Source organism: Pholcus phalangioides, unplaced genomic scaffold (genome assembly GCF_987345545.1).
Source record: "Pholcus phalangioides strain wild (caught in Gottingen) unplaced genomic scaffold, Ppha-v1.0 ptg000001l_1, whole genome shotgun sequence".
Lineage (NCBI taxonomy): Eukaryota > Metazoa > Arthropoda > Arachnida > Araneae > Pholcidae > Pholcus > Pholcus phalangioides.
In genome coordinates this window covers 23,448,057-23,520,145 of record NW_028301594.1, presented here as the reverse complement: position 1 = coordinate 23,520,145, position 72,089 = coordinate 23,448,057, and the positions used below count along the sequence as shown (strand labels likewise).

The following is a 72,089-nucleotide window of genomic DNA, read 5'->3' as shown; positions in this document are numbered from 1 at the left end:
AGAGCATCATTGGTCCCCGGGCAAATGAATTTTTCTGAGGGCCCTTTATCAGGGCCGTCTTAAAAGAATCGTGAGCCCCCCCCCCCCACGCCAACTGATTTTGCTCAGGCCGTGAATGGCAAAATTCTGGAGAATTTCAACCAGTTCTAGTTTTCGTGAGGGCCCCCTCTTCTCTTGAGGCTCCCATCCCAATCCGTGCCCTGGTAGACCCTAGGCCCATGCGTGAAGACGGCACTGCCTTTTATCTGACTATAAATTTTTGCTAAGCAATTTAAATGCTCAGTATCGAGGATCTCAACCAGATCTCATGACCCCCCACCCCCGCACTTGAGACCCCTCAGGGCCCATGCGTTGACACAGCACGCCTCTCTGCCCCCCCTCCACACACACACACACACGTTGGGCCAGTCCATCCTAGAAGCATGCACATATATATACGCCACGTATATCACGCGTCCTCGAGAAACTCCTCAACACACCCTCACCCCCCCCCCTGTTTTACATAATTCCGAGGCTCTCGCATTACGTGTCCGGGGGAGGTTGGGTACTCGATCGAGACCCACCACCGCAAATGAGGCTCTCCATCTCATTTGCATCACTCGTGACGTCACCGGTGACATTATAAATACATCTCTCTCTCTCTCTCTCCTCTCAATACGTTAAGGAGCTCTTTTTTTTTTTTTTTTTTTCTCCATTGCACAGGGCAACGAACCACTTATTACCTTCTCTCATGCCCACATAGAAAAAGCCTTGTTCTCTTCACGATAAGAGAGAGTTGGTTGTGTTGTGTTGTGCGTGTGGCTATTGACCGGCAGGGTTCATTGCATTCGAGAATGTGGTTGTGTGGTTATGGTGCTTTTTCGCAGTCGCTCGCGCGCGCGCGGGGGAGTGTTGGCATCATCGACAGGTCGCGAAAGGGACCCATCAAGGCCTGCGCACGAGCTTTGAAGGTCGGCTGCGAACCCGCGCAAGGTCGCAACGGGGTCAACGAACGACGCGCGATCCCATTCAAGGTCAACCTCCGTGGATCAATCCACTTCCCAAGGTTGCTTTTGCATTCGATGGTTGTGTGTGTGAGCGTCTGGTAACATAATAGCGAGAGAGAGAGAGTGAGCACCTCTTCTTCATCCTCCCGATTGATATTCCCGGAACACCCCTTTTTGCTAGGAATATTCGGATCGGCCATCTGTGTTTGCGCGCTCTCTCTCTCTCTTTCGCTATCTCTCCCTAGCTTCTGTTGTGTGGTGCGCATGTGTGTGCGTGGAGTGAGATCGTTTTGTATGGGGGGGGGGGAGAGCAGGAGAACAGCTGAATGATGTCATGTTACAGGTGGGGAATATATCTCTAAACAGCGCATTTTTTTTTTTTTGGAAATATTCAATTCACTGCGGAAACAAAGCTGATCCATTTTACGGCTCGGTGTGAAAATAGTTTTGCGGCAGGGGCGTCGAAAGTGCCTCTAATAACCCGTGGGCGCTCGTCTTGCGTTTCATTTGGAAAATTTTGATTTCTCTGTGGGTGCTCGGACAGATTAAAAATTTTCGTGGATCCCATCCTGCTCCGAGTATAATAAGGCTTGATTTTTTTCCCCTCAAGGCCAGGGCCGTCTTAAGAGCATCATGGGCCACCGGGCCAAGTGGCTTTTCCGAGGCCTACCAGGCAAATTTTTAGAAAATTTTAATTACATCTCATTTTTTGTGAGGCTCCCATGGCCCCCACAAGGGGTGGGCTGACAAGGCTCCAGCCCTGGGGCCCGGGATGATTATGATGATTTTTTTGTTTCTTCACACTATAAATTCATCATAAAGGGGCCCGTGAAAGTCTGGTCGGGGGCCCGTAAAAGATCCCAGCCTAGGGGCCCTGCTTCAGGATGTGGGGGCCATGGAGGCTCCTCTTCTGAGGCCCCCGGGCCATGCCCGGGTGGGCCCATGCGTTAAGGCGGCATTTCTCAATGACCAAATATTTTTATGTATAGGGTGGGTGGCGACAAGTCCCGAATGGAGACATTTTAAAAATTAATAAAATAAATCAACCAAATGATATAAAAAAGTGCGGTTTGCACCAAGGCATCGAGATAATTTTTTTAATGAGTGATAAAAACCTAGAGCAGTGCTTCACACAAATTTATTGTTCGAAACCCCAGTATCGTGACCGGTTGCTGAAGTCACCATGGTCCGACCCAACTGGGTGAAGAGCTATTAATCCCTAGAGTAGTGTTTCTCAAGGTGTGCGTCACAGCTCATGGGGGCGTTGCGGTGAGCTGGAAATATTGATATAAATGCCTGTTCGTGCTTCGAAATTGGTTTTTTTATACATGCATATTATTTGTTAAGCCTTTTGGAGCACTGCAGGTGAAAAAAGTTTGAAAACCACTGCCCTAGAGGGGCAGAGCCCGGCCCTTGTCAAATTTGACAGTTTGCTACGTTTTTCCCGTGTAATGTGTTTCAGAACGAAGACTTAAGATTTATATTTCGTAATCATTTTTTTCATCCATGGCGCCCTTCGGACCACAAGGCAGAAGGGGACAGTCCATAATGCCCCGGGTTGAAAATCACTGATTTTTAACGCACGAAAAACATTATATATTTCCAACATGGCTGGTTTTACAAGTTTCTTGTACCGGGAACCGTGGTCAGAAATCAGGGCTAGTAGTAGGCCTATATACATGAACATGTATATATTACTAGGGCCGTAGCGTGCCTCCTCGGACCCTTTCTCCCTGGAGCTCCTTGAAAGGTTGTTAATTGTGCCAACCAAGTGAACATTTTTTGTGAGGTCCCCATTCGGTACGGGGCTATTCGGTTGCCCAAGACTACATATTACGGGTCTGTCAGAAATTCGATTCGAGAGTTCCTCGGAATTCAATAACTTTTGCAGCATTTTTCTGCCCCATTAAACATTAAACATTTATACTGGATAATCAAATCATAGGGACCGCCCCACCTCCAAAAAGCCCCCACACAAGGTTTTTTCAGAGGAGGGTGGCACATTATTCTGTAAGAATACGCAAATATTGAAAAACTAAGACAATTTAAAAACTTGCGTATAATGTGACTTTTCCCTTAACGCACATCTTTCTAAAATTAAAAAGCATTTAAGAAGACGAGATATCTCGTCAATGCCTGTGACAGGATTAATAAGTTTCAGTGGTATCTCAGGTTTGTTTACAGTACCAAATTTACCAGGAATGATTGAATAATGCGAGTCCTTGTATATGGTCCAATGGATTACTGGTTCTGCGGTCACTAGTTCCCCAATTGTACCTCTTTCGTTCAGTAACCGATGTCGTCACCGACTTCCAGCCCCGAAACGACTTTGGGACGAGTGACCCCGGACTCTAGTTTATCGGCGTTCAAGTCGAAAATAGACCTCCTTGCCCCTGTCTTCTCTATCTCGTCCAGCAGCCGCCGTTCGGCGCCGTCCTCGGACCATTCCCCGATCACGCAAGAAGCATCCATTTCTCTCCGGTACTTCCACAGGAGCTCGTGCTTCCAGAACCTCAGTATCGGGAACAGCCTGACCTGGACGTCGTGCCACATGCGCATCCTCATCTTGGCTCGCCAGGTCCGGAAGAACTTGGACTCGTAATACTGCGAGAACAGGGACAGCTCCTTGAGCTTCGTGTACCTCCAGAAATCGGTCCGCAGCTGATCCAAAGAGATCAGTCTCGGATCGTCGCCGGAGACGAATTCGGCGAACGCCCTCGGGCTGATCGTGAAGTATTCCTCGGGGTCCACGTCGAAGAAGTTGCACACGGTGAAGCAGTAGGCGTTATATCCGACTTCGGACGACGACTGGCTCCTCTTGAGGTAGAGGCAGCCTAGCTCCGGGTACGTCGTTATTATGTCCACTATGGTGCGGCAGTCCGGGAAACTGACCAGCTTGACACCGTGCTTGACGTATTCGTCCAGGTTCTTGCAGACTCCGAGCGGGACTTTATCGTCCTTCTGGGACCATTCGATGGTCGTTTCGTCCTCCTCGGGCTGGTAGGGCGTCGACTTGTAGATGGCGGTCTTGTACTGGAGGAAAGTCTGCTCGTCCTTGAGATCTGGGAGCGGCTCTAAGGGAACCCCGCCGCGTCCAGGGACTATGTGTGGTAGTACGACGCGTTTAACAGGTGGCGAAATCGGACGGGTATATTGTGGCATGTTGGCAGTGGTCACGATCTCTTGCTTCAGGTCATCGGTTTGCCTGGACGCTAGGATCTTGTCGAATTCGGTTTCCGTGACGCTGGATTTCTCCATCGCCGACATCTAACCTCGTACAGAGGAAATTCGGTTGCGTCTAACGAACACAAACCTGTATGTATCCGATTTTAATTTTTTTTTTTTTTAATTGTTCGTTTCCCTTCAGATTTACGTTGAATCCAAAAGATCCTCACAAACGTCGATTCTTTTTATCCGAATTAAAGCAAAATCATGTGTCGCGCCTTTGCAATGACTACGCTGTAGACTTCTGTAACTATCATCCTTTGCTGTAGCAGGGACTAATACAAGGATGTTCGTGTGTACAAACTTTTAGAGAGTACCTACCACTTCACTGATTTGAAAACGTGTCGTGGGCCACTCAATTAAGTGACCTTTAACTGTGCCGCTGGTTGTGGCAGGCCTCAACAGGTCATTCAAATGATCGGAGAATGATGCGCGGGTCACTCGAAGGATCTGAAAATGTGCGATAGGCCATTGGATGGATCTGGAACTGTGTCGCGTTCATCCGTAAATATGCTGCGAGGCCACTTGAGTGCTCTGGCACTGTGCCGCAGGTCACTCAAGTGATTTGTAAATATACCACGGGTCACTTGAGTACAAATAAATACAAATACAACGCCACAACAGGCAAACTGCCCAACGAGGTGGCTGACTTAATAACATCATGGATCCCCGAGCCATTTTTTGGAGGCCCTACCTACTACTGCTACACCACACATGCTCCCGCCCACACCACCCCCCCCCTCGCGGAACCCCCCAACGAATCGGTACATGCGGGAATGTGCGTGTACGTGTAGTGAAACCTGACGTGAAGTTTTTTGTTTCTCTGTAGTGCTTGTTATGTGTAGTGCTGCCATCTGCCACCAGTTTTTTTTTAACTATGAGTGAAGTGTTATGATTGAATGATTTATCGTTGTAGGACTGTTGCTCTCTGTGGTGAGACTTTTTAACGGGGAGATCGGCTCGCATTTGCGCCTTGAAGTTGGGAACCACAGAAAACCAACTTCAGCCGACCACCACTGTGGGGTTCGAACCCGGCTCCTCGCATCGCGAGTCCGTCACTATAACCACTCGACCACCACAGCGGCAAAAAATTAATTTGCGTCCGTGACAGGATTCGAACCTGCAATCTTCTGATCCGATCCGAAGTCAGACGCCTTATCCATTAGGCCACGCAGACAACTGGTAACACGCGGACACGCGGTAATCTGGAAATGTGCTGCCGGTCGTTAAAGTGATATGTAAATATGCCGCGAGCCACTTAAATGATCTGGGAACATGCCACGGACCATTCAAGTGATGCAGGAATGCACCGTAGGGCACTTAAATGTTCTGGAAATTATGATCTGGATATTCTGAAGGGAGAGAATCGGCTCCCATTCGCATTTTGATGTTGAGGAGTTGGTGCTGCGCAGTAGATCCGCTGCAATCCGCAGTTTCATTTCATGAAATTGGTGATTGTTCAGTGATTTTAGCAATAGTTGAAAATTTTGTTTACATTTGGCATCATTTTATTGACGATGTCCTGTGTATTTTGCTTGAGGAAATATGGTCAGCTTATGCTTAATGAAAATATTTTCAAATAATGAATAATAGTGGTGTCTCGACGGGTGCAGGAAACGGGGAACCGACCCAGGATCTAAGTCTATTACGAAGTCAAACAAGCCCCCAGGGCTGGACGTGAGCAGGTGTGAAGTGTGCGACCATAACGGGCCGCTAAATTTTAGGGGCTGCGAAACGAGATACTAACCCCCGGTCCGGCAAACATAGTTCGCCATACGGGTTTCCCCGAAGGGAGCATTTTTCTCCACAAAAAAAACAACTTTACATCTTACCCCAGAGAGCAACCATTAACAACTCGCGAGCAGCAATTTAGTGTCCCTGAGGTTTATAATAATTACTTAAGTATTACATTTTACATTGTAATTATCACACTGTAGATATACATTCGCATATCATATGAGTCCGACAATCATTTGATCTATCAACAAAAGGAAAAAACCCTATGCATATCGGATCAGCTGAAATATACAAAAGCAAATCAGTCCGTCAATCAAGATAAGGATGCCGAACACATCGATCACGACCAGCAGGCTGTCGCTTACGCGATTTTAGCCGTCCCTCCCTTATATTTTATTCTGAAGTTTTTATTAACACTTGTTTTTTTTCTTCAACATTTCATTTAACTTTGAAATTGGCAACATTTTCAGGGCTTTGAAATCATAAAATTTTGGCTTTCCGTATTTCGTTGTTAAAAACCTTGTATTATGTATTTGTCAGTTATCTGTTCAACCATACACTTTGGATGTTTTTTTTCCCTACAGTCATTTGTCAGCAATATCGTCAGTAACATTTCGTGAGGGCTGCCGTGTTCAATGACATGAAAATCGAGCTTATATTACATCGATACTTACAATGTAAGCTCGATGCATATGAACGAAAGCAGTATTAATCTCGAGCCATGCTCCCCCCCCCCCCACCAGGGCCGTCTTAAGAGCATCATGGGCCCCCGGGCCAAGTGGTTTTTCTGCGGCCCTACCAGGGAAATTCTAGAAAATTTCAACCAAATCTAATTTTTGTGAGGCCCCCCCCCTCTTCTCTTGAGGCCCCTGGGCCGTGCCCGGGTGGGCCAATGCGTTAAGACGGCACTGCATCCCACAAGGGGTGGGCTGGCAAGGCTCCAGCCATGGGACCCCGGGATGATTTTCATTATTATTATTTTTTTTTTTTTACACTATAAATCCACCATAAAGGGGCCCGTGAAAGTCTGGTCGGAAGGGGGGGCCCGCAGGAGATCCCAGCCCAGGGGCCCCACTCTAGGATGTAGGGCCATGCATCTAGCCACTTTATGAACGGAGGGTTATATTCGGAGGGCTATGAAAAAAATATCCCACATTATTAATGTGCTGCCATCAATGGTTTAAAAATAATAAATACTATTTAATAGTTTTTCGTTTGCTCTCCAACAAGTAGGTCGCAGCACGAGTCCTATTTTTTCTGTTTGCGTAACAATGAAGCTCTCAAATTTTTAGATAGATGGCAGCAAAAGCTGCAGTATTTAGACATGGACTTTGCATAACATTAGTACCCGCTGACTATATTCTTGGGAAAAAGTACAGGAAAAAAACATCGGTGATTCCCTTAGAGGAGAAATATAGGGTATATTTCTTCTCGATGGTGATTCCTCATTAAAGAAATCTCGATATCCTGCATTTCCTTAGAAAAAAATATGTCCAGCCTACGTATAGAAGGATGCCCTATCAAATCCAATGTGGGTCATGTCAATACCTTCTAGAGTAGCTCTAGAAGGTATTGGTCATGTTCATTAAAATCTGGCATCAACATTAAGAGAGTAACAATTTCCTTATCAGAAATGTTCCAATCACCGTTTCAATATAAACAAACAAATCAGGGGCACGCTACTCGTTTGCAATAGCCGCGATCGATAGCAAAGTATGAAAAATATGGACACGCTGAGCGATCAGCAGCACGAATTGTTATTAGCGAGACTGAACGTCCAACTGAAGAAGAAGTTCAAGGAAGTCGAGAACCATGGCGAAGGACAAGATCAGTTCTGCGTTTGCAAAAAGAAACTCAAGGATGATGATGATGATCAGCAGCAGCGCTTCGTGTTTCCCGTCAGTAGTAAACACACGTTAACGTTATGCAGCCTCAAGAAGAAGATCGACGCAGCGAACGGCAAAGCCGCCGTCGTCGCCGTGCAAAGCAGCGATTCATCGGTTGTGTATTACGAAGTCCAGGACGGCCTGCGGACCGCCATCGTTGAACGTGGGAAGGACGAGAAAGATCGCGAAAGCGAGGAAGCCATCGATGTTGAACATTCATCTTAATTTTATGCTACGTTGAACCATGTTCTATAATACACTGAAATATTTGTTGTTTTAGCCGTTTTTTTTTTTGTTGGAGGTTCACACAATTCATGTTGTTTCGGAATCATGTTCGTGCTTATCTCTCCCTCCCCTTCACCACTCCATTTGTGTAGACTCATGTTATTTCAACCTGCGACATTTCATCTCTCTGTACGTTAATGAAACCAGTGTTTTTCAATATGCGTGCTGTAATCTTTTTTTCCTTTCGAGTGGTTTCTTTGGTATCATTTAAGGTGCTATATAGATTAATTAAACGATCACAGATAAACTTATGGTGTTTTGCCATCTTTTTTATAAGGCTCAAGTAATGCGGTAATAAGATGCTTGTCTTTCCACCACAAAAGTTACTGTGAAGGTCCACAGGTTCGAATCCGGAGGAAGGACATTGAAAATAGTTCAACTACCAAATCTGGGATGCCACCAATATAGATGGCTTCTTTATCTCCCACCCAACTCCACTGGTTGGAAATTACAGTATGGTGATATGACTGGAGTTGGTGAGCAGTGAAATAGTAGCCACCACTGCGGCGGTTGAATGGTCATAGTGACACTCATGTAACAAGGTCCTGGATTTGAGTCGCACCATTTCCACAGTGGTTCTCAACTTCAGGGCGCGAATGCGAGCTGATCTTCCCCTTTAAAAAGTCTTGTCACAGAGAGCAACAGACCTACAAACAGTACAAATGTAAATTGCCCATAGCTGGTGATAGACCCGAGTTTGTGCTTGGTTGAAAGAAAAGTAAAGTAGTAGTCGTCCCCCTCCCCATTCTAGTCTAATTTTCTTACCCCCCCCCCCCTCATTCCTCAGAAATTTGCTGCTCTGGGCCCCACCCTTGTACATATGCACCTATTTCTCAAGTCATTCAATGCAAAACATTCTGCTATGGAGACACTCTATAGCCCAGGTTTACATGTCCAATATTGTGATTGCATTGGGAGTGCTGGCACTCGCTTGATGGCTAATTTTTCTTCTTAGGGAAAGAAATGGGGAGAAGGAATGCCCCCTTTGTTGGAGATACTTAGGGAGTGGAACCTCCTTTCTTATAATCCTTTGCGCAGTGAATTCGGGCTAAAACCAGTTTTAAGCCTGAATTTTCCATTTCCCATGTAAATGGGGCTTCTACGTCACTCACATGCTCTACATAACTTTTTATTGCTTACCAACCTTCAAGAGGTGCAGACATGAAAACATTAAGAGGAATGAAAGTTGTCCTGTGCATACGGGACTTGAGCCCTTATGGAGGAAGGGAAGTGAGCATTGTATGTTCATTAATTATTGGAAGGATCAAACAGCCTGTCCCCAGGTTTCAACGCTTATGCCAACCTTGTCGTTTGATCTCTAGGTCATTCACTGATCTGGTCTTTTGCTAACCTTGTGCCTCACTCTCTAGGTTGGGATTCTCAAACTTTTTTTTACCATTTTGTATGAACGACGATGAAATCATCCAATACATTTATATCCATTGAAATGTGTTTCTAATATTGTATATTCTCAATAACATTAATCTTACATATAAATCAACTCTCAGTCAACCATATTACTTTTCAGCTTAAATGTAAACTTTTATCCAGCCCATGCCCCTTTCCAATATATTTACTGCTATCTCCATAATACCTATAGAAATATGGGGTTGGAGCCCTCAATATTTTCAATAGGTTTACACCTACCCTTTCTGGTGTCTGAAATTTCCCCAATGGCCATAATGAATGCAATGTCTGCAGAGAATAGGTACACATTCAAAACAATGGTTCATCGCTTTGCTTACAAACAATTGGCAAGAAATTCTGATCATCTTTGTTTGACGAAGAATCGGTGATGAATAAGGTAACCTTATCCTAGCCTAAGATATACTTTCTATTATACTCTTCCCTTCCTCTCTCATCTATAATACTTACAGATAATAGAGTTGGTATGAAGTAGATTTCTCTTTCGCTCTCAGACGTATATAGTAGAAGGATGCATCACGGAAGTAAAACAGAAATAGGCCTACTTTTTTTGTAGTGTTGCAACAAAGCTTTGTGGTGATCAGGAAAGAAAAGTTTATTTTTAATTTATTCCACTGGCATTTGGATGCACTAGTACGTCCTTCATCGTAAAGTGGTTAATGAGAACAGAAATAGTGGTAGATGGCAGCACTGCATGGTGCTGGCATCTATCACTTTCATTTTTGATACGGGTAGACAAAATTCATTATTTCTTGAACATAAAACATGCAAAACTCTTGCCTCATGAATATGTTAGTGCAAGGCATTCACCAAGTTGTTGGAAATTACCTAAAGGAATATTTATATAAGGTTCATGTACAGTGATAGTATAGCAATATCATACATTGAATTAGATTCCATCTGTAAAGGCTTGTTTATATGAAATTGAATAATTAATACATTTAATGACTCAAAATGTCAAGTTCTGTCCCAACAAAAACGACAAGTGATCGCTGAATAATTCAAGGCCATGCCCAATAATGCTTGTACATAGTGCCTACTTAATCGTAAAAATGGACTGGATTCTATTTTTCTATCGTCTACTTGAAATAGATTCTTTTTTTCTACTTGTTCAACACTAAATCACAATTGCTTAACAACTTACATGCACTGAATTCACTTAAAACTCAGTTAACTGGAGAATTACTTAACCAGTGTAAACGGGTCTTTAGTCCCTTGATACATTTACTTCCATCCTCACGAACTTCTTATGCTGGGCACCGTAAAGATGGAACAAACTGTTAGACAGTGGGTTCTCAAATTGTGTTGTCCAAACTCTTACGGGGTGTCACGCAAAAAGCTGGAGTTATTAATATTTAACGCTTTAAAATGTTTCTTTGTTAGACATTACTGAAGAAAAATGAATGAATGTTGACTGATAAAACCACAGGTAAGAAAAATTTCAGAACCGCTGCTTTATTAGATAGTAAGTTCGTTTTTTTTTCTTTTGTCGTAGAATGTATAATTGAAAACACATACACTGAAGAGCCAAAAAAACTGGTAAATCTGCCTAATATCGTGTAGGGCCCCCGCGAGCCCGCAGAAGTGCTGCAACACGACGTGGCATGGACTCGACTAATGTGTGAAGTAGTGCTGGAGGTAATTGACACCATGAATACTGCAGGGCTGTCCATAAATCCGTAGGAGTAAGAGGGGGTGGAGATCTCTTCTGAACAGCACGTTGCAAGGCATCCCAGATATGTTCAATAATGTTCATGTCTGAGGATTTTGGTGGCCAGCGGAAGTGCCTAAAGTCAGAAGAGTGTTCCTGTCGCCACTTTGTAGCAATTCTGGACATATAGGGTGTCGCATTGTCCTGCTGAAATTGTCCAAGTCCGTCGGAATGCACAATGGACATGAAGGGGTGCAGGTGATCAGACAGGATGCTTACGTACTTGTCAGAGTCGTATCTAGACGTATCACGGGTCCCATATCACGCCAACTGCACACGCCCCATACCGTCACAGAGCCTCCACCAGCTTGAACAGTCCCCTGTTGACATGTAGGATCCATGGATTCATGAGGTTGTCTCCGTACATGTCCATCAGCTCGAAGCAATTGGAACCGAGACTCGTCAGACCAGGCAACGTGTTTCCAGTCCTCAACAGTCCAATGTCGGTGTTGTCGGGCCCAGGCTAGGTGTAAAGCTTTGTGTCGTGCAGTCATCAAGGGCTCTGAAAGCCCATATCGATGATGTTTCGTTGAATGGTTCGCATGCTGACACTTGTTGATGGCCCAGCATTGAAATCTGCAGCAATTTGCGGAAGGGTTGCACGTCTGTCACGTTTAATGATTCTCGTCAGTCGGCGTTGCTCCCCTTCTTGCATGATCTTTTTCCGGCCTCAGCGATGCCGTAGATTTAATTTTTTACCAGTTTCCCGATATTCACGGTACACTCGTGAAATGGTCGTACATGAAAATCCAAATTTCATCGCTACCTCGGAGATGCTATGTCTCATCTCTCGTGCGCCGACTATAACACCACGTTCAAACTCACTTAAATCTCGATAACCTACCATTGTAGCAGCAGTAACCGATCTAACAACTGTGCCGACTGCAGCGCCGTACTCTGATTGGTTCCATATCTCTTTATTTGCATACGCATGCCTGTACCAGTTTTTTTGGCTCTTCAGTTTATAATCCGCTGATCATGTTCCGGGAAATCATTAAAATTTCTCATACACTGCTGTTTATTATCTGCAGTTTTGCATCCCCAAGATCTCTGAGTAAAGTGAATTATTTTTAAGAAAATTTTTAAACCCTTTAAGTGGAAATCACTAAACCCCCCCCCCCCCTGAAATGTCATGTTTTTTTCTAATTAAACAGGCCTTTTTCATATTTTCAGCGGGTGCAAAGTAAGAGGTATAGGAAAGAATGTTCCGTTGATAAATAAACTTTACAAAATATGTGGGCATGTCAATGCTAAAATAGAGGCCTTTAAAGGAGGCGTAATATCTTGTCAATGCCACTTACACAAATACAAATGGCACAACATGGCAAACTGCACAGGCAAAAGGCTGAAAAAAAAAAGATGTCCTTAAAAATATATGGATGCCAAATGTAACTAAAATACAGCAACCCAATATAAAAGTATACATGGCAAAATAAATAAATAACATTCTGCCATAAAGAAGATATATTTCAAGTATTAAAAATTTACAGCGTTTGTGTTGATGTCAGTAGAAAAAAATATTTTTAACTACAAAAATGGAACATACCATCCCTTCAAATCCTCAAGATTTCACTATTGAATGTTATTTTCACACACAGATTATACACTGCTGTAGACTAAGGCCTATGTGCAGGGAATTAATGTAACCAACATTTTTTTTTTTTCTGTGCAAAATTATTACATTCAGTGGTACATGAAAAACTCGAATAAGTTTTCACTCTGGATAAAGAAGAGAAAAAAATTAAATCCTTAAAAAACTAATTGTATAATACTCTCATATGAAGACATTTTCTCTATAAATGTTTTGGCAATCTGTTATATGTTATTAATCAAACATAATTTTTACCATATACATTGATTATATTTTTCTTCTTCCAGCCAATGTCGATAAAAATTTAAATAATTTTTTAAAAGTCCGAAGAACAGCAGGATGAAACAAACCTTATATTTTAAAAATAAGTTTTATTTAAAGATAAATAATAAGATTTTCCATGACCAGTGCTATGGTACAGTGTTAGACTCACTCATTTAACGAACATGATTTATATTTTCCCGTTATTTCATAGCGTCGTCTTTTTCGGATGCTTATAATAGCAATTTTTGGAAATTTCACATTTACTGAACTTTTTTCACTGGGCTTTTCAATGGAACAATGTATTTTTCTTAATTTTTTTTTGTTTTGTAAATTTAAAAATAGATGCAACTGATGGAGTACACTGATTCAATTCCATTTTGACGAGAGAGTTGTCTTTTTATATATATGATTTTCTTTTCACCATTATGAGAGGTAGGACAGGATCTTTCTCATATTTTGAAAATTGTTAAAAATTTTGTTCATGTTGGTCAACTGATTCGACTTCACTCTGGTAACATCCCAAAGAATATCTAATTACATCACCCCAAAGCAATATCCTGTTGCAGTTGCTGCATTTCCCTTCCACAGGAATCATAAACGTTAGGCAGTCTGACAGAAAATGTTTAGCTAAGCAGCTTATATGGTATGACGTGTGACAGTCTGTATGAAAACATGTAACTAATCTTTCATTAGTGGAGTGACTGCAGGAAAAGCACTCATTTTTTACTATGCTTTCGTCTTCTTCTTTGCTGCTTGCATTTTCTCCACCTCGGCTCGTCACTTTATGACATCGGACATGACCTGTACATATTGGCATATGAGTGGGAGGTAGTTTTGTAACCTGCAAAATAGAAGCTCAATTTTTTTAACAGATCAATAATTTAAAAAAAAAAAAATCAAAGTGGCACAATTTTCTTTCTATAACCTATGATGCTGTATAATCAGCATAGTTACTCACTGATCAATCCCTATGCATGGTAAACTCGTCATTCTTTTTGAAGGTTACGTTAAGATCAAATCTTTTTCATTTAAGATTAAATCTCTTTCAAAATGAATTTTATGCAAATTTTGATGGAATGTTTTAATTGTATTGACTCAAAACTTCCACTTTTAATTATGGTTAATAACTAATCAATTAATTGCTGATTAATGAGAAAATTTAAAAAAATTATCAGTTTAATATACAGGGTGTTTATAATTAAACTAACAGCAATCAGAGCTATCTGTAGCTCCATATAAACACGGGAACAACACCAAATTTTGTAGGGGGAAACTAATGAAGACATGAAAAGGATTCTGTGAAAGAAATTTTCAGTTACAAATGCCACCAATGGGGTAAAATGTAGCACTGACCATACAAGAAAAAAAAAAGAGGTAGGTTGAGTCATAGACACGGCTGTAAGTTTTGATGTCAATACATTTTTTGTGTCTTGAATCATGTAAGTGGTCACTGACATTATAAAATTATGTCATTATCATTGGCTTTGCCTTTGGAATAGCTAACAAACGATACAGTCAATATTTTCGCTGTGAACTGCTCGAGATATAGTGGAAAGCAATTTGTCATGAATTGAGATAACTCGCCTGGTGTCCAGACAGGAAGAGATATTAAAACTGGAGTGATATCATTGGATTTTTCTTTGCAATATATATCTGAGGGAACAATTAATTTTGACTAGCGTGATGTCAAAGTACATGATGACATGAGAAGGATTCACCATCAATAATTTTTTGAGATATGATTATTTGAAGAATTTCATCACACAACTTTTTGTGAATGCTACCAGCATGGTCAGATGATTTGATCCTAGATAACTAAACTTAAATCAGTGTTACTAAGTAACTGATGCAGTTAGCAGTTTATTAGACAAATGTTAAGTTATGTCAAACAAAAATTGCTGGAAATCATCATATTCACTTTCCTGGCAAGGACATCTACCACCTTCAATGTGATGGTGTGACATTCTCTGGGGGGGGGGGGGGGAGGAGGAGAATAAGGATTATTTTCAATTGCAGTCAAAATATAGGAGTTAAGAATTTTTTCAAGAGTCCAGGAGAATGGAGTATAAATTCACGAGACTTGACACTGCTATGTGATTTTTTTCTGAGAACAGATTCACATCTACAGGCACTCACGGTGTTGTGTCAGACATGGAAAACATTCTTCCAAAAAAATCAAAATTTTTTGTCTGCACAGCCATGATATGAATATGCTCAGTGGTTTTATGTTAAAGAATGTTTGCCGTGACTGACACGACACAGTGAGTGCCTGTAGATGTGAATCCACCCTGAGAGTGTTCAGGTATCACACATTTGAATTTTTGTTCATAGAAAATTCTACATGAACATTGACATGAACACGTCTACATATGGAGTCGATAATATGAAATGAGTTTTCATATACTCACTTCAAAGTTTAATCTGTATTTTTCATTCAACCATCTGATTGTTAAAGGTAGTCTATTCCATGGTCCAATCAGCAACATTTCCGTCAGGACTCGAAACCTGTATTTGAAAGCATTCTCCCTCGGCAATTTCTTTGGGATATGTCGTAATCTTCTGGATTTATCGGGATGCTGCCACGCCCATTCAAACTAGAACACAGAAGGTATACAACACGAGAACAATTTCTCTAATTTCAAGATTTTTCAATTGAGACTACTATTTGCTTATATACATCAGGAAAGTTTTAAAATTCAATAAAACACACTTTTACAAATTTTGTTCAGGAAATATTCTTGAGAATACATGTCATGGGCTAGTTTTTGACAAATAAAGAATTTTCATTTCTAGTTCTTTGCAGAGCTTTGTAAAGATTGTTTATGCCTCTGCACATGTCCTAAAAATACAGAAGAAATTGAATGCTTTCGGGTAACATCAAAGTCACAAAACCAAGAACAGGCCAACTGCTTTGTTATGCAAATTGTTGTTTCACCTATACACCAGAATGATGAATGTTAGTTAACAATGAATAGTCCAATACCGTGAAGTTGTAAATACAAAATTTTTTTGTACTCGGAAGTTTTTTTGATGCAAAATTGGGTTTTGAAACCTCAAACTAAGCAAAAAAAATTAATAAACCACATGGCCCACACACACCCCAAATAAACTCAAAAAATAATACAACTTCTACTTGGACAGAATCATTAATTGCAATCTACTACATTTGCATTATTTGGCAATACTTTGATTCCCCCTTTTCATTTAAAAAAGTTTACACAAATTTTGTTGACAAGATTTGGTAAAAAAAAATAGTGAAAAGTAACAAAACCTAGAAATAAGAACAAAATCTAGAAAACAGGACAAAATTAGAGCATTTTATCAAAAAGTAACACAAGTGGGAGCCCTATTGACTGTACACAATAAAAATCTAATGATCCTATGTATAATTAAAATGAACCTATGCCAAAAAAACTTAAATTCTTTGATAATCAAATAACATAAATTTGAAGGCCTGATATAATTTGTAACCATTTATACCAAATAAGAGCGATATAGACTATATAAACAATTTGTTCTGCCTTTGCTTCACAGTAGTACAATTTTTTCAGCAACATTCATATAACAAATATTCATGAAAATTCAGGCTTCTGCCACTTTCACTTCCAATATAGAAGGCATATGACAGCACTTCTTGAACATGAAACACACATGACTATGTTAGGGCCATACAACTCCATTCCTGTGTGCACAAATGTTTTAGAAATTTTTTATGAAAAATACCATATATTTAGGAATTTTTACATGGTACATGTAGGGTTTAGTCACAGGCTCAATAATAGCAGTAGCGTCATCATTTCTGTGAGTCACAGTGATGTGGCAGCTCTAACCACGGCAGTCTCAACAGCATCATAAGCCTCCAGGCTAGGTGATATTCTTGTGCTCTTTATTTTGTGGGAAGTTCCAAAGCCTACCAATTTACATGCTAACTCACAAAAATTATAGTCTGCGCTCGTTTTTACAAACCCATTCGAAGATGAAAAATTAACCATATAAAATTGAAAGTCCGCAAATGGGAAAGACATTTAAAGAAATAGTACATTGTTTGGGATCAGAAAATTAATAAAAATGTGCAGTTTGTAAATTTAAGTTCCAGAGGTTCTCAGGGTTTTCCTGGGTGGAGACCTATGAATTAAGATTTCCTTCACACCAACTAAGCAATGTCTTTTGAAAAATCACTTAACTGTTATATCTGATTTGCAACAGAGGTGGCTACTGAAGAGGGCACGAAGTGCCTTCCTAGCAAATTTTGTCAATAACTCAATTGTTTACAGGGATTCAATACCAACTTGATGAAATTGAAGTATTTTTTTAGATGAATGTGGCTTGACTAAAAAGAAATATCTTCGAAAGCACAAATATAAAAAAAATAATCAAATTAGAATATAATTCTAAAAGAGAAAAAAATTTTCATAATTTGCAATAAATGAATGGTGGTGTAACTGTTGAAGCTATACGATGATTTTCAATGTTAGCTTTGCTGAAATCTTTTTACTCTCATCATCATATTCATCCATAAAAGAATTTATTCCCCTTAATAAGAAAAGAATTATCACTAAAAAGCTAACACACACCGGCTAACAGTCTTGGATAATTCTACTGTATAGACATAAAAACCGATACCTTTCATTTTAGTTGTATACAAGAGTATTTGTTTTTTTGGACTGAACACAGCACATAAAACATACAATCAAAAAAATTAAAAACACAAAAAAAAAAATAAAACTCCACAAAAAATTACATTACGACAACACACTCTGTGATCCTAAGGGACTACTACTACTAAACCCAGACATGCACCTCGTCCATATTCCTTTGTGGAACCTCTAATGAATTGGTACATGCGGGAATGTGCATGTACGTGTAGTGAAACCTGATGTAAAGTTTGTTTCTGTGTAATGCATGTTATGTGTAGTGCTGCCATCTTCCACCAGTTTTTCTAACTATGAGTGAAGTGTAATGATTGAATAATTAATCGCTGTAGGTCTGTTGCTCTCTGTGGGGAGACTTTTTAATGGGGAGATCGACTCGCATTGCGACTCGAAGTTGGGAACCACGGGAAACCAACTTCAGCCGACCACCCCTGCGGTGACTGTGGGGTTCGAACCCTGATCTTCGCACCGCGAGTCCGTCATTATGACTACTCAACCACCGCAGCGGCATCCTAAGGGACTGAAAGTCCTCCCAGTGGGTCAATAAAAGTTAAAGAGTTAGTTGGAATTGAAGAGTTAGTAGGAAAAAAACATACTCTAAGAGCAGACACCTCATTAGGAAAACCATGGATGATCAGCACCATTTCCCTGCAATTGAATGAAAAAAAAAATACATACGTAATACAGTAAACTATATGTCGGAAGAAATTACTAATTAACTTGCATTAAATTGGAAACAAAATTCACAATCTATGATCTGAATATTTTGATATTTCAAGCAAGAAGCAAAAATCTAGCAGAACATTTAAAGTGACTAAAGATTGTTCACAATAAGTCAAAAACTGTCGTTGATGCCTAGAAACTAAGGTGGCCCTTAGCTATGGGTAATTTCTGAGCGTTAAAATTTTGCTGCTTCCACTCAGTAATACTGTTAAATTAAAAAAACTATCTGCGCAAAATTTTAGCTCAATTGGACCACTGCTAGGTGACCCTTAGAAGCCTTGAAATTAGAAACATCCCACCCATTAAGAGCTTTGGCCCGAGTTGCTTAGGTCTGACTGTCCACATACGGTCCCATTCAGCACAAACGAGCTCTGAGGAGAGAAGTTAATTGCCTTTGCTGCATAGTGATCTAGCATGCTTAGCGGGCAAGTGAGAGGACATGGGTTTGATTACCCACCAAAGCAGTTTAATTTTAATTCGCCTGAATTCATCTAATTATCAGTCAGTTGTTGAAACCTTCGTATAACAAATTTTAGTCTATGTAGGACAGGGAGGTCTCTCAAGAGCATCATGGGCCCCCGGGCCAAGTGATTTTTCTAAGGCCCTACCGGGCAAATTCTTGAAAGTTTCAACCAGATCGCATTTTTAGGAGGCGCCCCGGGCCGTGCCTTAACACGGCACTGATCTGGAGAGATAAAGCAACGATCAAAGTTTACCAAATACACGGGAAGTAATTACCAAGGCCCCTTGTTGCTCGTTTTCCAGGCTCCTCCGGCTTTGAGTCCCCTATTATGCTGCTTGATGCGACGATTTGGATCAACAGTGAAACCTATGTACACTCGGCCTTTATACTTCTCATTCAAGGAGTACAGGAGGTAGCAACCGAAAAAGTTCTCCACCTCCATCATCCAAAGCCAAGAATTTATCAATCAAATCGACGATTCGAGAAGCTACTGTCATCAAGTCATAATGATTTAAAACTTATGAGCATTTAAAACTTGTGTTGTGCTTAACGCGAGGTCGTTGCCAGATCCGGTAAAACAATACTAGAATCAAAAATTATAGAGCCGTGCATATTCAAAATTTAAAAAATAAATATCAAAATCTACCTATAAAAAAATATTAAAAAAATTTGTTTTTGTCTGGCTATTGCATGAATCGGAATAATTTAACACACAACCATAATTAAATGTCTGTGGATGATTTAATTATTGAGTCAAAGACGTCTCAATGAATCGTTGTTTGTTGTGATGGAGGAATCGCTGATTTAATGTAAACATAATACTTTCAATATCCCTGGTAGGTGTTGATGGTGCTCATCTTTTTTATGTGCAATTATGCTTTTTTTGAATTGTGAAGTTCCGAGTTTTTATGTGAACAACCTTTTATTTGTTTTATTGTGTGTTAACTTATTTCTTTTTGTCATTTGAAACCGTAGTAAACGTGATGGGGAAGAAAAAGAAAATCAAGTTCACATGCCAAGGATGATTTTAAATTTTGCTTATTTCAAACTAATTTTTTGTTCATCACTCTTGCTCATTTTTAATGACGTTTTCTATTGTTGTATTTGTTTAGTTTATTTCTGTAGTCTCACGGGATACAAATCTTCAATCATTACACTTCACTCATAGCTTGAGAAATAGTTGACAGATGGCAGCACTATAACAAGCATTACACAGAAACAAACTTCACGTTAGGTTCACAAGACGTACACACGCATTCCAACATGTATCAGTTTGCTAGAAGTTCAACAGAGGAATGTGGACGAGATACATGTGTGGTTTAGTCGTATCATCCACAGCAGGACCACAACTAGAAGGATGGGGGTAGAGGCCGTTCTGGTGCTCCGTGCACTGGACTAAAGAAACGACGAATTCATCCTTTAACTACTCCTTCTGCATTGCATAGGGGGGAGGGGGGGGGGACAAAATGTGTGTATGCTTGCCTTGGCTGACAAGATACATAGGTTGTGGCGCTGATCCACAGAGATATCCAACTTATATAATCTGGGCCTATTATCAGATTCTACACAATTCAATTGGAATGGTAAGTAATAAATTGCTAAGGCAATAGATCAGAGGTTTGCTCCGTTGAAAGGGAAAAAAGGATGAACCAGATAATTAGTGTGGCCCTACAAAATCTCTCATGCTAAATTCCAAAACTTTTGTATCGTCCTCAGATTTCAAGTCTCAGTTATCACACATACTTCAAGCACTAACTAATTTTTTAAGCATTATGCAACCTATGATTCTCCAAAACCTACACTATAGGATATGTTTGAAAAATTAGAATTGATGTTAAAATGCATTGTTACTCATAGTTAGTATACTTTTTATTGTCGATTTCCCAATTGTATCACTGCTTCAAATTTTTAGAATAAACTGATAAAACTCTTTCTAATCCCTACATAGTTGTCTATCAAAGACTATATTCGGAGCTATATAAAATGGAAATCAGCTGTTTCTGGCATTAGAGTGTAATTTCTTCATTTTTCTGCAAGCATTGAAGCATAACTAAAGTTTTCTAGCACTAGAAACTGTTCCCAAGTAAGCCATTATCTTGATAATACTTCTATATTATTCTGTGTTTTTCACATTTTTGTATTACGTTCCCTTGCATCTAACATGCACCTTATTTCTCAGCTGTAAAATTAGGTATTCTGTTGTAATATTGCTCATAGATTTCAATGCAGACCACTATAAACAAATTCAATTTTAGTAAGAAAAGGTACACATTAGATCCAAAATCCAAAAAGAGTTCATTCAAAAGTATCTGACTATAATTTTTCATGATTAAGTCAATGAAGTTAGGAAATCGTGTTTTGGTACACGTATGTACACGATCCTAATGCACATGCTTAAATTTTCCCTGCCTGCAAAAGCTGCCAGTTGCTTACAGATAGTCAATTATTGAGGAAGTGTAAGTGAGCACTGTCAGATTTTCGTTTAACTGAAATCATGCCCCATTAAGGGGCCTTTTCAGCTTGGGGAAGAGCTAGAAGTTACATGGAGACATGTCGGGCCAGTAACAAACTTGACAAAGCACAGCTGTGTTGTATTTGGTCAGGAAGTGCTAAACCAAACGTGAAGAATGGACGAGTGTGTTCTCATGATGGAGCTGTCAATTGCCAGTGGCCCATAGGTCAGTCTGGCCTATGCATCTCACATCACCATGAAGGCGACTCAGAATCTTTTGGAAAATCAACAGCTCTCATAAATTCCTAATTTTTTGAAAAGGATGTGTACATACAGACTCACATGATTTTTACCCTATTGTCCACATCCTTATATCCTTAACTGTCCAAAACCTTCAAATTATTGCCATACATGAAAATATGACATGAAGTTAAAATATTTATAAGAGATAAAAACATTGTGAAATTTAAAAAAGAAAAAAATGAACATGAAGTTATGTGAATGATCTTTCAATTTATTATAGATTTTCTGCTTTAACAACCAGCTTGACAAAATTTTTTGACAACAGAAAAAAAGCACTGTGTCAAACAGAGATGGGAATAAATATTTGGCTCTTTTGCGAATATTTGGTTCGGCTGAATAATGCTTATTTATTTGGCCAAATATCTGTGTAAATCTAAGTACATCAAACTAATTTGGAAAAATGATGTTGGAAAATTGGAAATTGGAATTTTTTCAATGAATTTAAAATTTACTGATTATATTTTATTGTGTGGTATATATCCCTGCCTGTGGAAAAGGTTATGTTGGGGAATTTCTCAGACAGGGAAAGCATGAAACTGAAAACAGAATCTTACTGCAATAAAACGTGGAAGTGAGCATGAATTATGCAGGCTCGCTAACTGAAGAATATGGGTCATTCCCCCCCCCCCAAAAAGTTTAGCCTACATTACATATTTTTGAAATGAAAAATTAAAAATTGAATTTTCAAAATAAAATTGATCTTAAATTATAGTCAATGACTTGAAGTTTAATGTTTCATAAATATTTTTTGTTTTTATTTTGTAATAATAGTTTATTTTTTGCATTTTATGACTTAAAGTCATGGATTTTGAAAGTCTCTGTTACGAAAACATGCTGACTTTCCATAATAAAGTTGAATAAATTTAAACTCAAAAGCGAGATTCTAAAAAATGCCTCCAAACTCAAAAACAGCAACATATCAATCTCAGAAAATTTCTCCTTCGATACACGCAAATTTCGTAGTCAAATCTGGAGGGCAACTCAAAAATTCTTAGACAAAGGCATTAAAGTAAAACTTATTCACAATTTTGCACTCATCAATAGCACTAAATATTTCTGGGATCCCAATATTAACGACATTCGCCCCATCTTCCCCGCTGATGCTCCTTCAAACCCTTTCTTGCCCTCCCTCTCCTCCCATATCCCTTTGGTGCCCTTTTTAAGCTACTCACCCCGAGCAACCCCTCTGTCTACACAACCTCCAAATTAAAAATGCCTTTCAATTGGGAACTATTAACACTTGCAGCCTGAAAAATAAAACATATTTTGTTGAATCATTCCTACTCATCCATAATCCCCATTTTCTGGGAGTTACAGAATCATGGCTAAATAATACAATCTCGAATTCTGAAATTTTACCACCTGATTACAATGCTTTTTGAAAAGACAGAAACTCTCGAGGGGGGGGGGGGAACGGGGTCTTACTTTCAAAAATTCTAACCCTTTAACTGAAATTCTATTAGATTCCGACCTCAAAATTGTTGGAGCCGAATGGCTTCCACCCAACTGTTTCCCACTTGCCATCTTTTCTGTCTATTTCCCTCCCTCTCCAGACTTCCACCTTTTTGAACAACTGGAAATTATTCTTGAAAAGTTTTCCTATACACATTCTATTATTATCTCAGGAGACTGGAATCTTCCTGGTATTGACTGGAAAAATATGGAATCCCTGTCCGGCAATCACAGAATTAATAACAAAGTTTTCAATATCTTTCTTAAATTTAACTTGGTCCAATACACCTTTTACTCCAGCTCTACCTTAGATCTTATCGCTACCTCCAATCAAATTTCTATTCTTTCTACTTCAGTCTTTGAGGGTTGCTCCAACCATAAAACCCCAGTCATTAAAAAACTTTCTTCTAAGTATTTTTTAATCCGTGGATTACCAGAGACATTATTCATCTAAAGAGGAAAATCCGCTATATCACTTTCAAATATAAAACCAACAAATCCGATTCATTCAAATCCGTAATTTCAGCCTTCACCCAAGACCTCAGAAACCTCATTATCGCCCAAAAGACCAGATACCTCTCTCGTTCTCTACCCCATTACTTAAAAACTAACCCAACAAAATTCTGGAGTTACCCTAGACCTAAATCTGTTGGTCCCACTTTCCTCAGAAGTTCAAATAAATATAAATCTTCTTCAGAGATGGCTCTCGAATTCAACTTAGCGTTCTTCTCGGTTTTCTCAATAGGACCTTTCTCCAATACTTTTTTTTTGATTCTATCCACAATTCACCCCCAATATCTTTCTCCAAACAGGGTATCCTAAAATTACTGAAAAAACTAAAACCCTATTTCTTGGCCCCAATGACATCCCAAATTCTATTCTTAAATTCTGTGTTGATGAAGCCGCCGACTATCTTTTAATCCTATTCAATGTTTCACTAAATACTGCTATCCTCCCGAATGACTGGAAAAACAATAAAATTATTCTTATCTATAAAATCGGTCTACTTTCCGATCCCCTTAACTTCAGGTCAATAGCAATCACCTCCTCCTGTTGTAAAATTTTCGAACATGTTGTAGCAAAAGAAATCCGTATCCACTTGGACTCCATCAGCTTTTCCCCCAACCAACACGGTTTTAGACAATCTCTCTCTACTACTTCTCAAATGACCCTCTTCATCCACGACCTCTTGGGAACCATTGATAAAACCTACAAACTGATATAATTTTTGTAGATTTCTCTAAAGCCTTTGATAAAGTTCCCCATAATAAACTTCTCCTTAAACTCTCATTCCTTGGCCTCAACGTACAATTACTTAATTGGGTGGAGGCTTTCCTAAAACATCATAAACAGTTTGTCCGCATAAAGTCTGGGACCCCTCAAGGATCGGTCCTCTCCCTGTTACTTTCCTTGGTTTACATCAATGACCTTCCGAAATCCCTCATCTGCACCACTAGATTATTTGCTGATGACTGTGTAATTTACCCCATATCATTCACCATCAATCTAATCAAGAACTTCTTCAACATAATCTGGCTTCCATTGCAGACTGGTGTTATTTATGGCAAATGCCAATGAATATCTCAAAAACGGTTCACATGAAAGTTATCCGTTAATTACTTCCTTTTGAATGCTCATACTCCATCAATAATTTAATTTTATCCCAAGTTTCTCAAATCAAATACCTTGACGTCATAATCTCAGCCGACCTACGTTGGGACAAACATGTTGACTACATTTACCAGAAGTGTTAACAAACTTTTTTTTTCTCCGCCGCAATCTTAAACGCTGCACTCGGGATATCAGACTGCTCTGTTACCAAACATATATCTCCTCCATTCTTTCCTATGGCGCTGAAATCTGGGACCCCTACACCTCCAGTAATATAGACAAACTCGAATCAATCCGAAACAAATCCACCCGATTTTCTCACGACTGCTGGTCATCTTTTGTTTCCATGTCCGAACTTAAAAACAAACTTTATCTCCTCCCTCCTCTTCGTCTCATTTCTCGATTAACATTGTTTTATAAAGTTTTCCATGGTCAATTCAACATAGATACTTCTGGTATCTTAGCTAAACCATCCTACATCTCTAGAAGACTCGACCATTCCCATAAATTAAAACCTATTTTTGCTTCCACTGACTGCTTTAAATACAGCTTCTTTCCTAATACCATTGGTGAATGGAACAAACTCCCAAGCTCTATTGTCGAATCTCTCACTGTCACTAGTTTTTTGTCCAGTATCAAACAATATCTTTGTCATTTTTGATCGCATCCTCTTGTATAGGCCCCAGGATCAACAATATTGTATAAATAAATAAATAAAAATATATAGTTAAATTCTATTGTCAGTATCATGGGAATATTGTATTTCAATTACCAGGTTTTTTAATATTTATTTAAGTAAATTGCATAATTGAAGTTGAATTGTGATCATATTTGAAATTACCAATAATTTTATTTTTAACTAAAAACACTGATTTTACTTATAATTGTGATGAATTTTAAGCAAATTGATATGCAACCAAAACATTAGCAGAATATTCGGTTATTCAGCCAAATCACTATTCATCCAATCTCTAATATCAAGTTATAAAAAATAATACTTAGCCATTCGTGCATCAGTGGTAGGGAAAGGAATGCTAGAAAAGTCATGAAATAAAGTATTGTTCTTTTTACCCCTTCAAAATGTCATATTTTTCAATAAAGTAGGCTTTCTTCCAGTTTTCGGCAGGTGCAAATTAAGAAGTATAAGGAAATATATGGCCTAGTAATATGATTTAAGTGGTAAATATGGCATGTATTGAATTTATAATCTAGTGACCTCTTCTTTCCTTTTGCATGTTTTGAAGTTGTGAAGCCCTTCCCATGTTTAGGATAACAAATGTTACAGTGACTTATGCCTGACCCTTGCATACATTATTTTGATGGTTGAAGCTTCTATCACTTCAAACATTTGTTCTTAAATTTTCAAGTAGGTACACACAATCACCCACTTCATTATTTTCCAGACTCATCATGGGACTGGATGAAGACAACGAGATAGTGGAAGAAGAGCACCACATAGTGATACCAGAATCATCTATTCGGATGATGCTAGAATTTCGTGATATCTCTCAGGAAATTCTGACATTGCTTTCAGAGGACGCGAGTTACATGGTTCGTCAAGTGTTACAGTATGCAGCACAGTTCATGCACAACTCTGGACGGAACAGACTCACCACCAAAGATGTGGACGATGCTTTAAATATGTGCAATGGATTCCAAACCTTTGGTCATAGCGAAAAAAAACCAGTGGCATACAAGCGTGTGCAGAATTTCTTCATAGCTGACGACCATGAGATCGACATTATCAAAAGCATGGAAGCCAGTGAAAAATTCATAACTTCTTCATTGTCATCGGTTAACGTTCAGTGGGCCTTGCCAGAAAAGAACTCTGCATCAGGTAACTCAGCTACTGGCCAGCTTTCAGATCGCATGATCAGGATTCCAGATCAGTCTGTTTCTGGAAAATCTCTAACTTTTGATGATATTAATGACATACCTGAAGATCTGGTAGAATATTATCAGGCTGTTACAGATGTTGTCATGAGCCATGATGAAAAATGTGTTTCTATGGCGCTTGAAAATTTGCGACAGAATCCCAAGATTTGTCAACTACTTCCTCATTTTCTCACCTTCGCAGATGAAGAAGTTCGTACATTGAATCATGAACTAACAAATGTACAAAAACTTTTTGACTTTATCCGAGCGCTAATGGATAATCCATTCATGTACCTTGGCCATGAAGTCAATTTGAATCCTCTAATCCGTTTTCTTTTATACTGTATAACTGAACCTCAGGAACACACCCCAGATCTTGCGATGAATCACTGGAAGGTCAGGGATGCAGCATCGGCACTTTTGAAGTGTATCATTGATGAGTGGGCCACTCCAGTCAACAGTCAATATGAGCATACTCTTCCGATATTGGAAAAGGTGTTTAGAGACGAGAACAAGCCATTGTGGAGTCTGTATGGTGCTGTTGTTGCTGTTTCAAATCTGGGTGCTGATGCTATAGAAGAAGCTCTGCATCCATATATATCCAAAATCAAGTGTCATATCGACAAAATCCTCCAGCATAGTTTCGAGGCAGGGAACGCTGAAGTAGATAGTATCGAAAATAATGAAAGAGCATCTATTCCTGGATGCAGCAAATGGGACAGTAGTCCTGATCAAGCAAAAAAGGGATCAATAAATTTAGCACAGGTACAAGTGGATAGTGCACAAAGACTTCATTCTGCTCTCTTAAATGCTGCAGAAGTCTACATGAAACACAAAACTGATTTCAAAATCAACTGCATGAGGGTTCCTTGTTCCCGCACTGATGGGTCTCATTTCTACATGGATGATTTATCTCATAAAATCAGGAAACCCTTGCACGAGGTCTATAAAGAATTGTATAATCATTTTGGGGAAACACTAGCTTCCAGGCTTCCTTTATCTAATATGGTGGTTTACAAGGATGACTCTGTAAGATCTCACAAGAGGAAAAGAATGCGTCCATCAACATGCAGGGATCTCGGCAAAGACGATCCAGATGAAAATGGTGATGACTTACCATTTTTCTTAAATTCAGCGATAGTGGCCGGGTACAGAGCGAAAAGAGAAGCTGGGAACACTTCCAATGGTGACGAGGCTGGTGGAAGTGGCGGCGGGATCGGTTGTGATGAAGAGATGGATTACGAAGATGAAGAGTGTGATGAAGATGAAGAGGAAGAAATCGAAGAGCACCCTCCTGACAGCTGCCTCAAGATAAAGCACACCATTGAGTCACAAGGATTGAAAGTGATTATTACGCGAGTTGAAGGCAGTAAAAAATAAAAACAATGTCTGATAATCATTGTAATGATACTTTTAATGGAAAAAGCACTCATAAGTCAATGTCATTATTTTCAAGTCTAAACTCCCATCACAGTGTTGTTGTTTTTTTATGATATTTGTTTCCATCTAAAACAGGGATGCACAACTTCTGGCCCATGGGCCTCATGCGAATGCCAAAAGGTACCGCATATCCTGCGAAAGGTGTTCTGTTAGAAAAGGATCAATATACAAAACATGATATATGCCTAGGCTGACAATATTTTTTCATAGAAATACAGGGAAATCAGGATCCATATGAGGTTCAGCCAATCATGGGGGGGGGGGGAGAGTTTAATGCAAGTAAAATTGCAGATTAAAGCAGCCAAAAAATTATTGAAAGCAAGTAAAGTCGCCATCTATCCCTAAAATTGTTTAAAAAAAATTTCCAATGGCGTGAAATAGAGGGCTACTGCAAGACATAATAAATTCAGCATAAAAACATATATTAAACACCAGCAAGACACTCATCACAACTCAAAAAACCTAACATTGCAGAAGAATGAAAATAAACTTCACTTTTTCGATACAAAAGGATGTCTATACACTAGAATGAAACTCTTGCTGCTTAACGGCCAGTTTTGTAGTTACAGGAATGTCAGTACTAATGACTTGTAAAGGAAAAAATTTGTTGTTTTGTGCATACAATTAACTCAAAATTCAGGAGTTTTCGAGTTGTGACGTTATTCTTGCTAGTGTGTGATATATGAGATGAATATATGTGAGTATAATTAATCATTATAGAGTTATAATTATCATTATATAATTTAGTAGTATTGAAAATATTGATTCGTGTAAAACATTCGGCAAGTTTTGTTAGAAGTTTTTGAACAGCCAAAATATTATGGTAATGCTCCGCGAAATATACATCATATGGCTCCCAATATATAATGTTTCTGGCACGTGAGTGGCAGAAATACGGCCCATGGACAGAAAAGAGTGTGCACCCCTGATCTAAATCATGATAAACGTAAATTTTTGATTATAATAATGTATATTTATACAGCAGAACCTCACTATAATGGGTCCAATTGTAATGGAAGAAAGTTAAAAACTCGTTTTAAGCATTTTAAAAAGTATTAATTCGTTTAAAAAGCTCATTTTCAAGCAAGCTATTGAACATCAATAATTGTGTTTTGCTTGAGCATGGATACGCTGCACGACTCACTAGCCAAAACTATTGAGATTACTGCAGTGTATACGTACACATATCTTTTTCAGTTCAACACAACCTATAATGATGGCTGTTCTTATTTGATATATAATAAGCACTTTTTTACTACTGTACTTTCATTGATGTTGCATTGCACCCCTATAAGAATTAATTAATATAAACCAGACTTTCATTAAAACGGATAACCTTCAGTCCCTATTAGTCCATTATAATGAGGTTCTATTGTACATCCCACATTTATGAAAGATAATTGATCAGTAGTTCAATAAATGTGAATCAGTGAAAAGAAAAGAGTTGTTTAATAATCATAATGGTATTGAATTTCCCCCTCCTATTGATTATAATGAAAAGAAAATTTCACAATATTCATTCCACGGTATAATATGATTTTATGATTATAAAAAAAAAGTCACAATTCGTCAGGTGAATACTACAACTAGATAACTCACTTTTAGGCATTTTGAGGAAAGTGTGTTGAAAGAAAAATATGGTCGGCTTAATCTGATATTATGGATTCCAGCACACATCTGATTAAGAGGGAAACAATTCCATTTTACAATGTTAGTATAGTTTGTATATTGAAAACTGATGACCTGCCATCTATTAACAGATATGGTAAACATCAGAAAAAAAAAAACTGATCCTGGAACGGCTGCTGCCATCTGATATTGTAGAAAAATAAAACATCTAGTATCATCCTTTAAATCTTAGTTGGCAGTTAACTCTTCAGTAAGGTCAAAGCTGTTTTGGAATAACAAAAGTAAGTTACGACTGACAATATTTATATCAGTAACATGTAAAGTTATGGATTATTTTGTATTTGTTCATCTGAACAATCATTGGCATGTTTTTTTTCCCCTCCAATTGGTGCTTTTTGGGGAGAGTTTGCTACATCGATGATAGCCTGTATCAGCAATATTGTGAACAACATTCAATGAGTTCCCTTCCCCCATGGAGATACGTGGGCCATGGGAGGGCGTTGCCCCCTCTCCAGCGTCAAAGGTAAAGCCAACTGATCTAATGTATTTACGTATATATATGAATTAACACATCATGCACGCATGCCTCCCAGACTATCACCTATGGTCCCCGCAAATTCAAGCGGGCGGCCATGTTTGTTGACATAAAGGTATTTGTACGGCTTTGACCGATTGTAAAAATATCCAATATAATGAATTTGCTGCCATCTATGATTTTAAAATATTACCAGTTGACAGTTTTTCACTTGCATTCTAAGTAGGAGATGGCAGCACAAGTCCTATCTTTTTGTTTGATTGCTTAATGAAGTTCTAAAATTTCTAGATAGATATATTTCTAATAGATGGCAGCAAGGCTGCAGTATTCAGACAGGAAATTTAAATTGCATTAGGTAGGTGGTGGTGCTCCCCGGTTTCCGTGAAATCCACCTTGTCTTTCTTTGTACTAACCCAACATGGCCGGAGATACGGGGCGGGGGGCATTGCCCCCAGCATTAAAGGTGGAGTCGACTGATCTAATGTATGACATGAAATTAATGTTGGAGGTAAATGCATCTGATGTATATATGAATTGACATCATCGTGCCCCCAACAATAATGACCCTGCCCCCCCCCCAGACTTCCAAGTCTATCTCTGCTTATGTAACCCAGTCTTGAATTAATTTGCTATTAGCATATCTTTTTCCAATTTTTGTGAATTTATAAGTATTTATCGTAAATTGTTTAATATTAAATGTCAAATATACTAGGGATGGCCTTTTAGTTGCATAAAGCCTAGTATAAACTAAAGAAGAAATTGCATTAGTTCTCATGTGACCATATTTTCAAAGGAAACAAGGGAATTTGAGATCTCAAATACCGGTAAATGGCCGATTGTCATTTGTCGCCAAAAATTATGCCAAGATGAACAAAAACTACTGATAACGACAGCAATCATTACAAATTCCCAGATGGTGTGGGGGGGGGGGGGAATGAAACGCTCGTAGGTGGTTATGAACTTGAAGGGAGGTAACGATGATGTGAAATGAACAGATCAGCTGCCATCCTTGATGCTGGGGAGTTTTTGCCTTAAATTTGTAAAGTTTAAAATTGAAGGAATTGAGAAATGTAAATAGGACTTGCGAAAAAGTTATTCTCATGAAGGGGAATTTTTCTGGTATAGGAAAAAATTTGTTCAAATTTTTTAAGACAGAGGTCACTGCACAAAAGAAAATCACTAAATATACACCTCAGAGTCATATAAAATACAGAGCATTCAATTAACAGCTCATTTCAAAAATTTTCGTATCACTGGTTAGTATCAGATGATCGAAGATGACATGCGCATGCTGGAAAAAGTGTGTATGTGTTGTGAACCTAACATGAAGTTTGTTATATGTTTGTTATTGTGCTGCCATCTGTCATTAAATTTTCTGAGTGAAGTGTAATCATTAAATAAATGTATCATTATAGGCCTGTTGCAAGGCTTTTAAATGGTGAGATTGGCTGGCATTTTCATCTCAAAGTTAGGAACTACAGACATACCTACAAATGCATACCTGAAAATGCATACGTTTCACTCATAGTTAGAAAAACAGATGGCAGCACCAAAATTCACGCTGAACACTAGGTACACACTGAAACTGTTAAGTACACATGCATGCTTTCATATGCAACTCATTGAGTAGTTAATCACCCATGTTGATAGGCTGGAGCTGTGCTCGGTTTGAAAGAAAAAAAAGAATCGCATTTCAGATTATATAATGTATAATATGCTTTTTAGTAATCCAATATTTGAAAAAGTTTACAAAAAGGGTAAGAAGTAGATTTTTAACAGAATCTGGAAAAAGGTTGTGCATGGATGCAACACTATAACGCATCTTCAAGTTCTTTCATAGAAATGTCAGTTGTATCCTTGCTATCCCGCTCAGTAGCGCAATCAATAGTTCTACGTTGTTGCTTTCCCTTGTTACCTCCTCTCCTGTAGAAACCCCTGCTCGAATTCCGCCCAAAACATATGGATTTCGGGACACGCCGTGACTCTGTATCCTTCGTTTCGTTGTCGACCCTGGTGTCCATTCTGTCATCACCATCATCTTTCTTGTTTTTTATTTTAGCACCCATGAACTTATAATTGGGCGGATACTTGTGTATTTTTATCAGGTGCTCGTTTCTCTCAGATGTATCTCCGAAAGTTTCTTCGCAAGTGGATACAGCACATTTGTAAGGATTCAGGGACTTGGACTCGGCGGCTTTCCGGTATGAATCGTGTTTCTCTTCGATGTGGAAGTCCAATAGACATTGCGAAGGAAATTCGAGGTTGCATTCTAGACAAATGTTAAAGTGACAGCTTCGGAAATGCACTTCGTAGGCGTGGATCGAATCAAACTCGGAGGTGCAACCTTTCTTGTCGCATTTGAATGAGGGCAAAGTGTTGTGCAATAAAGTCTCATCATCTAAATAAACTGCGAACTGTTTCTCGTACAATCCGGTCACCGAGTTTCCTTCACGGAAAAAATCAATGCCGTGTGAAACTTTTTTCGGATCGAAACAACCACGATTTTCGCGAGACATATTTGTAAACAAGTGTGTTCATTAATCAAGACGGCCTGAGCTGTAACTTTGCGATGTCAACAAACAGGAGTATTGATAACCATATGACCCTACTTCTCCCCACTGAGCTATAAGCACTTGGCAATAAGTAAAGCTCAGTGGGCTTTAACTTATAGCTCAGCTTCTATAGCTCAGTGCTTCTCCCAAAATTTCGGGTTTTTTTTATGAAGTCTACTCTAATGATTTAAACTATTTTTCAAATTTTACATTGTGTTTTCATATTCATATGACTGAAAAATCCCGCATATTTTAATGTGTAATTTATTTTTTTTTCCATGAAATAAATTTCGATAAAGCTGACCATATTTCCTCCAGATAAAATACAGGATATTGCCAATCCTAGCCAAAAAGTGCGAAGTTGCCAACTATTGTTGATTGAATGAAAACCATGAAGTAGTGATATAAGCTGGATGAGATGAAAACTCATTGGAGATGTGAAAATTCACGAAAAACATTGACACGCGAAGTGAAATGAAGATGAAATATGGTCAGACCTTGTTTTATTTCATAAAAATTTTGTTCTTTCCTTGACGATGAACAACAAAAGATATTGAGGAATAAATAAAGGCAAAAAAATTGCATTTCTGAAACTAGTCTCCGTAGTAGTTATTAATTTTTAGGAATACATGTTTACGGACTGTGATCCAGAAATTGAAGGGACGGAAAATCGTCTGCACTATATCAGCTCCTCCTCGCTTTCATGAACTGCTGCTTAAAGTGCAAGGGCGCGAAATTTTCTGATAACAGCGATAGCCCGACTGTCCATTGGGCTAGTTTGTTTTCTTTTCGATTTGAAGTGTGTTCAGAATTCAATTGAAGGAGAAAGAAGCATGTCCGGCCGAAAGAGGTCATCGGCGAAAGACAAAAACCCTGTGCAAAGCCAAGCTTCGAAGAAGAAAAAGAGGGCTTCGGGCAGCGACCCTTTCTACAATGGACTCAAGAAAGCTGGGTTTGTTGTGGGCCTTGAGAATGAGCCCAATGAGCTCGAAGTGGACCAAGACAAGTTCCTGCGCGTCCTCGAGAAGAACTTATCATCTAAAGAATCTGTGGAGGCGTTTGTGAGTGGCCTGGAGAAATTGCTCGAAGATGACATCAGGTTCAAGTGGTGTTTGTTACCAACTGTGACATCCTCGAGTTGTAAAAATGCTCGCAACGAGCGACAGGATAGTTTTTTGCACCTCCTTCTCAATGTCGAATCATTGCAAGAGAACGTCGGGAAGCTGTTGTTGCAAAAACTAGCCGATTTCTCTTTCGCTGACAGCAGTGATATATTTGACCCGACTGAAGGACGGAGCCTGTCCTGCATGATCCTCTCGCAGTTCAGGTCCCTTAGTAGGTTGGTCAACAGCAGTGAAATCGCTGAGAAGTTACTGGAGTTTGTGAGAATAACTCCTGTCGAGGTACAAAAAGACATTATCTCCCTGTTACCCGAGATATTGCACGTATCTGACCACGATTCTGCTGCGCATGTTTTGGCGGAGGTTTTGCTTGAAAGTAGCAGTTTGACGGTTACAGTGTTGATGGCTCTGTCTAACTTGGCCGTTGCTGAAGACACCTTGTCGACTGTGCGGGAACAGGTTCTGAAGACACTCTCCGTGGCAAAAATCGAGGACCTTCCTGGTATTGCCCGTTTCGTGCTCACTGATCTAAGAACTGATGATATGAAAGAGACTATCAGAGAAGTGAGGCAAAGATTGGAGATAGCGCCCGAGTTCGATCCCGAATGGTCATCCACTCCGATTTCCATTGCTGGACATAATACTGGTGAGAAATGCAATAGTGTTTTGCTGATTGATTCCATAAAACTGGCAATACAGTTCCAGAAACAAGTGTGCGATTCCTGGATTCAAGTTTTGGATTCTGTGGGCTCTTCTGAACCGTTCAGAGCTTTTGATATTATTATGATTTTTGTATTGCACTCTATATCTTTGTACCAAAAGAAAGTCGAGAATATGATGAAAAGAAAAGTCAGGAATGGAGAGTTGAATGAGAAGCTATTAAGTGAAACTTTTAAACATAATAATGTTGTCCTGAAAGATTATTTATCGAGCATATTGAGTTTGTCTGAAGCGATGCTGAAGTTACCAGAAGCAGTTATATCATCGTTCGGGAGCTCCATGTATGTGAAATCATTTGAATGGTTCAAAACGCACTCTAAACAGAATGTAGTTGGTAATCTTGTCACTCATGCTGGCAGTGGATTGGTTCATGAAAGAGATGCTGCCATAAATACTTTGCTGTCTCTAGTACGAGTGCATACATCAGTCATGGGTCACTTTGGCATTTTTATAAAAAATTTGTTGGATTATTTTGACAGTTTTACTCTTACGCAAGTCAGGAAAGTTTACGAGATGTTAAGCTATCTGACATATCAAGGTGGACGTGAAGGTCATATGATGGAGGATGATATGCAAATGATAATACGTAAGCAGCTGAAAAACAATGATATTAAATATGCTAAAATAGGTGTCATTGGTGCCCTTGTAACTGTCAAAACTGTCTGTTGCAAACCTGAAGAAGTTTCAGCGTCATCAGATGTAGTGGATAGCGATGAGCTGATAGAAAAAGTTCAACAACATGCTGTACCACTTTTGGAGCTTGCTTATCAAAGTGTTATAAATCATCCCGAAGCTCTTGCTCTGTTTTTCGACGAACTATGCCGCACCTTCATGAAAGAGAAATCTATTCCGGTTGTTGATAACTGGGTTGAAGAGAACTTGTTGAGCCACTTTGAACCTCAGTATATCACAGACATCATTGGGCACTCTGTGAGGGGTCCAAGTACAGAAGCTGATTTCAGGTTTGGGTTGGACGAAAGTGATGATCAGATAGCTTTAAATTTGTACGGTGCACTTAAGGACAATAGGGAAAAATATCAGATGCGTAAATTTGATGACGAATTAGTGCCCAGTTCACAAGATGCAAGCAAGAGATCCACTCAAGACCATGTTGATGTGAATGCAGTCATCACTCGTTTATTGAAGTTTTCCAATTCTCTTGCAGTTTCAGAGAAGGCATCAAGTTCCAAACCTCGAGTTGGCAATGCCTTGAGTTTGTTGTCCCTCTTTCGTTTGCTCCACATCAAGACGAAAGCTCAAGATCTAGTTCTTGAAAGCATTGACGGTCTGTTGGGATGTCCTATTTTAGTGCCGGAACTAAGATGTGCTTTAGCTTTAACCGATAACAAAAAACATCTGATATTAGATTCAATATTTTATTGCATGAACTGGATTAGAGAAAATCTCAATGCTTTTGCAAGTATTGGTAGTAATGACGAGATGAAAATGAGTGTTATCCTGCGATTGCAGTTGTTGATCGAGTTGCAAGAGATAATGATGAAGCATCTGAAAGGGTGTGATAATTACTCACCCCCAATAATGAATTTCGACTTTGATGCTAGTGAGGTCTCTCGTCCAAAGCTTTTCTTTCAAAAGCAATCCAAAAATAAAAAGCGCAAGAAGGGAAAAGGCAATAAATCAAAGAAAAACACAAGCAAAACAGCTCTTTCTAATTGTGGGGATTCAACAGCTGAGGATACTGCATCTGAAGTGGAATCGGGGAATGAATGCTCACTGTTAGATAATATGGAGAACTTCTCAGTTGCAATGACTTCACTACAGCCCTTCTTCCGAGAATTAGATATCAGTGTGTTTGAGTTATTCAAATCGGGAATAACATTGAAGAAATTAGGATGCATATATGCTGGTGAGAAAGATAGAGAAGTATCACTTCATCCTTCAGAGCTTCAGTTCCTTTTGGATGATTTGCTATCAAAAATACGCTACAAGTTACAAATATCGAAAGGACAGCCACTTTTCAGTTCCAAGCAACCTTTAGCAGGTTTTTCTAATCTTGAACAACATAGTGCAGAACAAGTGGTGAAGTTCTGTGTTGAGTTATTTCCCGCGCTGTGTCATATCCTGGAAGAATTTGCCAACTATTTCCGATACCTCACATCTGATGAAAATGGTTCTTCTGATAGTCAAATACTGTCTATGGGAGACTCTACGATTATATCAAATTGCATGCAAATGACTTTCAAGGTTTTAAATTCAGTCTTGAGCTGGAAGCAGTTAGCACTTGGCGAGAATGAAGAACTTTTGAAGAATGCTATTAGTAACATCGCGAGCAGAGAAGAGACCAGTTCCAAAGAACGGAGTCTTCAAGCTGGTATTGAAACTTCTATAGAGTATTTAGTAAAGTTTGACGATGCTGTTTTCAATCTTTCCACCAGTGCTATACTTGTTGAACTTTTAGGAATAGTAGCATCCTTCTCAGATAATCACGGGCCAATGAAACAGATATCGGTTATTGCTAAAGGATTTCTGAAAAAAAATTGGCCGGAAATCAAAAAACGCAAGATCAAGGCTGGTCAACTTAATTCCAGCATATCGGCTATTCTTTTAGCATACCTGAAGCATAGTGAAGATGTTTTAGAGTCACTTGTTGAATTGTCAAAGAAGGCGTCAGAAAACTTGGCTGAACCAAATAAGGCAAACGAAGTGGATTCATTTAGCACTCTGAGAAAATCCACTCTGGGCGTGTATTATAAAATAATGCTCAATACTTTGGTACAAGTAATGAAGGTCTTCTATGATTGCAAGCGTCGTCAAAGCGAAGAACTGAGGCAGTGGTCAAAGGCGGTAGATGTTTTCCATAGGCTGGTTGGCTTGATCAAGACGTTTGAATCCAGATCTATCATAGCCACAACTTTGAAGTATGGAAGGCAGTTCATAGACATATTTTTGAAGAGTGGTATGCCGTTTCTGGACAAACTTTTTTCTTCACATAGAGAACAAAGCATTCTTCTGGTAAAGAACTTGCAATCGAGTACGAGGTATCTACAACATGTTTGTCTTCATTCTAAAGTTGTGCAAGACGTTTCCCTAATACGACAGGTCCCATTTTTGAAGAAGTCCCTGGAAAGATTTGTGTACCGAGTGAAACTCATGTTAGCTGTCAATAAATGCCAAGATGCATTCTGGGTGGGTAATCTGAAGAACAGAGATCTGAAAGGCAACGAAATTTTGTCTCAGCAGTTGGACGAATCCGATAATGAAAGTGCCCCTGATGATGAAAGTGGAAACGAAGGTTCAGACCCTGTTAGTTCTAATGATGAGGACTAAAATAAATGCCAAATTGTTAGTTCATTTACAATGACTTATCAATAGCAATATTTGACATGATTCACTCATGACTCAATATGATATTCTGGTTTTTCCAAAAAAAAAAAAAGGGTGTACGGGGTACAAAAATTGAAATTTAATGACACAAAGTATGATGTTTTTCTTTAAATAGCTATTCATGATTCGAAATGGATTCAGTAAGGAAATTGGAAAACATGCACTAAATTAGTTTTTTTTAAATTTTATTATACAAACTTTTATATACTTCTTTAAATACTTTATTTTTTGGGACATATGTAATTAAGAAAGGATTCGTACGAATAATATCAATCATTATTGTTGAGAAAGAGGGACTGAATAAATTCTTTTCAAAATCTGGATTTTTTTTTTAACGTATAGGAAGATTCTGAACTTGTGCAAAAAATTTAAAGGGCTGGTAAAAACTGAAGTAGACATTTTATATAGAAAATGCCTGAGCACACAAGTGATACCTTTAGGCTGTAGCTGTTTCTTTAGGTATTAATAACTGAAAACAACACAAGAATTGCTGTGAAAACTTGTCAATTCACTAAAATTCATAAATACACGTAGAATTCCTTGTCTTTAAAGCGTCAATTGTTACCATATTCCCACACATTTCCCAAGTGCTCTGGTGTATGAGGTTAGTTTGAAAGTACAGTAGAACCTCATTTATCCGAACAACTTGGTCAACCGAACACCTTTTGAACCTAACTCATTTTCAGTTTTCTATAGTCAATTTTGCTCAACAATTGGTACTTTCTTAGAACTTGAATCATCTTTTCTCCTAACTCGATAGCTTCGCTCTATTGTAAAATAATTCACTTCTAAAGAATTATACATAATGCCCCTGTGAGTTATAGATATGTAAGTAGTCAGATCTGGGTACAGTGTATGAAGTTGTAAACGATTGACAAGCAAACAAACGTGTGAATAAGAGCAGATTTAGCTGTCTTTTTTTTTTTCATCTGACGAATTCATCTTAAATTCAATTTATTCCTTTGCTTCATCAAATTAGTTTTGAACTTAATTTTCCTAACTTTTCATTTTTAGGAACACCCTTCGATCCCGATGTGTTCTGATATTCGAGGTCCTACTGTAGGCCTATTGACCATAATCTTTCGTGCATAACCCAATGAAGCTAAGGAGGCGGTTTTTGGTGCATGTATGTAGGCAATTCTAACCTGCATGCAGACTAAATGAGAGGAAGTGTGAGTGCAGTCACATTTTCTTTTTTGACAAAATGGCGAGAAAAGCTTGAACAATTCTACTGCATTAAATTTGGTATGAAGCTCTGTGATTCTAGAGTGGAAACCTTTATAAGATTTAACAGACCTTCGAAGATGATGAAATGGGCACCACACCAATAAAGGAGTGGTGCCACTGCTTCAAAGATAACTACACATCAATGTAGAGTTAAGCATGTTTTGGTAGGTTCCTGAACATCCAGAAATGAGATAGTTATTGACTAAGTGAGGACTGGTGATGCAGGATCATTGAATAATGATCAGACAACTTGCAGACGAGGCGAGCATTAGCATTAGCATCAGATTCATTCATTTCATTTTGACTGACGATTGGTCTTCAGGAGATGCAATGTCAAAGTCATGCTGAATATCTTCTTTCACTCCAGTGCCATTGGTTCATCACAAGTATGCACCGACCAGCGCAACCATCACCAAGGAGTACTGCCAAGAGGTTCTGTGTTATAATTGGCAGCTCCGTCGCTATTAAGGCAGTGTTCATGCGGGTCTGGACATCGTCCGCATGTGTCAAAACCTAAGTGCGGGTTCCGCATCCGCACATACAAGTTTTGACAATTAGGTTATTCGAAGCTATTCACACGATGCGGATGCGGGTCGAATTCGTCCGCATCTTTGGCTACTTTTTGAAGATGTTTGTATGGATTTTTTTTAATTATTTGCCATAAATACCCTTAAAAACACTATATGAACCTATTTCTTATCAAAAACGGTTCATCATGGGCGAAATCGACCTACACCCAAATATACTTGTAGGTATCGGGGGGGGGGGGGACAAATAAACAGGGCCCTTCATATGGTGTTTTTAAGGTTATTTATGGCAAATAATTAAAATTCCGCGCAAAATCATCTTTAAAAAGTGAGTCCCACCCCTCCCTGTTCATCAATATGATGTACCCACATACGTCTATCCCTACGTTTCCTTCTGAGATGGAGATATAGCAATTTTAACTGCCTTTTGTCCATACTTAACAATTTTATACAATAAAACCTGTCAACAACGGCCATTGACGGGACCAAAATTATAAGCTTACACTCATTTAAAAAATATAAATATTTAAAATTATTTTAAATATTTATTTTTAAAAAAATTTGTAATCTTTTAATTTTTTTAAACTTAAAAAAAACTTTTATTAAACAACATTATCCACGTACGGCGCTCACTCACCGCCGGGTTAAGACGTTTGAAGGCCCTAAGCACTTGAATAGTTTTGGTGCCCCCGATACCTACAAGTACATTTTACTAGATATTCAGTCTGTAAACTGAAAAAAATGAAATTTTATATTTCAGAATTGGCTAATCTAAGGATGGGATTTCATTCTAAAAGGTTTATGGAAGTTATTTTATAAAACTTGATAAAAGCAACCAATAAATTTATCGGTCGCATTTGCTCGAATGCAACCTATAAGGTTTATTGGCTGGACTTTTCAAGTTTTATAAAAGGGATTTTATCAAAATTTTATAGTGTAATAACGGCCTAAGACAGAATTGTGATGTGAATATTTCTGAGCACAGACATTTTGAAAGTCTCCATCCCTTCTCCTTTTTTTCTACTTGCAAAGTCTTTGATATCTCCTGATTTTTTTGGGACATCAATGGATGTTTTTGGAATTTTTCTTTCATATTTTCCAAAAAAGACCCAGATATTAGATTTTTTTTTTTTCAAAATCTTTTGAAAATATTTTAAGATATTTTCTTCCATTGACTACTTGTGAGGATTGAACTGAAGGCATCTTTACACCCATATTCTATGGGCTCTAAATTAAACCACCAAAGAATGGCTCTGGGCTGCCTATGGGCACTGAATCAGGGGTAAAGGAGTAAAATAATTACAAAAATCGCGAAAAAAATAGTTTTTATGTATGACTTTCAAACTAAAGGTCTTTAGTTGTGCTTGTGTGAAAGGGCATGCGGATTCGCATCCGCTCCGTGTGGAAAGGGCCGAAGTTCAGAGTTACCAACTTACTACGTGAAAACCTACACAACCTACGTGCACAACATTAGCATTAAAAAGAAATAAAACGTACAGTGTTTCTCAAAGTGTGTGTCGGGCGTCACCGTGAGCTAGGGATATTGGTTTGCATGCCTATTTATGCTTAGAAATGGTTCTTTTAAAACTAAAAATGCAGTAGACTCCGGCGTAATGTGGCGGTTTATTATGTTCTGTACTCTACGTTTTAAAAATTTAATTCAGGAAAAGGAAGTCCACGCATAAAAATGTTGCACACATTTCAAAGTAAATTGTATAACGTCTAACTTAATTGCAGGAAACAAAATCATATACACTGTGCAGCATGAATGCGTATGCACTTTTCAAATAAGCAAAATACAGTGCAATCTCACTACAAAGATTTTACGATAAACTCCTCTACAATTATACTTTTTAAAATCTTGTTTGGGATAGTTTATAGCCTAATTTTAAAGTCTCGCTGCAACGGTATCCTTTACTACTAAACTTCCTCTATATAGGTATTTTCTGAGATTTGCTAACTGCAACAATATTTTTTTAATATTTCGCTCGAAATATCTTTATTATGTTTATCCTTATATACAATATATATTTTTAAACTTGTCACTTTTTTTATTTCTAAGGACATAAACCTAACAATATAGGTTTTTGGCACCACCGGATCGCAGTGCCGTCTGAAGGCATGAGCCCACCCGGGCACTGCCTGGAAAACTCAAGAAAAGAGGGAGAAATGAGATGTGGTTGAACTTTTCGAAAATTTGCCTGGTAGGGCTTCAGAAAAATCACTTGGCCCGGGACCCACGAGGCTCTTAAGACGGCCCTGCCTGATCACCAAAAGAGTAGTTATTAAAATAAAAAGAAAATTTTTCATACTTTGACAACTATACAACCTCTTGAAACATGAATGGGATGAGTACTACACGTTATTTGGGAACTCTTTCTAATTGGAAGTATATACGTAGGATCAACGATTCGTCAGTGAAACGCCATACCCAGTTTGCTATGCACCCTGTATGTATGTATATGCATATACAGTACTTGGTTTTCCCGTGTGTGTGCATGAATTTAGTATAAAGACCATTCTTTCACCATTCATTAGTGTTTTTTATTTCCATCAATCCTGATTGATTTACTTCATTTTTCTCCTTCGGGCTCTTTTCTCTTGATTTCTTTCTTGTTAACGAGGCTTCTGAATTTATTTTCTCCGTAAGTTTCGAATTCGTTCGAATGTTCTGCCAAATGTGAATAGGAAAAAATATTATTTATAAAATTGATAAAAATCATTGCCATGTGATAACACCGTTTTAGAAGTAAGCAATTTGGTGGTTATCTGATAGTACGCACGCATATCTGTCAGTAAAGCTCATCATTGCAGGAATGTCCAAAATCCGCGTTGCGAGATCGAACCAAAAATTAGTCTAATATGGGGTATGGTCCCCCTCTCACAGTCCGACAGGTCACACAGCGCGACGTCATACTGGACATGAGGTAGTTGAGGAGTGTCCCACTCCTGTAGCGACGCAGTTTTCAGTTCCGGGATGGTTCTCGGAGGGGGATGGCGAGATGCAATTGCCCTTCCAAGAGCGTCCCAGACATGTTCTATAGGGTTTAGGGCAGGAGATCTGGCTGGCCGATCCATACACCGAATATCCTCACTTTCCAGATAATCGTTGACGAGGTGAGTCCGATGTGAACGAGCGTTGTCCTCCGTGAACAGGAAAAACTGCGCTCCTGAAAAGTCGAACATATGGCTCTAAGATCTCCTCTCTATACCTCTTAGCAGTCACGGACCCTCTGCCAAGCACATGGAGGGGTGTGCGGCCGTCCAACGTGATGCCTGCCCAGACCATGACACTTCCACCACCATAGTGGTTAATTTCTCTTTTGTGGGAGGGATGGTATCGGGTACTAGGCTCCCTCTCCAGATGAGTGTACGTTGAAAATCAGTGTCCAGGCTGAATCTCGACTCATCTATGAAGAGCACTGTGTTCCACTGAAGTCTGGTCCAAGGCTGATGTTGTCTGCGCCATGCTAAACGCGCTCTGTTGTGTGCTGCAGTTAGCGGGACTTCTGGCATAAAGCCCTCTCTCATGAAACCTTCGGGAACAGTAAACCGCGAAACTCGAGTTCCAGTGGCAGCATGCAACTCACGTGAAAGCTGTGATGCTGTAGCAGTACTGTGGCGCCGCACTGAAAGCGCCAAATAACGATCCTCATTGGTCGTCGTATCTGTTCCAAGACCTTGCCCAGGTCTTCTCGATATGAATCCAGTGTCCTGAAATTTCCTGTGGTTCCCAACTGCGAGGCGCAAATGCGAGCCGATCTCCCCATTAAAAAGTCTCGCCAGAGAGAGCAACAGGCCTGCAACGATTAATTATTCAATCATTACACTTCACTCATAGTTAGAAAAGCTGGTGGCAGATGGCAGCGCTACATATAGCAAGCATTACACAGAAACAAACTTCACGTCAGGTTTCACTACACGTACACGCACATTCCCGCATGTACCAATTCGTTAGAGGTTCCGCAGAGAAACATGGACGAGGTACATGTGTGGTTTAGTAATAGTGTCCTGAAACTGTTTCCACAAGTTGTAGAAGACACATTGAGCTCTGTAGCCACCTGCACTTGTGATTGCCCTGCCTCCAATCTACCGACGATTCTCCATCTCATTCCGTCACCCATACATTTGTGACTACTCATTTTACCTGACAGTTTATAAAATTAAAAAAAAAAACTCTTGCGAGAAACACAATAGATGTCGCCGAGGACTACGAGCACACGAATCGTGGAAAACGCCTCGTGCCTTCATCATCCCCTCCGTGGCCACAGCTTCGCCCACACGCAAGTGGACGCTTACGTATTTGACTCTGAATATGTGCATACTTCTTCAGTGGCGTTATTAGTGCCTTTGATTCAGTACTTTTTGGGAAAACACACTCAAATAGCAGGTATATTCTTTAACTGATGAGCGCATCAAACCTGATGGACAACTATTGCTAGGTAAGACATGTTGATAGTTCTTTAGTACATGATGAATAATAATAATCGGAGAAAAACGCGCTGCTTGTTGGGTGCTGATTTTTAAATTATGTCTGATCCCATATTGTTGGTAAGCAGAGAAAATCTACTATCAGAGAGAAAATGCGGTAGTGAATTTTCTCAATTCAGATAGATCGAAGTTGAAGGAGATCAGGTAATGAAAATTCTCGAAATAGCAAACTTACTTCATCGCCATTGAGAAAATCTCTTTCGATTGAATTTTTTGGACAGATGTTCCCTAAAAATTTATGCACATATTGAAAATATATTTTTTTCTTCTCTCGAAACACTTCATAAAGAGTGAAAATTATTTCAGACCCGTTTGTGTTTTTCTAATTAACGCTTAGGATAAATACTTTGTCATCAAGTCGGCCTGCCTTCTCTTTAAATCAACAGTACTTAGTCTGCGTGCAATTAGGGGCATAGTGCCATTGCTGGGCTTAAGTATTTTGCGGCCCTGTGCAGGAACAGCTTTGCGGCCCTCTAAAATAATTTTGTCCGACCCTCCAGTGTCTAGAACATCCCGGCTCTCACCAGATTTACACATAGCACCTGAAAACGACTATCAAACTATGTACTACTGTATTATGTGAATGAAAAAAAAAAAGACAATGGCAATAAATTCGATCAATAGCACCCATCGCCCAGCGAGAAAAATTGTAGACGTGGACCCCGGGTATTTGAAGGTTACTACTCTGCAATTATGACCCCGCAATGGTTGGGCTGACAGAGCTCCAGCCCGGAACGATTCTTGATTTTTTGTTTCTTTACCATTTAAACCGTATGTAACTAAGCCATGACCAGCCAAATGTAGTCCTCGGGGTCATAGTATGTGGCCCCGGATCTAATTTTGTTAAAATGAAATCAACGACACATTTATTGGTGACATAAGTGACCCGTGGCACATTTACAGATTATTCAAGTGACTGAAGGCATATTTAAAGTTCATTGGAGTGACCCGCAGCACAGTTCCAGAGCACTCAAGCGGCCCACGACACATTTTCAAACTAATGAAATGGCCCGCACTCTCAAAAAGTTTGGGCACTTTCCGCACAGCACCACAATAGAAAGACTGTCAGGCAAGGGCGTAGCGAGGGGGGGGGGGGACTTGGGGGTCTGGTCCCCCCCCCCCCCCCGAAATGTGAGAAAATGACCAAAAAAGGGGAAAAGATGGCCAAATCCATTGTTCTGTCACTTTGGTCCCCCCCCCCGAACGAAATTTCTGGCTACGCCCCTGCTGTCAGGGCTGGACTACCGCTATGCAGAGCAGCAACTAAACACTTTTTCGGCCAGTCAAGCCTACTTCCCACCGTGTAGTTTTAAATACGTCGTTAAAGAAAGAATTTAGTATTCCTTTTGGTCCAGGGCCAAGAACCCGCGTACACTCTTGGTTTTAGATCAAAAACCCTAAGCCCAGTGCCATCTTAACGCATGGGCCCACACAGGCACGGCCCGGGGGACTCAGAAAAAGGAGTAGTTGCATTTTTCGAAAATTTACCAGTTAGGGCCTCAGAAAAATAACTTGGTGAAAAATGATGCTCTCAAGATGGCACTGCTTAAGCCTGTTAGTTCTCGGTCTCGAAAAGAATCTTAAGCTATTGCTTTATTAAGTCAAAATGTTGCTCAATGTAACGTAGTAAAAGAATTTTTATTCCGTTTTGCGGCCCGGTGCGGATGCACCTTTCGCACCAGCATAAGTCCGGCCCTGGACAGTGCATCAGGTTTTGCGTGATTTTTTCATCTCAACTCCATTGCGTCTATATTACGCCATTAATCGTTCCTCATAACGATCTGTCTGGATAGAACTTGATAAAATTGAATTGTTCTAGAAAAATTTCAAACGCTCCATGACAGAAGAAAGACATAATTTCGAGGAAGTAATAACCTGAACACACACAGAAAAAATAAAAAAAGAGATCCATGCTTAACAAAGAAAAGTGATTGGGGAAAGGAATTTCGACACAAAATAAATTCACATTGTTGTCTCGGTTCATTATCGTGAATATTCCTAAGGAATTCGGACTCCATTGTTTGAGAAATGAACAACCGAATGTCTGTGAGAATAAAAAGGCGATGTTCCAATCTGTTTTTGTAGTACATTGGAAGCAGTTACAAACCTATTAGGTCTCTTCCCGAACACTCGCGCAAATTTGTCTCGAATTCGATTTTGGTCATCAAACGCGAACCCACGGAACTCACGATTTGCGATTGCATACAACGCATGACAAAGTAGTCTTTCTTCAGTGAAGGATGCCTTGGCTGCCAAGAAAAGGAAGAGAACATGCTCTAGTAGCATTCCTTGAGTAAACTCCACGGGACATGAACTTCGATTGACGAGCAGTTATTGGCCATTCCTGTCTCGAAGTTCACGTGAACGGAAGTCCGAGTAGCTCTACGGCGGCTGGGGATTTGGAGAAGGGGACTAGACCATTATCGATGCGACAGGTCTGTAAGGAATTACCCACGGGAAAAACTCATATTCTCTTACAGTTTCAATATGTTTTTGTTCACTGGGAACAATTGCAAACCTATTAGGTTGCTTCTGTGCACTGGCGCGAGTTTGACTACAAATTCAGTTCTCGGTCACCGAACGATGGACTTCAGAAGCCCAACGTTAGTGAATGCGTGCAACGCATGACAACGTAGTCTTTCCTCTGTGTGAATGGCCTTGACCTATGTGGTGGAAAAAACTTGACCTTCTTGCTAACGTTGATGAGTGGCAATTGGCCCCTCCACCTCAAAAGGTGGCTTGGAGGAAGAGTTTCTTCTACAACAGAGTTTGACGGTTCTGTGGTGGAGACTAGACCGTGATTCCCAATATATATGTCTGTAAACAATCTTAGAGGGAAAATAATTGTACTATCAATTTTCAACATTTGCGTAAGAATGAATTTACTTTTTTTTCCAAGTTCATACATTTTTGTAAGATTTCTTATCGTAGTATTCAACACGCTTTCTTTTTGTGACTGTTCTGAGGAGCTGTGGATAAACATTGCATAGTAAGGGGGCCACGTTTGGCATAAGTTTGAGAACCACAGCTTTATGGTCATCATACTGGAATAACTACTCCAGGCTGCACACTTACTCTACATATGTCGGCGATGAAGTTATGTGTATAACAAAACTGGCAATAGGTTTGAGGGATTCCCAACAATTTAGGGTACAGCCGCAGTGCTAAAAGGCACATTAAGAATCTAATTTCGTTTCTTAGGACAGTGGTTCCCAAACTGTAGGTCGTGACCTCATTGGGGTCGTGTTAATGAACTTGGGGGGGGGGGGGCGAGATGTTTTCAAAAATGAAAATTTCCTAAAAATTATATTTATTTATATTTTCCGCCACTTGAGTAAAGGTATGTGAAAACTTAACCGTCTTAACTCAGTTGAGCTACTTACTATATATACATATTATCATACAATTTAATTTGATCAAATTCTATACACGTACAATAAAAATATATCAATATACTTATACAGGTTGATTCAGAAAGAATCATCTGATTTAGAAATTGTATAATTTTTAAAATTTAAATTTCAGATTCATTAGTGATATGGTGAATACAGTCGAATCAAGTTTTAACGAATACCGATGTAGCGAAAATCTCGTTGTAACAAACACTTTTCTGATAACCCAGATAAGCTTGCATAGGAACAATGCATAAACCTGGAATTTCTTTATAACGAAATTTCGTTATAGCGAAGTGATTTCTCCGGTCTCTTGGAGTTCGTTATAACTGGATTCGACTGTATATAGAGAAAATGTTTATGTTTTAGATTATGAACTGCGGTAAACCCTTCTTAACGGTCACCCCCCTCAGATGTAGTCACCCCCCCCCCCCACCGTTTTACGACCAAATAAAAATATCCTGTCAAAAAGCCTGTATAAATAATTTATTTGGAACTCTGCTTAAAGGTCACCCTCAGGTACGGTCACGGACACCGTTTTCGGCATTTGTTCCATTGGACTAAAACCCCTGTACGAACACCAATCGCCGCAGTTTTGATTCAAATTATCCTCACTAGATGGCAGCACAGGTTAAAATATTCCACCCCACTTTTTTTGGCTACTTTTCAGCGAAACTTGCAGTTTTGTTATTTGCTTGCTTGAAGTTTTTGTTTATGTTGGGCAACTCTGATATCAGTTTGCTGGTTGTGCTCGTATATTTCACGCTGTTTAATATGGCTCTTTTACTAGTAAATCTTCGCTTTCTATCACTAACAGAAAAGATCCGAAGAGAAAAAAATGTGGTAATCGAATAGTGAAAAATGCTAGTGGGAGTTCATGTTCTTAGAAATGAACACAATGTGTGGAGAGGAGACAGACATGATCCATTTTGAAGCAAAAAAACCACTAAGATCCTTTTTTCTCTCGACCTTGTAGTCGAGAGACTAAAGTAGAAGAGGGATGGTTACGGGAAAAAATTTCTCATAAAAAATATGCAAAATATTGCCTTAAAATTACTAAAATATGCGTTATCACGTAAAACTAGTGAAATATGCAAATATGTAAGTGGACGGCCTGGAATAGTTATTCCAGCAGTATAATTGATCGCTCATATATATCTACTCTATAATATAAAATCAAAAACTCGAAAAGGGGCCCGTTTCTAAGAAACGAAAATTAGTGACGATTTTATGTAACGGAAGTCGGTGACGTTTTTGTGTGACGAAAATCTGTTACGTTTTTGGGTCGTTTTCATTTAACTCGCATATATCGGGACTAAGTTATGTGCATGTGCCGAGAGGTTCCTACATCCTACAGCAGGGTCCTAGGATGGAATAGATGGTGAGCCCCCAAACCAGCTTTCTCATGGGCCTTTTCGTGGTTAATATATATTGTGAAAAAATCAAAAACTGATAAGAAACGTTCCGGCCTCTGTCAGCCCTGCCCTTGTGGGGGTCATGCCGAGAGGTATGTATACGTATAATATACATATATCACCAGTGCTCCCAACACACAGGGTCGGGGTACCCGGGGGATTGCTCATATACCTTCATGGGGAAGTTAAAAGGTTTCATTTCCAGGGGCCCTTGATGGATCTCATTGATTTCTTGCTGCTTTGATATTGAAAAATTTGGGATAGCGAAAGCCCAAGATATATCCGGTCTGGGGCACCCATAAAATTCGCGAATTCGGTCTCAGGTAATTGCGTGGAGGGCATGGATTTATTCGTAGGTAAAATGAATGCAAATGAACATTTGCCGTGGCCCTCACAGGGGGTATATACCCGATAAGCTTCCGAGTCAGGGGCCCCGTTTTATTTTGGGGCCCTGGATGAATCTCATTTTTTTCTGCTGTTTAACCTTGTAGAATTGGCAACAGCGGAAACCCGAGATAAATCCAGTCTGGGCCCCCCCACTAAAAATCTGCGTACTGGGTTCCCGTTACTGGATGTGGGGCCCTTGATTTTATTTGTTGTAAAATTGATAAAAAAGAAAAATTTTCGTGGCCTCCCACAGGAAGGGGGATGTCCGACAAGCCTCCAGGTCGGGACCCCCATGGAAAAGTTGACAGGTTCCATTTCGGTGGGCACTGAATGAATCTCATTTTTTTGTTTTGTTTAATATTGTAAAATTTGCAGCATCGCTAGCCCAAGATACAGCCAATCTGGGGGCCCCACCGAAAGTATGCTAAAGGGTGTCCCCCTGGTAATTGGTTGGGGCCCTTTTATTCGTTATTAAAATTAATACAAATGAAAATTTTTCATGGCACTCGCAGCCCGGGATGTCCGACAAGCTTCTAAGTTTAAGGCCCCATGTTTAAAGGTTTCATATTGGGGGCCCTGGATGAATCGCATTCTTTTCTGTTGTTTAACATTGTAGAATTTGCAACAGCGGAAGCCCGAGTTTATCCAGTCTGGGTCCCCCACTAAAAATCTGCGTATTGGGTCCCCGCTAATGGATGTGGGCCCTGGATTTTACTCGTTGAAAAATTGATAAAAATTAAAAATTTTCGTGGGGGAAAATTTTCGTTTTCACAGGGGGATGTCCGACAAACCTCCAGCTTGGGACCCCATGGAAAAGTTGACAGGTTTCATTTCGGGTGTCCCTGGATGAATCTCATTGATTTTTGTTTAATATTGTAAAATTGGCAACACATCGGTATCCCGAAATAAATCCAGTCAGGGGCCCTACTAAAATTCAGTGAATTGGAGTCTGGGGACCCCATGGGGAAGTTTTCTGGGGTTACTTGATGAATCACATTTGTTTTTTGTTGCTTTATTATTGTAAAATTCGCTTCTTTAGTAAGCTGGTGTTTTCACATGTCCCTTTCCATGGCACGTTGATGAAGTGGGACGAAATAAACAAGATATGTTGTGAAGAGAATGGGAGCGGGAGGGGTTGTCCGCCAAAGCGTTATGGGACAGAGCGCCCCCCCCCCCTAGTACACCGAAGAGCCAAAAAAACTGGTACACCTGCGTAATATCGTGTAGGGCCCACGCGAGCCCGCAGAAGTGCCGCAACACGACGTGGCATGGACTCGACTAATGTCTGAAGTAGTGCTGGAGGTAATTGACACCATGAATCCTGCAGGGCTGTCCATAAATCCGTAGGAGTAAGAGGGGGTGGAGTCAGAGGGTGTGGTGGCCAGCGGAAGTGTCTAAAGTCAGAAGAGTGTTCCTGGAGTCACTTTGTAGCAATTCTGGACGTGTGGGGTGTCGCATTGTCCTGCTGAAATAGTCCAACTCACTAGGTAGTAAATTGCCCATAGATAGCGATAGACATGAGTTGTGCTCGGTTTGGAAAAAAAGTATTGCACATTGAAAAAAGTACAATTTACTCTCGGTTCACGAACGTCTTGGTTTGCGAGCAATAATTCCGTTTACGAACAACAAAAATTGATTCAATTTACGAACTTGTCTTAGCTTAACCGCTTCGCTTACAAATATTAGCGAGAAATTCGTATGATCTCTATTTGACAAATGGGCGATCCTAATTTAATGTTCTTTAGCACCAATTACTTCAATTCGCCAGTTTTTCGAACTTTACGCCATGGGGCTATTGCCCCATTGTAATACGTCACTGGATTTGGTTCTATGATTTTGAAAAATATTCAGTTTGGCACGTTGCCATTTGAAAAGTACTTAGATTTGCGTGGTGGATTTTCCAGCCATGTAGTAGGAGCTCGGAAGGCTTACTTTGCCCGGGAGTGGAGTATGGTAATCTTTACATTACTGCCTGGGTAACCCCCCCCCCCCGTATGTGTAGAGTAGAGTATCGCTGTTGTGGTTTTCTTCTTTCACAGTTGTTTGATGACTGATTTCTTCATACTAAAACAATGAAGCAGAGCCGAGGCTTCGGTTTATATCTGTACTGCTTGGAGGCAAATTGATTTCTTGTTTTCTGAAAATTTTGACGGTGATTGGTCGAAGTGTGTAAATGTGAGCAGGGAGAAACATACAAACACACACACACTAACAAAGAGATCTGTTTCGCAATGCAATTACATTTTTTTCCAAGAAAGAAAAACTCCATAGGCCTGAAAATGAGGACAAAAGGGGCCAATTTGAGAAATGTATAAGAACATGTCCTCCTAAATGACGAAGTTTGCTAACCCTATGTGATATAAAATACTATCGTATTGAAGTATGTAGATTTCCACTCTATCTCTGCAGAGAGATCTTTACGAGTTAGAATACCAACTAGAGAAGTGTTCAAGGTGTCAGTCGCCGATTTTGACAAAAGCGGCAGCATTGGTCGTGCTAAGTAAAAAAATTTAATGGAACTTCCCATTAGAGTTGTGCCGTTCTCAAGATAGGGGCCAATTTATGTCACCAATAGACAGGGTGCATAGCTATCTCCTCGCATCGCAAATTACTCGCGAAAGATTGATACTAGAGGCGTACTTCCAATTAGAAAAAGTATCCAAATAACGTGTAGTACTCAGATACGTCATTCATATTGTAGAGGTTTGTATAGCTATTAAAATAAAGACAAAAATTAATTAATATTAACTTTATATACAGAGACCCGGTTCTCAAAAACTCAATTAGAGAGTTGGTGTCCTGTCTCCCCGAGATAGAAAAAAAAACCTACGTTTTTAAGGGCAATATTCGCTGAGATATTTGAATTAAAAAAAAAGAATTGCTGAGTAGGTGGGAAAGAACAGAATATTGAATCCAAATTTTAAACCTTGGGGGTTTTACTGCATACTCCTGAATATGATGTTTACAGCATAGACAGGGTGTATAGGAAAGACCCTTTATCATAAGTATATCTCGCGAACAGTTGATTCTGAAGAAAAACTTCGAATCAGAAAAAGTGTCCAAATAATGTGTAGACCTTAGATACGTCATCCATATTGAAAGGGGCGACTTGTACAGTTATTATAATAACAAAATTAACCTTTTTATTTCGTCACCCCTGTCCTAAAAACCCAATAAAAAGTTGTTATATCCTGTCCCTCTTATGACCAAACAAAAATAAAAAAAACCCACACGTTTTACGTGTAATATTCACTTAGACATTTCAATTCGAGAACTGCTGAAAATGAAGGAAAGAATCGCATATACAACGTAGAACGGAGCTTGTTCGTTAGTTCATGCGGTTCCTTCTTTTTTTAGCGATTTTCGAATTCAAATATCTCAACAAATATTGCACTTGAAAACATGAAATTTTTTCTTTGTTGGTCTCAGGAGTGACAGGACAACTACGTACTTTCGAGAATCGGTTTTTTAAGGACACAAAATTTGACACAAATGAAAAGTTTATTTTCTTTTATTATTAATAACTATACAACCCCTTGCAATATGAATGACGTATCTAAAGTGTACGCCTAATTTGGATACTTTTTCTAATTGCAAGAATGTTTCTAGCATCTACGGTTCGTCGTGTTATTCCTCGATGAAGTGACTTTCCTATGCACCCTGTATATCTAATCAACGAAATCGCTTATTAAACAGCACTGATTTTTTTAAATTAAAATTCAGGAACACATCATTTCAATCAGCTGATTCTCCGAGAGTGCTTGAAACTCTAGAGTCCATCATCCCTATCTTCGAATCTGGTCCACAACCTTAAATCGAGTTGTGCTGTTTTTGCAATGTGTGTATCGGAATTGGAAATGACCCCCTGACGGAAACAACGTTGTGATGAGGATCTCAGCTAATGTTTAAATACGTCAGCAATGTAAAAAAAAAAGAATCACAGTCCACGTCCATACTGACCCCGGCTTGTCGGATGCCTGAGTTGTCTGAGCGTGCTTACCTACAGGATGATGCCTCAAGTACCTTGGCCGCAAATTACTACTACTACTAAACCACACACATGCACCTCGTCCATATTCCTCTGTGGAACTTCTAACGAACTGGAACATGTTGGAATGTTCGAGTACATATTGTGAACCTAACGTGATTTTTATTTCTGTGTAATGCTTGTTATGCGTAGTGATGCTATCTGCCATCAATTTTTATAACTACGAGTGAAGTGTAATGATTGGATAATTGTACTGTTGTAGAGGCCTGTTGATCTCTGTGGAGATTTTTTAACGGGAAAATCGGATCGCATTCGCGCCTCTAAATTGGGAACCACAGAAAACCAATTTCAATCGACCACCACTGTGGCAACGGTGCCGTTCGAATCCGGTTCCTCGCGATGCGAATCCGTCATTACGACCACTCGACCACCACAGCGGCTGGCCGCCAATTACTGGTGAGCCGTTGATCCTAGAGGCACACTTCCAGTTAGAAAAATTACTGAAATAGCGTATAGATTTCAGATACGTCATTTATATTGCAAGAAGTTATTAAAATTAAAAAAAAATTCACTTCTTATTTGGCCACCCTGTACTAAAAAACCCAATTAAAAAAGTTGATGCCTTGTCTCGCCTAAGGTTGAAAAAAAATTCAATGTTTCATGTTTACAAGTGCAATGTGCGTTAATTATTTTAATTCAAAAATCACTGGAAATGCGGGAAAAAACGACATTCAGAAATGGAAAAGCTCATTACGCAGTTTTTTCCTTCGCTTTTCAACAATTTTCAAATTCACACATCTAAGCGAATATTGCATGGATGTTTTTTTCCCTCGCTCGGCTCTGGAGACACTATATGGCAGCGCTATGTCTATTTTTAGCCGAGTTATTGAAGTTTGAAACTACCTCGACAAAAACATTTGTGTGCGATTGCCTCCCCATACCCAACATCGACTTAAAAGATGTTTTCACGTCAAAAACAAATCATTGTACGATTAATTTCCATCGCTTGTATAAGAAGAATTCTCATTTATTTATTTGTATTAATATTTTTCAAGTTCCTCGTGGACTTTCGTAAGATTTCTTATCACATTAGTCAAGATACATTTCTAGTCGTAGTCCGGAAATACCAGATGTGTGGGATATCGTTGTGTTCATCAGCTCAAGAAAAAAAAAGAGCGCTCTTAGACAAAATTACGCATAATACGCAACTAATGTTGTGTACATATGTATTACCCAATTCCCAATTGAATGGACATACCATGTAGGTGAGGATCTGAACACAAAGATTTGGGTACAAAATTTCGATCGTATCGAGGCTATTTGATAGGGAAAAAAAACCATCTGATAGTTCATTGTTTCTATCGTACTTTGCCTCAAGGATATTTAAATTTCGTAAAAGTTGGCATCTTAGAGGAAACATTGCTCGTCACTCCACTTATGATCCAACTGAGATTACCAGACATCCTAATTTCTAAGTCTTTTTCCAGAATTATTTTTTTCCTTTCTTCTGTCCAGGAGAAAAAAACGCTTCAAAGCGGACATCTCTCCATCTCTTTGTTCCAAAATGTTTTTCCCCTCTGAACATTTCTGCAAAGTTTCAGAACATTTGGGGCAGTAGAAAAAAAAAACACGTTTACAGTGCTTTTTACATTAACACTGCAATTAATTATTTCTTTCTTTCATTATGAAAGAACGAATTGACCGATTGAGACGAAATTTTTAGCATTTTATTTAAAATTGAATGAAATATTTTTGAAGTCGAATTCGACTTTAAGGGGCGCGAGACCCCTTACTATAACCCGTCAAAGTTTTTCTCCTCTGGATATTTCAATGTTTACCAATTCAAGGATTAAACAGTCAAATATTTATATATCCAAAATTTCAGAACTCAGCCGCTCATTTGACCTTCGACCAGTAACGAAAAAAAACATTTTCCTTTAACCTCTCATACTAGGGTTTAACGTGAGGCCACGGTCCGCCAAACACCGTGCCATGAGATTATATATATTTTAGTTCGATAAGGAAATTTAGTTTTTTTTCTCTTTCATTTTCTTTGTACGGTATACGTAGGAAACCATCGTTTGGAGGACATTATTAGCATGTAATTTTCGGGGAAATTATGCATTCGCCGCCATGATAAACAATCACAGTAAATCACGTGAGCAAAAATCCAAGAAAAGGGTGTCCTTGAAGGTGTTTGCGATACAAAGGGAGTAAAACGAACCGAAACCGTAATACTGAAGCAAAAAAAAATACATTGGACATTACAAGCCGTTCTTCTTTCTTGGGAATATATGATTAATTACATTTTCCATCTTGTTTTTTGTGGACACGTAAAACCGAATGTTGTCCTCTGCTTCAGAGACTATTTTCTTCAAGTGTTAATATTCATTTTTTTCCGAAATTCTAATTCCCTATGGACTGATAATTTTTTTTCTTCTAACTGAAAAACACTTCAGCCATTAAATTGGCTTTCATTAACTCGATTTACAGGAAGCGCTCACGCGAACGCTGTGCGAGTTGAATAGAAAATAATCTCCTGGACAGAATCGGTTGGTCTACTTAATTTCTTACATTTAGCGCTCCCAACTACTATTATTTCCTAGCGGAAAAATTAGGGTAATTTGAATGCCGCTTTTTAATGGTCGCTGTTGCTTTCCGTTAGACGCTTCAAACCTGGGTAATTGCGTGAGTCTCGTGTCCAAGAGGTCGGCAGTTGGCCCGACTCCTGTCGATTTCGAGTGGGGATATGAAGCCCATAACGGTGAGTAAAATTATGTTTACACTCTCATTTTTTTTTACTTGATAATCTTTAGGCTTCTGCTTGAGCCCTATCAATGGCTGGCCAGCTGTCGGAGAAACTCTCAGTTCAAGTCTAGTCTATTAGTTTTGTGATTTTTTACCTTCGCTATATTGTGTGAATTATTCCGAAAGGTACTGCATTTATGTTTTTTTAAAGCATAATACACTGATGCCTCGGCTAAAGAAGATTTTTTTCCCGTGACTTTTCTGCCTCTGCTATCAAATGTGGATTCGGCTAATGAACATTTCAGTTTACATGGATGCATGCGCTAATATAACGCAACCTAGTCATGAGCTGAATTTTAGTGCCAATCATCGCATCAGAATTACTGTCACTCGAGCCTGATTAACTCTTGTTACCCTCGGAATCTTTTTCCAGATGTACCTAAGCTGCTTCTTCCTGAAATTTTTTGAATCACCTCACGTAAAATAAAAGATTTAGCTAATAGAAAATGAATTGAAAAAAAAAAAGGAGCCAGTGTTTTCAGATCACGCTTTCTTTCAGTGCAAGACTGAGCATCAAGCTGAACATTTTCACTTTCCCGGAAATTTTTGGGGATTATCTTTTCTTTCTGCATGTATTAGACACAGAAATGAGCTGACCAAACCAAATCACAAATGGATGGTGACTCTTACGAACTAAACAAAATAGTGTCAACATCATCTGTAGTAGACTGAAGCTGATGTTGGTTGTGTATATTGATATATAAAAGAAAAATATCTTCCGTTTCTCTCATCTTACTCTTGATTCTCATTTATTGGCTGCTGTTAATTTTGAAGCTGTTAATTTTGGCCTTCAATTAGTTTTTGCCATTTTTATTGCGTTCCTTAGTAATTTAAAAAAAACGGTGTTTAATAGAAATAGGTTGGAGATGCCTGATCTAAAGACTACTGCCGTTAGCATTATGAATTAAGCATTTCAAAAACGGCTCGTCTCACGGGGGGGGGGGGGGCACACATAATTTTTCACAGGGCACAAAAGACTGAATTTCTGTTGAACCGTTTGACTTATTTGAGCAGTTTTTTTTTCTGAATAACATACAGTAAGGTCGGTTGATTTCAGAGAAAAAAACTGTTCAAATAAATCAAACGGTTCAACAGAAATTTAGGTTTTCGTGTCTCATGAAAAATTGTAATTTTAGAAGATGAGTCTTTTTTGAAATTTATGATTCATTTGCAATTTCTCCAAGAAAAGCTGTGTGATTGGTGGAATTTTCATTTTCGCCAATATTTAATGGAAGAATAGTATGTAATAGAAAGAAAACTATTAGGCCTAATTCAGTCGCAAGATTTTTTTTATCACAAAATTTTTTCGAAAGGGTTAAATGAAAAAGGCGTATTTTTGAGATAGGCCACAACGAAGCAGAAAGGAAGCTGAAACACACTATCAACGGACGGGAAAATAGAGCAAAATTAGTGTGTATTAACCAATCCAATGCTTCTGACAATATTACATCGGAAGTTCTACGGAAGAAATACAAACACCATTCCTTTTGCTTACCATTTGTGTCGATTTGAAATAAGAATGTAACCTTGAGCATTTTTATGTAAGCAGATATACGTATATATAAAACCACGCTTTTCAAATCTTCTTTCCCTTTTTTTCTTCTATGTTTGTCTTTGCTTGAGGGGTCGCACATTAGAATGATTTCATAATTTAAAACTGACTATCAAATTCGAAATGGTAACAAGTGCAATGTGCCAAGACGCGAAGTTATTGAAAATATTGCGAGGGCTCTCAAAAATATTGTGTGGTAGAGGAGGGGCTCAAACTCACAATATTTCTGTAAGTGTTATCGAGATGGTGGCAAACATTGAATAGGCTTGGGCTCATGGATCAGACACAACCTCATGCCTATAATAATTCGATATTGTCTAGTTTGCTAGCAGTTTTAGACATTATATAGTTATCTGTTTATTACATTATACCCAATAGTTATTTTTCGACAAGATATTATACTTGAGAATTGATTTATCATTGTATTTTCTATTTGATGTACGCTTCATTCCACGTCGCTGATTCTAAGAATGTCGCTGACGCTAGAATCTAAATCAAATACAAATACAAAGCCACAACAGGCAAAATGCCCAACGATGTGGCTGAGAAAAAGATGCCCATAACAAATATGGATGTCATATATTTCAAAAATACAGCAACCCAATTAAAAACACAAATCAGTGTTTCTCAACTTTTTCTCTTCCATCGCCCCCAACGCAATCCAACCCATAGGATCCTATGTTATACACGTAGCTTCTAACGCCCCCCTAAAACATTCCATCGCCCACGTTGGGAATCACTGATCTCAATGCTCAGCTTAAGTGGAAAGGATTAAATTTATTAGCTTCGGAAAATCAAACCCGTGGTGCTCGGCTTTAGCTTCATGGGTAAAAAAAATATTCTGATTTTTGAATAAATTCTGGTGTTCTCGGACGCACGCCAAAAAATACTGGGGTAGTTCGAGCAGCCCTGGCTCCGAAACTGTTGTATCGGAGTTGTTACAGTTGAACAGTCCATTCAAAAAAAACAACAACAAAAAAAACGAGACTTGTTTTAATAAATGCGAGAAACAAATCAGATATTAAATACTTGTTCCTCGGTGGAAAATCGCTACCTACTGTAACGACTAATATTCAATCATAGGTGTTCCCCTCCCCCAATCTCCAAATACAATACCACATCGCCTTTATTATCGAATCGCTAAAACCTGTTGGTGCAAGCATATAAAAAAAATCATCTAACACAAGAATAATCTTTTTTTCTCTTTCACAAAAACCCTGGGTTTCCACTTTTGGTGGATTCTTGCATTAGGGAAGAAAAAATACATCTTATTGAAAGAAGGAGGGAGAGAGAGAGAGAGAGAGAGAACACACACACACACCACAGAAACAAAAAAAAATAGCTTAAACTAATTTTTTTAAGCCATTATTTAAGCTATCATTTTCCACGGCATGCCTGATTAACAGACTAATTACATTCACTATTTTTAGTGGCAACAGTAATCGGTAGAGCCCAGAAGTTCAGGTGAAATGCCATGAATAGTTTTGTTTGCCTATTTTCGAACTCTTAATTTCTTCTGTCGTCAATTTCTGTTTCTATAATGTTTTATATCTATATTCTATATTAATATATATAGAATATATATAATTATTTATATATGTTCTATATTGTTTGTGAATTTTAGAGGCCATATTCTGTAGAATTGAGATTCTTTTTAGCATTGGAATTTTCAAAAGATTTTTTTTTCTAATTTTCAACCCTTTGTTTTAAGGGGCGCGATTGATTGCCGTCCCGAAGGAAAGGTTTGAATTTCAAACGTGTTCTAGGAACAACTTTATTGCCCCCAGTCTGATTTCTTCATTGCAGATGATGAAATGGGAGGGAATTCGGAACTTCTCAGACTGTTGAGTGGGCAGCAACCATGTGTAAAAATTATATGCAAGTTGGTTATCAACTTCAAAGAGTGATCAAAAATCTGGATTTTCCTGCCAGAAAAAAATTTCTTGTTAGCGTTCTCTGCTGTTGATTTAAGACACTAATTTCTGAAATAACGAATATTATAAAAATATATTTATTTCTCCTTTCGAGAAATTTTGTTTTATCTTATTAGTTTAATAAAATTTAACACAGCTAAACTAAATTTCGATTTCGTGCGCACCTGGAAAAATTAGTTTTGTTATTTAGCGTCACCTATCTTCGATTTAGAATACTACTTTCTAATTTTACACGTATAAATTTTGGTCATATTTTTTCATATTCTATCGTTTTTTTTCCCGAGAAGTCAATTTCTCAATAATTTATAGAATAATTGATTATTTTTGGTAAGTTTATAAAATAATCGGATACAGTGAAATAACGGTTAATACCATGTTCTGCTTTTATGAAGTTGAACCATTAAAATAACGTTAAAAAACTTTGTCCATTGTAAAATGTATTTCTAGTTTGACCGGATATGCAAAACTCACTGGCTCGCTAACTCATTAACTTAATGTGATCAATCACTCACTTTCTCAATCACCCGCTCACTATATCACTTGTTCGATGAATTGCGTGGCGGTGAACTGTTGGCGATTAACTTCTCACAAAAGCTCGTAATGATTTTCTAATCAGGAAGGGGCCCCAGTAAAATCAATTTACTCAGTGGCCTATGATGTTCTTAAGACGGCCCTGTTTAGTAGTAGTGGAAAAAACTGCTGATATCTATCCACAGGGGTTCCGTTCACAATCCCGACAGACGAAATCCCGACAGGTCAAAATCCCGACAGGGTCGAAATCCCGACAGGTCAAAATCCCGACAGGGTCGAAATCCCGACAGGGTCGAAATCCCGACACGGTCAGAATCCCGACAGGGTCGAAATCCCGACACGGTCGAAATCCCGACACTGTCCAATTTAAAAATTCAATTTCGCCGTATAAGCCGCACTTCGTGATTTCTGTCGGGATTTGAATTTCTCGCGGTGAGGGGCGTGCGGGCGCCGATGAGAATGATAAATTGCGATCAAATAAATTTTTCAAATTTTAATTTCGCCGTATAAGCCGCACTTCGCGATTTCTGTCGGGATTTGAATTTCTCGCGATGAAGGGCGTTGGGGTGACGATGAGAATGATAAATTGCTATCAAATAAATTTTAAAATTTCAATTTCGCCGTATAAGCCGCACTTCGCGATTTCTGTCGGGATTTGAATTTCTTGCGGCAAGGGGCGTTGGGGTGACGATGAGAATGATAAATTGCTATCAAATAAATTTTCAAATTTTAATTTCGCCGTATAAGCCGCACTTCGTGATTTCTGTCGGGATTTGAATTTCTTGCGGCAAGGGGCGTTGGGGTGACGATGAGAATGATAAATTGCGATGAAATAAATTTTTCAAATTTTAATTTCGCCGTATAAGCCGCACTTCGCGATTTCTGTCGGGATTTGAATTTCTCGCGACGAGGGGCGTTGGGGTGACGATGAGAATGATAAATTGCTATCAAATAAATTTTAAAATTTCAATTTCGCCGTATAAGCCGCACTTCGCGATTTCTGTCGGGATTTGAATTTCTCGCGATGAAGGCCGTTGGGGTGACGATGAGAATGATAAATTGCCATCAAATAAATTTTCAAATTTTAATTTCGCCGTATAAGCCGCACTTCGTGATTTCTGTCGGGATTTGAATTTCTTGCGGCAAGGGGCATTGGGGTGACGATGAGAATGATAAATTGCGATGAAATAAATTTTTCAAATTTTAATTTCGCCGTATAAGCCGCACTTCGCGATTTCTGTCGGGATTTGAATTTCTCGCGACGAGGGGCGTTGGGGTGACGATGAGAATGATAAATTGCTATCAAATAAATTTTAAAATTTCAATTTCGCCGTATAAGCCGCACTTCGCGATTTCTGTCGGGATTTGAATTTCTTGCGGCAAGGGGCGTTGGGGTGACGATGAGAATGATAAATTGCTATCAAATAAATTTTCAAATTTCAATTTCGCCGTATAAGCCGCACTTCGTGATTTCTGTCGGGATTTGAATTTCTTGCGGCAAGGGGCATTGGGGTGACGATGAGAATGATAAATTGCGATGAAATAAATTTTTCAAATTTTAATTTCGCCGTATAAGCCGCACTTCGCGATTTCTGTCGGGATTTGAATTTCTCGCGACGAGGGGCGTTGGGGTGACGATGAGAATGATAAATTGCTATCAAATAAATTTTAAAATTTCAATTTCGCCGTATAAGCCGCACTTCGCGATTTCTGTCGGGATTTGAATTTCTCGCGATGAAGGGCGTTGGGGTGACGATGAGAATGATAAATTGCTATCAAATAAATTTTAAAATTTCAATTTCGCCGTATAAGCCGCACTTCGCGATTTCTGTCGGGATTTGAATTTCTCGCGATGAAGGCCGTTGGGGTGACGATGAGAATGATAAATTGCTATCAAATAAATTTTCAAATTTTAATTTCGCCGTATAACCCGCACTTCGCGATTTCTGTCGGGATTTGAATTTCTTGCGGCAAGGGGCGTTGGGGTGACGATGAGAATGATAAATTGCTATCAAATAAATTTTCAAATTTCAATTTCGCCGTATAAGCCGCACTTCGTGATTTCTGTCGGGATTTGAATTTCTTGCGGCAAGGGGCGTTGGGGTGACGATGAGAATGATAAATTGCGATGAAATAAATTTTTCAAATTTTAATTTCGCCGTATAAGCCGCACTTCGCGATTTCTGTCGGGATTTGAATTTCTCGCGATGAAGGGCGTTGGGGTGACGATGAGAATGATAAATTGCTATCAAATAAATTTTAAAATTTCAATTTCGCCGTATAAGCCGCACTTCGCGATTTCTGTCGGGATTTGAATTTCTCGCGATGAAGGCCGTTGGGGTGACGATGAGAATGATAAATTGCCATCAAATAAATTTTCAAATTTTAATTTCGCCGTATAAGCCGCACTTCGCGATTTCTGTCGGGATTTGAATTTCTTGCGGCAAGGGGCGTTGGGGTGACGATGAGAATGATAAATTGCTATCAAATAAATTTTCAAATTTCAATTTCGCCGTATAAGCCGCACTTCGTGATTTCTGTCGGGATTTGAATTTCTTGCGGCAAGGGGCGTTGGGGTGACGATGAGAATGATAAATTGCGATGAAATAAATTTTTCAAATTTTAATTTCGCCGTATAAGCCGCACTTCGCGATTTCTGTCGGGATTTGAATTTCTCGCGACGAGGGGCGTTGGGGTGACGATGAGAATGATAAATTGCTATCAAATAAATTTTAAAATTTCAATTTCGCCGTATAAGCCGCACTTCGCGATTTCTGTCGGGATTTGAATTTCTCGCGATGAAGGGCGTTGGGGTGACGATGAGAATGATAAATTGCTATCAAATAAATTTTAAAATTTCAATTTCGCCGTATAAGCCGCACTTCGCGATTTCTGTCGGGATTTGAATTTCTCGCGATGAAGGCCGTTGGGGTGACGATGAGAATGATAAATTGCTATCAAATAAATTTTCAAATTTTAATTTCGCCGTATAACCCGCACTTCGCGATTTCTGTCGGGATTTGAATTTCTTGCGGCAAGGGGCGTTGGGGTGACGATGAGAATGATAAATTGCTATCAAATAAATTTTCAAATTTCAATTTCGCCGTATAAGCCGCACTTCGTGATTTCTGTCGGGATTTGAATTTCTTGCGGCAAGGGGCGTTGGGGTGACGATGAGAATGATAAATTGCGATGAAATAAATTTTTCAAATTTTAATTTCGCCGTATAAGCCGCACTTCGCGATTTCTGTCGGGATTTGAATTTCTCGCGATGAAGGGCGTTGGGGTGACGATGAGAATGATAAATTGCTATCAAATAAATTTTAAAATTTCAATTTCGCCGTATAAGCCGCACTTCGCGATTTCTGTCGGGATTTGAATTTCTCGCGATGAAGGCCGTTGGGGTGACGATGAGAATGATAAATTGCTATCAAATAAATTTTCAAATTTTAATTTCGCCGTATAAGCCGCACTTCGCGATTTCTGTCGGGATTTGAATTTCTTGCGGCAAGGGGCGTTGGGGTGACGATGAGAATGATAAATTGCTATCAAATAAATTTTCAAATTTCAATTTCGCCGTATAAGCCGCACTTCGTGATTTCTGTCGGGATTTGAATTTCTTGCGGCAAGGGGCGTTGGGGTGACGATGAGAATGATAAATTGCGATGAAATAAATTTTTCAAATTTTAATTTCGCCGTATAAGCCGCACTTCGCGATTTCTGTCGGGATTTGAATTTCTCGCGATGAAGGGCGTTGGGGTGACGATGAGAATGATAAATTGCTATCAAATAAATTTTAAAATTTCAATTTCGCCGTATAAGCCGCACTTCGCGATTTCTGTCGGGATTTGAATTTCTCGCGATGAAGGCCGTTGGGGTGACGATGAGAATGATAAATTGCGATGAAATAAATTTTTCAAATTTTAATTTCGCCGTATAAGCCGCACTTCGCGATTTCTGTCGGGATTTGAATTTCTCGCGACGAGGGGCGTTGGGGCGCCGATGAGAATGATAAATTGCGATGAAATAAATTTTTCAAATTTTAATTTTGCCGTATAAGCCGCGGTTCGGGATTTGAATTTCTTGCGGTGAGGGGCGTGGGGGCGCCGATGAGAATGATAAATTGTGATCAAATAAATTTTCAAATTTTAATTTCGCCGTATAAGCCGCACTTCGTGATTCCAGAGGCCTGAGTTAGGTCCGACCGTTCATCGCATACAAGTTCCAAGGAAAAATTGATATTCTTTGCCTTTGTAGTCTAGTGGGCTCACCCAGAAAGCTCGAGAACGTGGGTTTGATTCCTAGCAAGAGCACAGGTGAATTTTTCCTTCCTAACTTCATCTCGCATCAGCCAACCGTTGAAACCTTCGTATAGATAGCGGAAAGTGATATCATCCTCGGAAAATACAGTGTGTGTGGCTCCAAACAAAAAAATCTAAATTTTTCTTTGATTTCCCGTCCTTTAACTTCCAATTTGAAAGTTGTTGCATTGTCTCTCCTGATGCCAACAGAAAAATTGCATGTTTCTCAGTGCAATATTCGCTAAGATATTTGAATTCGAAAACTGGAGAAAAGTTATGAAAAGACAGCAAAAACTAATCGACAACGCTCCTTCCCCAAATTTATGCTGTCCTTTCCACCTTTCCTTCGAATTTTGAATTCAAATATCTCGGCGAACATTGTACTTGTCAACTTAGATTTTTTTTGTTGGTCTCAGGAGATACGGTGCAGTCACTTTATAATTAGAAGTTTTAAAAATTTATATTTTTTTATTTTGTTACACACTGTGTTTTCACTCTCAAAACTGGTACAGGGTAATTTTTGAACGCCTTTTGAGCATTTTTTCAAACTGAAATCATCTCTACCACGGATGGTTGAGAAGACAATGGCCGTACTAACTCTTAAAGGACACCCTGTATGCAACTACACTACCACACAATTTGCATACTCTCTTCAAAGCCTTAAGACCAACTTAGAGATAGAATTTTAAGAAATTTTTTTGGGAGTCTCAACAGTATAAAATAAAACTATTGACAGAATTTTATGTTTATAGCTTCGTAGTGAGAAGGGGGGAATTGGGGATCCGGTCCCTTCGAAATGAGAGAAAATGATTGAAATAAGGTAAAACATGGCCAAATATATTATTTGACCACCTTGTCCCCCCCCCCCCCCCGAATGGAATTTCTAGATACGGGCCTGACCTTCAGTGGTTGCGGCTCGGCGATGAATCAGTGAATTAAGCTGTCAAGACATGTAATTTTATACATATGAATAAAAATATTTCTCTACTATTACATTGCTTTCGAAAACCTTGAAAATTTTAAATTAAGATCTTCATGAAACGGTCTAACTTTGTGCAATATCATTTGACATTTTAAGTCTATTTGAAACTTGAGCGAGAAAGAATTTCGAAAAATTCTCAAAGAAAATAATAAGGAACAGCAGTGTTTGTGGAGGATAGAAAAATCGATAAATGCCAGAAAAAGGCAACCCTGAATCCTTTGCTTTTCGCCAAGTTGGAAAAGTAAATGAATTTCCAAATTATTGATCTCCATTGATCATGGTATGCGCCACAAACCACTTGCAGCGACAAACGGAAATCCCGACAGAAATCGCGAAGTGCGGCTTATACGGCGAAATTAAAGTTAGAAAATTTATTTGATAGCAATTCATCATTCTCATCGTCGCCCCAACGCCCTTAATCGCGAGAAAGTCAAATCCCGACAGAAATCACGAAGTGCGGCTTATACGGCGAAATTAAAATTTGAAAATTTTATTTGATCGCAATTCACTATTCTCATCGTCGCCCCAACGCCCCTCGCCGAGAGAAATTCAAATCCCGACAGAAATCACGACGTGCGGCTTATGCGACAAAATTAAAATTTGAAAATTTTATTTGATCGCAATTCATCATTCTCATCGTCGCCCCAACGCCCTTAATCGCGAGAAAGTCAAATCCCGACAGAAATCGCGAAGTGCGGCTTATACGGCGAAATTAAAATTTGAAAATTTATTTGATAGCAATTTATCATTCTCATCGTCACCCCAACGCCCTTCATCGCGAGAAATTCAAATCCCGACAAAAATCGCGAAGTGCGGCTTATACGGCGAAATTGAAATTTTAAAAATTTATTTCATCGCAATTCATCATTCTCATCGTCACCCCAACGCCCCTTGCCGCAAGAAATTCAAATCCCGACAGAAATCGCGAAGTGCGGCTTATACGGCGAAATTAAAATTTGAAAAATTTATTTCATCGCAATTTATCATTCTCATCGTCACCCCAACGCCCCTTGCCGTAAGAAATTCAAATCCCGACAGAAATCGCGAAGTGCGGCTTATACGGCGAAATTAAAATTTAAAAAATTTATTTGATCGCAATTTATCATTCTCATCGTCACCCCAAGGCCCCTTGCCGCAAGAAATTCAAATCCCGACAGAAATCGCGAAGTGCGGCTTATACGGCGAAATTAAAATTTGAAAAATTTATTTCATCGCAATTTATCATTCTCATCGTCACCCCAACGCCCCTTGCCGCAAGAAATTCAAATCCCGACAGAAATCGCGAAGTGCGGCTTATACGGCGAAATTAAAATTTAAAAAATTTATTTGATCGCAATTTATCATTCTCATCGTCACCCCAAGGCCCCTTGCCGCAAGAAATTCAAATCCCGACAGAAATCGCGAAGTGCGGCTTATACGGCGAAATTAAAATTTGAAAAATTTATTTCATCGCAATTTATCATTCTCATCGTCACCCCAACGCCCCTTGCCGCAAGAAATTCAAATCCCGACAGAAATCACGAAGTGCGGCTTATACGGCGAAATTAAAATTTGAAAAATTTATTTCATCGCAATTTATCATTCTCATCGTCACCCCAACGCCCCTTGCCGTAAGAAATTCAAATCCCGACAGAAATCGCGAAGTGCGGCTTATACGGCGAAATTAAAATTTAAAAAATTTATTTGATCGCAATTTATCATTCTCATCGGCGCCCCAACGCCCCTCGCCGCGAGAAATTCAAATCCCGACAGAAATCGCGAAGTGCGGCGATTATACGGCGAAATTGAATTTTTAAATTCGACCGTGTCGGGATTTTGACCGTGTCGGGAATTTGACCCTGTCGGGATTTCGACTTTTCGGGATTTTGACCTGTCGGGATTTCGACCCTGTCGGGATTCTGACCGTGTCGGGATTTTGACTTGTCGGGATTTCGACCCTGTCGGGATTTTGACCTGTCGGGATTTCGTCTGTCGGGATTGTGACTTGTCGGGATTTCGTCTGTCGGGATTATGACCCACACCCCTATCCACAGATCACCAAAATTTCGATCCATACATGAAATAGTAAATAGTAGTATAACGGTTGGATGAACAACCTATACGTAGTTTTAAATGCAATTTACTCAACTGATGATCTAGTCAAAATGATTGGTATTTAGTACGTTGATTTTTTTTTTCTTAGGGCCTTCGAGATGGGCATCGATGTACAACAATGCCCGCGGTAGACGCCAGTCTCCCGTGGATATCGAAACGTCGGCTGTTGTCGGCAAGAACGAAGGTCAGCATTTCGAGAGGCCACTTGCATTGGCCTATTACAAAGACTGCTGTAAATTTCTGGAGAACACCGGTGAAAGCTGTAAAGTGACAGCAGAGAAAAGTATATCATGTACGAGCGGAGTTATCTACTTTATTTATTTTCGTGTCCAAAGTTGTGCAATATTAATTATATTGTCATTTAATTTGCACAATCTGGCCATAGAATGATTTTTTTTTGTTTATAATTCTAGTTTCAGGGGTTTACGGTGGACCATTGGAACAAAAGTATATGCTTCATCAATTTCATTGCCATTGGGGACAGAACTTTGAAGGCTCCGAGCACGCGGTCAACGGTAAAAGGTACGCCGGTGAGGTAAGTTAACGTTTTCAAGCAGTTTCTTCATTCGTTAACTTCTTAATTGTCTCAGGATTTCAGAACCGGCGTTAGATGAAGGGAATACACCTTTCGGGCTGTTGGGCCTTGGTCTGAAGAGAACCAGATGTCACCACATCTGCGGCGGTCATCTTCAGATGAAATTCATTAATGAGCCGACAAGCAGGGCCGTAGTGTGACAGGCTTGGCAGACTTTTTCTTGGAGCCCTCTCTTGAAAGGGTCATTACTATGCAAAATAAGTGTACATTTTTGTGGGGCTCCCATTTTCGGCTCGGAGCCCTAGGGCAGTGCCCTGGTCGTCTAGTTACGGGCTTGCCGAGAAGTAGGCTACTCTGCGAGCTGTAGTTATTCGTCGGTCTCTGCAGCTAACTTTAGAAGAGCAGATCACGACGCTCTTCACGCTCATTGCGAAGAGTCACTCGTAACCAAGGTGGTGGACAAACGTTTAAGGACAACTAAAAAACTGCCATATATTTTGATGACTTCTGCTTGAAAAGATGAATGAAAACTTTATTAGACCTAAATTTGTTTGCTTTAGGGGAAAAAAAATTAAAATTATAGTAACGGGCCAAAACTTGGAAAAAAGTATAAGGGAATTAAAAATTATGCGCAAAAATTTTATTTTAATAAAAACAAAAGACACTTTTTTTTTTTTTTTTATAATGTTTATCTTTCGGAATATCATGGATAGAGATGAACCATTAATAACTAGTTGTGTAATCGTCTTCCAAGCTTTTTTGTGCAGAAGGATACAGGGAAAAGTAAACCCTGTAGGTGCAAAGTAGCCCCAGATTACGGTATACTTGAGATACATGATTTTAATTGTAATATTTTTAGAGATTATACTATCAAATTAAAAACTGGATTAAAAAATGCAGTGAAATTAAACTATTGATTACAAATTCTAAAACAATGTTTTTTGGATGTTGTGAATGTAGGTGATTGTGAAGTAACGTATTGATTAACCGGTTTCAAAGAAATCTGCTTACAAAAGCGTATCTTACTTCGCTTTTCGCTCTCTACATTAATTATTAAAGTGTGAAAATATTTTAGCTTATTAGCAATTACTCTTCAATTTTGCAATCGGAATTTTTATCCTACTTAGCCTAGTTCTCGAAATAACATGCATAGTACTTTAATTTCTTGCTAGAGGCACAGTCTTCTATCCGACGATATTGTTGCCTGATCAATCTTGAAGGAAAAAGAAAAAAACTGCTGAAGAGATCAACAATGTTTTCAATTATCTTGAAATAACCTTGATATTGACGTGGTTGGCCACAACAATGATAACTCCCACGCCCAACAATAGCCGACAACCTCTCGAATGAAAACAATGCAGACAGTTGGTATCTGCATTTATTAGTCTGTGAATATTCATAAATTTTGAATGAAAATAGATACGCTCGTGAAAAACAATGAAGTTTAATCGTTTACTGATGCAAACAAACGCTCTATCAGATGGCGCCAATGTCACCTAAAAGTTAGACGCGAATCTATGGGGGGGGGGATGATTGGGGTGATCACCCCTCCCCCCAAGCGAAATATGCATTATTGCTCTCAATGCGGTAATTCATGAAATTTTCGTAACCTCTATAACTAATTTTGCATTCAATCAATCCGTTGAAAATTGCCTGTGTCAACGTTTTTGATTAAATAAGAAATTCAAAAAAACTGCAACCAAAAAAACATTAAAAACCGGGACTGAGGAAAAAATGAAGGCCATCCCGGAAAATACGGAACAAAATACGGCATGTATGGTCACCCCATATCCAAAAATTTGTACAATCCCCCCTCCCAACAGCAAGCTCTAGATCCATCACTGCTGGAGGTTGCACATTGAAGACAGATTCATTATCTTTAATATCTGAAAAAGAAACAAAAAAGACAAGTATCAATTCCATTTTCAGTTGAATGAATCCTTTAACATGCAAGCCAAAAACCAGAATTTTCTTTAGCGAATGTCACACCACACAATGACATAATTAACACTAGGCCTACTCTTAACATTACTGACATAATTAGCAATTACTCTTCCATAATTAACAAATCACTCACTTTGTTGTTAAATGCTGTAATTTTGTATTTCCCGATGATTTTATTTTTTCTTTGCCATATTCGCCAGCTTCATATCGTGCACTGGAACGGCGAGCTGTACAGCAATTTCAAGCAAGCTTCACAGTCTCCTCACGGATTGGCTGTTCTTGCAGTGTTCTTAAAGGTTTGTTGGAATCAGTTTATACCGTTTATCTGACGAGGTGAAAGAGGGAGGGAGTTGACAATGATCTCAAGTCTGGCATACAGGGTTGTCATAAAATAACTTCACCGATATACGAGCAACTAGTGGCCACAAAAATTAATGAATGCAAATGAAATTCGAGATAAAACCTAGCTCTTGCAATTATGTTTACAGCAACAAAATTTCGAAATTCAACTCGCTACACTCACTTTTATTCATTGCAAAGTGATTGACGCAGTGAAAAAACATAAATGGTGTTGGAACGGTACCTGTGCACCATAAACGCCTGCGCTAGACGCAGCTTAACCCCTTGAACAGTAGTTTATTTTCAGGCAGCACTATGTGAGTTAAATAATTTAAATTCCTTCGTTTCATGAGGAGGGATTGATATAGAAACTTACAGTTTTCTTGCTAAAATAATTTGCAATTAGTAAAAACAATATTTGCTTCATACATTTACGTGAATGTTTGTTATATATACATAATAGAACATAATTAGTGTCGAAATATTCTTTAATAATGTTTAACAAAAGTATATTACAGCTTTAGTCTTTCAAAGAAAAAAGTATGTGTTTCAACATAATGCTAATGTATTTGCAACAAATTCAATCAATGTAAATGTATATATTTATCGTCACCTATATTCGGGTTTATTTTGAAATACTAATAAACTTCAAGTGTATGATACTTCTTGAAACGCTCCGGAAGATGCAGTGCTACTCAGCATCTCTTATGCAAATTACATTCAAACTTCTATTAGAAGCACGCAAACAAATGCACCAAAGGACTCGCTATGAGTTACATATACTTCTCTCATAAGAAGTTTCCATAGTCTCAATAATTCCTGGCGAGTGCAGCTCATCATTGTCAGAGTTTGCTCAAGAAAATTCATGACGAGCTGGACTCGTCATTTCAGTTCAAGGGGTTAAGGAACATGTGGAAACATACCGAAGATCACATTTCTGCCGCAGGAAATTTCCCTCCGAGAGATTAGCGAACAACCCTTTGGCGAGATCTTTCTTTGTCTGCATCCTGCGCCGGCGTTTATGGTGCTATAAGTACAATTACAACGCCATTCATAGTTTTTCACTGCCAATCACTTAGGGTGGTATTCACCGACATGGTTTAAACCAGTGATTCCCAACGTGGGCGTTAACGCCCCCTGGGGGCGATGGAATGTTCCAGGGGGGGGGGGTGGTAGAAGCTACGGATATAACATAGGATCCTATGGGTTAGTTTGCGTTGGGGGGCGATGGGAGAAAAAAATTTCTGAAGAAGAGGGCGTTGGGACAAAAAAAGTTGGGAAACTATGGTTTAAACTATAGTCACAATTTTTTGATAAGAGACCGACACGGATTGGTTAAATTCAGGTTTTTAATCAATCTATGTTGATCTCTTATCCGAAAACTGTGACTACGGTTTAAACCATGTCGGCGAATACGGCCCTTAGCTATGCATAAACGTGTGTTCCCATTTGAATTTTTCAAAACTTTGTTGCTTTGACCTGTCGCGAAAGCTAGGGTTTTGTCTTCTTAGTTCTCGAGCATACTCTGAAACACCTATATGTCGAATTTCATCCGCATTCGCTGATTTGTTTTCGCTAAGGCCTCGGGTATCCGCAAAATCATTTTGTCACCACCTTGTACATAAGTTCAATTATCTAGAAAGGGGCAAAGTAGCATAA

At 39.1% G+C, this 72,089-nt stretch overlaps 5 protein-coding genes and 1 non-coding gene across 6 annotated transcripts in view; 3 read left to right on the top strand and 3 right to left on the bottom strand.

Annotated features, from left to right (window-relative positions):
- Positions 1-5,310: 5,310 nt before the first annotated feature.
- TRNAR-UCG (transfer RNA arginine (anticodon UCG)) lies at positions 5,311-5,388 on the bottom strand. Its single transcript is given in 2 exon segments — positions 5,311-5,346; positions 5,352-5,388. It is a non-coding gene; the product is annotated as a tRNA-Arg (tRNA).
- A 7,811-nt stretch (positions 5,389-13,199) lies between these two features.
- Positions 13,200-19,519, bottom strand: slx1 (structure-specific endonuclease subunit SLX1). Its single transcript, XM_089232359.1, has 4 exons — positions 19,224-19,519; positions 18,359-18,410; positions 15,519-15,704; positions 13,200-13,951 (listed from the first exon to the last, which is right to left on the bottom strand). Exons 1-4 carry the CDS (start codon positions 19,391-19,393, stop codon positions 13,577-13,579), a joined length of 783 nt encoding a protein of 260 aa, XP_089088485.1. The 5' UTR covers positions 19,394-19,519; the 3' UTR covers positions 13,200-13,576.
- A 179-nt stretch (positions 19,520-19,698) lies between these two features.
- LOC149090125 (TAF6-like RNA polymerase II p300/CBP-associated factor-associated factor 65 kDa subunit 6L) lies at positions 19,699-29,507 on the top strand. The gene is made up of 3 exons (XM_089232353.1): positions 19,699-19,784; positions 20,897-21,031; positions 26,170-29,507. The coding sequence occupies exon 3, from the start codon at positions 26,177-26,179 to the stop codon at positions 28,019-28,021; it is 1,845 nt and encodes a 614-aa protein (XP_089088479.1). The 5' UTR covers positions 19,699-19,784; positions 20,897-21,031; positions 26,170-26,176; the 3' UTR covers positions 28,022-29,507.
- A 2,293-nt stretch (positions 29,508-31,800) lies between these two features.
- l(2)k10201 (zinc finger protein 511 lethal (2) k10201) lies at positions 31,801-32,882 on the bottom strand. The gene has a single exon (XM_089235690.1). The coding sequence runs from the start codon at positions 32,759-32,761 to the stop codon at positions 32,057-32,059; it is 705 nt and encodes a 234-aa protein (XP_089091816.1). The 5' UTR covers positions 32,762-32,882; the 3' UTR covers positions 31,801-32,056.
- Positions 32,883-33,195: 313 nt separating this feature from the next.
- Positions 33,196-38,306, top strand: Fancd2 (Fanconi anemia complementation group D2). Its single transcript, XM_089232351.1, has one exon. The coding sequence runs from the start codon at positions 33,631-33,633 to the stop codon at positions 37,924-37,926; it is 4,296 nt and encodes a 1,431-aa protein (XP_089088477.1). The 5' UTR covers positions 33,196-33,630; the 3' UTR covers positions 37,927-38,306.
- Positions 38,307-55,752: 17,446 nt separating this feature from the next.
- Positions 55,753-72,089, top strand: part of LOC149090122 (carbonic anhydrase 13-like) — a 21,770-nt gene continuing 5,433 nt past the window's right edge. Inside the window, exons 1-4 of the mRNA XM_089235679.1 lie at positions 55,753-56,174; positions 67,701-67,904; positions 68,026-68,147; positions 70,292-70,387. Of these exons, the coding sequence (XP_089091805.1) occupies positions 56,039-56,174; positions 67,701-67,904; positions 68,026-68,147; positions 70,292-70,387 (558 nt within the window). The 5' untranslated portion in view covers positions 55,753-56,038. The remainder of the gene's footprint in view (positions 56,175-67,700; positions 67,905-68,025; positions 68,148-70,291; positions 70,388-72,089) is intronic.

Bases quoted from the DNA above. Each gene is read 5' to 3' on its own strand.
- slx1 (XM_089232359.1), bottom strand. From the start codon at position 19,393: ATGATGGAGGTGGAGAACTTTTTCGGTTGCTACCTCCTGTACTCCTTG. The intron at 15,705-18,358 runs GTATGTTTTTTT...TCTGTGTTCTAG, and splicing joins ATGAGGTGTCTGCTCTTAGA to TTTGAATGGGCGTGGCAGCA. The intron at 13,952-15,518 runs GTGAGTATATGA...TCTATTTTGCAG, and splicing joins AATACAGATTAAACTTTGAA to GTTACAAAACTACCTCCCAC.
- LOC149090125 (XM_089232353.1), top strand. From the start codon at position 26,177: ATGGGACTGGATGAAGACAACGAGATAGTGGAAGAAGAGCACCACATA.
- Fancd2 (XM_089232351.1), top strand. From the start codon at position 33,631: ATGTCCGGCCGAAAGAGGTCATCGGCGAAAGACAAAAACCCTGTGCAA.